The sequence below is a fragment of the Coptis chinensis genome, chromosome 4 (assembly GCF_015680905.1).
Source record: "Coptis chinensis isolate HL-2020 chromosome 4, ASM1568090v1, whole genome shotgun sequence".
Taxonomy (NCBI): Eukaryota; Viridiplantae; Streptophyta; class Magnoliopsida; order Ranunculales; family Ranunculaceae; genus Coptis; species Coptis chinensis.
This window is the reverse complement of record NC_141459.1, coordinates 101,282,224-101,343,171: the sequence shown is the minus strand read 5'-3', so window position 1 is coordinate 101,343,171 and position 60,948 is coordinate 101,282,224. Positions and strand designations below refer to the sequence as shown.

The following is a 60,948-nucleotide window of genomic DNA, read 5'->3' as shown; positions in this document are numbered from 1 at the left end:
ATTTTCTTTTAATTATTCAATGCAGTGTGTAATATCAACTTCTACTGATTCATCTGTAGTGTCTTTGGAAACATGACATAAAAAGTAAATTATGCTTGATTTACTATGTGGGATCATCGAAGATTATCCAGTTCCCAATTTTCCATTAATTATTATTTAAATTATGCATGACTCACTATGTGAAATATTCAAAGATTATCTATGAACGGGTGTTGTTATATTAATTATTCTGAAAAATATTTGCAAATATGCATAACTATTATATATTAATATTATATTAATCACTCAACCAAATTTCTTATAACATGAAAACCTCACTCTCCATTAAAAAAAAATAACTCACATTTGATAAAACCCTTCAACTTTATTCTGTTGTTTAATAATAAAAGTTTGATTGAAGTTTTATGAGATTGTCTAATAAGGTGAAATTTATATATATTGAAGCTACTTGAATAGCAAAGAGTTTCCAATCATACGGAAAGAGATAAGATAAACACCATTTTAAATGCAAAACTATACTTATCGAGATATTACCACAATATAACCCAACTATGTTTTGAGGTTAGTTCAATGCATTTGCATATAGTTTTTGATTTTTCGTTATTTATATTTTGAGGTTAGTTCAATGCAGTTGCATCCACTTTTCAATTCCTGTTATTTATTTTTTGAGATCAGTTCAATGTAGTTGCTTCCAGTTTCTGATTTCTCGTTAATTATTCTTTTCGATTAGTTCAATACATTTGCATCCAATTTCTAATTTCCTGTTAATTGTTCTTTGAGATCAGTTCAATGCATTTGCATCCAGTTTCTGATTTCTCATTAATTATTTCGTGAGATTAGTTTAATGCATTTCATCCAGTTTCTGATTTCTCGCTTATTATTTGATAAAATTGCATTTGCATTTAGTTTCCGATTTCTCGTTAATTATTGTTTGAGGTTAGTTCAATGAATTTGCATCCAATTTTCGATTTCCCGTTAATTATTTCTTGAGGTTAGTTCAATGCATTTGCATCCAGTTTATTTTTTTGAGATTAGTTCAGTGCAGTTGCATCCGGTTTTCGATTTCTTGTTAATTAATTTTTAATATTAGTTCCACGCATTTGCATCATGTTTCTAATTTATAATTAATTTTTCTTCGAGGTTAGTTCAATGCATTTGCGTCAAGTTTCCGATTTCCCGTTAATTTAATCTTTGAGGGTTAGCTCAATGCATTTGCATCCAGTTTCCGATTTTCAGACAATTATTTTTTTATGTTAGTTTGATGTATTTGTATCAAAGTTTTGATTTTTCGTTAATTATTCTTTGAGGTTAGTTTAATACAGTTGTATCCATATTCCAATTTTCTATATATTACTTTTTAAGATTAGTTTAATACTTGCATTTGCATCCAGTTTCCGATTTTCTGTTAAATATTATTTGAGGTTATAGTTTGATGCATTTGCATCCAGTTTTCGGTTCCCCGTTAATTGTTTTTTTTTACGTTAGTTTCATTCATTATTATATATATATTTTAAAATATTTGTCATTATTGCTTTGCCGTTATTTTTTTTTAATTTTCTATTATATATTTTGTGATGTTATTTTTTGTATAATTGTTTTTAAGTATGTTTTGAGGCCATGTTAAGGATATATTCGAAATAAGTCGGTGTTTTATTAAAATTGTATGATTTGTAATAGGGAATTAGTTTCTACAAATCACATATTTTTAGCAAATTTTTTTATATGATCAAATATATAAGAATTGGAACACTAAAAATGTTTGATTCGTAACCTTTTATAAATCACCTATTTTTTTAGCAATTTTGTTTATCTGATCAAATATATAAGAAGTAGAAATACACTCCAACTCTCCAAATATAAGAATTAGAAATACACTAAAACTCTCCAAAGAGGTTCTATGTACTTGAGATTGTAGGCTATTAGAAAATATTATCTTTCATATTAGAGTTTCACATAAGAGAGAGAAAAAAAAAACTAACTCTCATATTAGAGTGCCACATAGGAGAGAGAAAATATTCTATTAGAGGTCTCTGCTTTAGTATATAGATAGTAGATTTCAAGTCAAATATCCATGATAAATAATGGGACGAAGTAGGACCGGTTCAAGCCAAAATATGGCCTTAGGAGATGCCTTTATTTCCTAGGCCATCTATAATCACCAAAAAAATTCACTATATATTCACAATTTTATTATAAATTAAGAACCAAAATTCAATATCAAAACACAAATCAAACAAAAACGACGAGAATTAACCAAATAAACATCAAAATTATAAATAAATAAAATAATAGATTTATATTGAAATTTAAAAAAAAAAAAAATCAAGTTTCGCAAAAACTACGAGTATTAGATGATGAATTGACGATTAACCATTTAAAACTCAAATAGTGAAATTGATAAATAGTTAAACTTGAAATTGGTGAAATAGAACAAGTGATAGAGAAAGATTTAATTAGAGAAGTGTAATAGCAATTTATTTAATTAAGACAATTTAATTAAGAGAGAAGAAGAAAAGGCATAGAATGTGGAGATTCTTTCACTAAACGTGAGATTTCTCCATTTATTTTTATTCTTCTATTGAAACAATTTGATTAAATGAGCACTCCCACAAAAACTGAAATTAGCCATTGGATTCATATTAATACTTCAAGATGTCATTTGTGCGGTGGACTATTGGATTGTATACACTCCAAATTAATTCACTCCGAAATTTAGTGGGAGAATAGAAAACTCATTTGCCATTTGTAAACAAATTGACTTTCATATCATTTTTTAGTGTTTTTTTCTTTATAAAATTAAGTAATAATAAACAAATATGTGGACAAATTAGGTAATATGAGGCCTTCCAAATTTGAAGCCTTAGAGCGGCTAAATTGGGATGCTAAAAGGCGCCACATAGGTCTTTTATCATGTCCAACCATATTTGGTAGCCCAAAATCAAAAAACCATTTCAATCACACTTTTTAGTAGTTGTTAAGTTCGGGTAACGAACGGCAGAAGTTCTGCCATCTGTCTGTTAAATTAATTAAAACAGGAGGCAGACGGTATAGTTTCTGCCGTCTGTACTTAGATAACCAACAGACAGTAGAAACTACGTCGTCCGTCTCTCGAAACTTATTATGGCAGCTGCTAGCGAAGGTCTTAACTTTGGCTAGATTTATGACAACTTCCAAATTTAAGACCCTTTTAACAGCTCTATTGGAATGACATTTTTGTGGTTGGGGTGTTATATAGCCCTTTAGTAGTCTATATAGCACTCTATTGGACTTGTTCTAATTAGGCAGCCGCCTGACTTGCCTAATGGTTGAGCCGGGGACGAAGGGCAAGTTTATCAGCTTATGCTTCGAATCCTTCTTCCATGGGGATAGCAGAGGCATCTATCACTTCGCATTTGACTTGCTCACTGCAATAATGACAAAGCTTATGTGGCTATAGAGATTGGGGAATGCAGACGCAATATGGAGGCGATTAATGTAAGGGTGGCGGGATTTAATCCCTATTCCCCAATTATGCTTGTGCACTATTTTCTTCAAATTTTTTTTGGTGCAATGGGCCAATATATGGTTGACATAAAGGTCTGTGCGAAGAAGACATGCCATAAAACATAGACGAATCCCAAACCAAAATTGGAAGCATCAGATTTCAACAACAGAACAAAACAAAACATCCATTCGCCGTTATTTATATCTTTACAAAGCACTCCTCGCACAAGATTCATACTGTATGTTACATATTACATTTATCTATTACTTCAATCAAAACAGTCTAGATACCCTCATCCGTGCACCTTTCCCATCTCATTGTTACCCTCACCTTCACCATTACTACCTATTTGCTTCAGTTCTTCCACTTTTTTGTATCTATACCAAGAAGCACATAACAAATAAATTCCAAAATTAATCACACTCAACCCTGCCAAGAGCCAGTAAAAGTAGTTCAACTTGTCCCTATTCAAGTTGTTACTAGCCAACCATCCCCCACTCACCTTGTTCACCACCTCCACCACCACAGAACTCAAGTAGTACCCAAATGCCAAAGAAGACCATGAAATTGCTGTACCTAGTGACTTCATACCAACTGAGCTTTCTTGATAAAAAAATTCCAAGATTCCAGCGAATGTAAACAAATCAGCTGCACCAAATATTGCATATTGGAATCCCAACCAAAAGACACTCATAGGCAATGGGTTAAAGGAGTCAACCATGTTATGTTTAACTGCTACTGATTTTCGACGAGTTTCCATGATTCCAGCTATAGCCATAGAGATCGCTGAGAGCACGAGTCCAACTCCAATTCGTTGAAGAGATCGAATTCCTGTTGGAATCCCAGTGAACTTCCGAGCCATTGGCACAAATACCCGATCGTATATTGGAACAAGGAATGCCATGATCACTAGAGGGATAACTGGGAGGGATGGCCCTGGAACATGGAATCCGAATAGCGACGTGTCCATTGTGAGACTCTGTTGTACAGAGAATGTTTGGAGCTGAGCTAAGCAGGTGTTCATGAATATGGTACTGACTATAATAGGGAGCATTCGGATGAGGATCTTTGTCTCTTCGACTTGCGTCACTGTACATAAGTGCCATAATCCAGTCATATTCTGGGAGGAGGTGGTATAGGCATCCATGGTAATTGCAGCTCGATCTAAAAAATCTGTGTGAAGGAAAATTATGCTAATTGAGTGAACTGAAACTTTCATTTGTTCTGTTAGTAAGGAAATCTAAGACTGGTAGATAACAAGAATAAGGTCTTAAAAAACTAACGAGAAGTCTAAATATATAAGCCTGCAAATTGTTCGATGGCATCCGAAAAAGGGGATAAATGAAATCTATTTATAGGCTAATGTTCCCCGAGACATATCTAATTATCTCATACCTAAATTGATCAGTTCTATGAAGAACTTCAGTTCCCATGCCAGCTTCTTTATCGTGTAGCTCATGTAGTTCGTCGGTCAACTCTGGTAGTGGAAGATTTCGCTTTCGAATGGCAGCTACAAATACCTGAAAGTAAAATTGTCACACATCTAAAAATCGATGAAAAGCAACCATACTAGCTTGTTCGCAATTGGAAGTTTAATTAAATAACAAATATGAATGTATTGGTCAATATCATTCAATTTCGAACATAATCAAGAGGTCCCTTAATTCTCATAACCAATAAGTACTTGAGAGTCATAGGACATGTTTTTTTGTGTCTAGTACACTGCTGTCTGCTGATACTAATGAACTTCGAACCTTACTTGTGTGTTGTCTGCAAAAAAGAAAAACATTGAACTCGGAGATTAAAAAAAAAAGTTGATACCTGTAGAACACGAATAATGGGGCTTCCTGTAGGAACATTATTTCGATAGAATGACTTGCCCATGCAGAGAAACAGAATTCCAAAGAAGACGGCAATTACACATACTCCAAATGCCCAATCCCAACCTTGGTTGGTACTGATCCAGACCAGAAAGATCACACCAGTTACTGCTCCTATAGTAAGGCTAAACAAGAACCAATTAAAGTAGCTGGATAAAAGGCGTGCCTCCTTTGGGTCTTTTTCGTCGAATTGGTCTGCACCTAGTGATGGCAATCCTGCCTTGACTCCTCCTGTCCCAAAAGCAACTAGATACAAACCTGATAACAGCATTGCAACTTGTCCATTGTCTGCAGACTCACATTTCCCCATGTTGCTTGGTGCTACACCTTTGCAAGGAAATGGTCTTAGGAAAGTCGAGTGTGCTTGCACTGTTAGAATGGCGTACCCCTACAAAATTTTGCACCAGAATAGACATTTACATCGGATTAAACTTCTTTTCTTTGTATCATCAAAAATCAAAGTATATATATGGATTTAAAAGAGACACACACAGCTACTGAATGGGAGTACGGGACAAGTCTGACAAACACACACTAGACTGATTTTGGCAGTTTGGAACGGTTTGTTCACTGCGTCCTGCCTGCCTAAAATGAAAGCACACTAAATTTACTGTTCTCTCATTTTAGCCAGTAGCCACGCACCAAACAAGCCCACCGCAAGTTCGTTCCAAACTGGTAAAATTCGTATAGTGACAGGAGCAATGCTTCTTAACATTTTTAGTATATCCAATATTATTAGCCATCAAATTCATAGTTTGTGTCAATCGAACTGGGACGCCAGAAGCAATATAATGGCCTTGAAGAAAAGCCCATAAAATAAGTTGGGAATCTGAAAGATGTATTTACTATCTAGTTGCTGCAGACGAATGTGGATGAGTGATGACAAGGACATAACTGTCCTAAAATCAATTACTTAATTGAAAATAAATACCATAATCTCTCACTAAAACTTCTCTCACTAAAACTTGATTAGGACACCTAAGCGGGTGACTTTGGTAGTTCTACTCAGATTCCCTCTATAACTTCTTTGGGACTCCAAATCCTATTTTCTCTTTCAGAAATTCAAAAAGCAAGGGCATATAAACAAATTAATTATAAATAATTTACCTAATTAAATAGCTAATACAAAAAAATAGTAACAAATAAATAAAAAAAAACTTATATTTCCATTTCCAATTTAAACATATCAAACAAATAAATTAATTTAGTAAAAAAAAAAATTGGGTAAGTTATTAGTTGTTTATTTGTTTCTATTTTTATTTTTTTATTTTTGGAAAGAAAAATATAATTTGGATGCCAAATAATATATGGAGTGAGTTATTAAGGGAGTATAAATAGATTTTTCGGTAGATTATATATGATTATGACTTATGTCATAAATGTAACAGTACGTATCTTTAGCTCGTAACTATGACCCACCTTTTGAAACAAATAATAAAAACTAAAAATGAAATAGATTAATTATTCCACCTTTTCTAAATCAATTATATCATTTTCCTAATTAACAAATATTTCTTGGATCATATTGTAAACCAACAAGGGAAAAGTAATCCATTTTTTATTGCATATCCATAAATACTAGTACTTAGGTACTACATATTATAAACCTGGCCTCGTCGATGATTGTTATGAGTTGTTAGTACGTGCAAAAATAATTTCTATGATAGATGCATTTACTTAGGATTCTCTTTATAAAGATAGTATTTATTGTAAATTTTAATAGTACAACTTACTAATTTTCGGTCGTACAAGAAATTATGCACTAAAAATATATGAAACTCGAGATAGAAATAGTGTTGAAGTAAATCATTCAATTGAAGTTACGTCCTACAACATAGTGGCCTAAATGCCAGTTAGAACTTAGAAGTTATAACATATTTTAAATAGCTAAGCTCATTGAGTCATTGTTGTCGCAATGGAATCAGTTATAGACACATTCTGGAATAGGGACATAGCGTACTAACGCCCTTGATGAATGTTGATCACCTAATGCTGCATAGTCTAGCTTACGTACAAACGGAAGACATGTCATTATCCACTAAAAAACAAAAACAAAAACAAAAATCAAATAACAAAGACTGAAAAACCTGCAAGAAACTTTGCGGAATAGACTTACCACTAATTCTATACAACCAAAAAGGACAGAAGTCCTAAATCTTGATATGTATGTATCAGAAATAAATCCTCCAAATAGGGCTAACAAAAATGAAGTCCCCATCCAATTTGTCAGTGTTGTAGCCGATTTTGTTAAACTGAAGTTCATGTAACCATAAAAGTATGTGACCAAGCTAACAGCATTTGCGATAAATGCCATGTTCTCAAGCCCCTCCATAGCTGCATTAATCAATCAACATAGAACCAACGTAACTTATTAGGATTAGTAATCAATACTGGAAAATCATCTGTATCTACAAGTTCGATAAACATTTAGTAAAAAGAATCCATGTGAACAGATAAGATTACCATATACAAAGAGAACAGCCCTAGTTCCTCCAAGCCTATTTTGTTGGACTTTTTCAGTATTTCCATCTCTGCAAATGCCCTGTTATCACAAACCAAAGGAACTCAACAATAGTTCAATGCAAGTATGTAGCTAAGTTTTATGAGAAAACAGCCTTCTTAGGAGTGGACAATAACATTACCATCCTTTAGGGAGTTGAATGTTCCTCGAAATGCACCTGGTACTGATTCTAATCACACATTTTCAACTGGTATATATAGAATAAAAAGTTTGTCTTCATTACTTAAAATAAAGAGCAAATCACCAAAAAGGCACCTAAGTTGCATACATGAATCCGGATTATGTACTCCAGAAAGTTAGATAGTAAATTAGTATAACATATATAACCACTAAATTATACCCAAGTATATATATAAGGGAGAGATCCATATACAACACTTTTTGTACAACAGTTTATACAACACCCTTTTTTAAGTTGAACTAAAAGCTAATCACTATCAAGATCATATCTACATTTCGAAATCTCAACGCCTTCCAAAAGTTTATTTATTTTTAACGGCCAAAATTTAAAATTTTGTAACCTTCTTTTGGCATCTTTAGAAATTTCCAAAGAAGTCCATTTTTTACAGGGTTGTTATCCACAGTGGAAATATGACACTACAAAAAATCAAATCGAAATTAAATTTGTAAAGTGATATATAGGTCATTATATAAATTGTTGTAAAAAAGTGTTATATATGGATCCCTATGTATATATTTTTGGATTATAATGTAATATATAATTTGGAATACGTGATCGATCATCAACTAGACATGCTCATGTATTGAGATGGCAGTCAGAGAAAGCATGGAGTTTAATGGCCACTAAGCTCTAGGGGGTATAAGATCAACATACTATGTAGTTTTAGTTTGTCTCATTTAGGGATAGGAATCTTCAGGATGATGTAGACTTCTGACTTTTGAGTTCAAATAATACTTTGAACTGTTAATATTGTAATATTATTAGTTAGTGCCACTTATTTTAGTTTTCTGTGTGAAGACTTGTAATTATATATGTGACAGATTACTAGATGACAAGGATGACGATAGTTAATTTAACAAAACAAACTTGCCTATAGTTGACCTCTTAGGGTATAGTATTATACATGTATACAGAACATTCGATCGGATTCCAAAAGCTATGAACACCAAGTCACCAACAGCAGAACTATGCCATAGGCCGAATATATGAAGTGCCGAAGTGGCGAACGTACTAGTAAAGAAACAAGATAGTCTAAAACTAAAACCAAAATTGGATAGAGTCCAGATGGTCGGAAGTGAAAATATGAAGTGGTGAACGAGAGGATCGTACAATTAGAAAAGCAAATGAATCCTCCAATAGTAAAATGAATTGGAATGGCGAAGATACATTGCAGATTTCCCTCTTTTCCTTAAATAGGCTAGTGCGCTGTGTGCACGATATCTTAATAATTAGTAAATCATATCATTTCCCAATCACAGAAAATTTGTTCATGCGTTGGTTGTACACCTGCGTTAGTTAGGATTTAGGAATACATATAAGTAGGGTGGGGCAATCTGCGAGGAGCATGAGCACAATCGTACATATGTTGAAACAAAGCCTACCATCATCGTCAGCTAAGTCTACTATATATCTCGTTTTAAATTAATAATGAACCGACAAAATTGAGCAAAATACAAAATTCAAATTAAAAACAACTACGTGCAATTATCTAAAGATTAATTAATCTCACGGTCAAGAGGGTTTGCAAGTGGACGAAAGCAATTGATCTGCCTCGAGTTGCAATGAAAATCTTGATTGTTAAAGAGGAGAATCTTAATTTCATAACTTAGTGCTAAGAGACTCCTAATAGCCAGAATACTGACGAGTGATAGAGTTGTGTCTAATAAAATAAAACTTTGAAGGTTGAAAGGTTGAAACATGTGTGGTTGTTAACAAGCTATGTCAATGTCCCCAAAAATGGAGGCCTGGAGGCTGGATGGGATGTCAATTTATCATGCGGTGAAATTGATCCTAGCAATAAACATGTCAAATTTACCAGAAAAGGAACATGTCAAAACTCAAAAGTTCACACAATTGTGGCCCTTATATGAGTTTATTAATAGAGTAATATTATGAGTTCAGAACTAATATGAAACTGTTCTAAAACAAAAAAGTAATTTATTGTACGCAAAAAAAGAACATAAATTAATTCGGTGAAATGGTGTCAATAGTTGTGAATGTAAGTGTCGACAAGCAAAATCGGTAAAATCTTTGAGTGATGATACCAAAAGTTTGAGGTTTGAACCCCACCAACATCAAAGAGTTATTAATCTCATTTAAAACGGACTTAAAATAAATAAATAAATAAAATAAAATAAAATAGTTGTGAATATGTTAATCCACAAGTATTATTTATTTATTATTTTGCTTTATTTTTCAATTTTGTATTGACTCGAAGTCTGGAATAGTTCACATTTTCGTTGCAAAAAGTTTGTCAACGATTACTTCTCTAGCTGTATCATGAAGAAATTCTTGATGACTTATTAATTGAAACCATTTGTTAATGTCTGTCTGACAATTTTAACTCTGGACTTCAATATATTTTTGCATATATCTTCTTATATTTTTTTCGATAGAATTTTACATATATCAATATGCATGGTACTTAATGTCCAGTTTTGTATTTTTTTGCTGGTAATATTTTTTCTCTGTTTTTTTGGATAAAAATGATCAAAACTATTGTTCATATTGGTGGACTTTATTCTTTCCAAATGACTCTTAAAATAATCACTTTACGACATACAAAACTTAATTTGATGAGTTTGAACGAAAACACTCTGCGCCTGCAAGGCTGCAAATAAATATAATTCCCAGCGTATGTATGATAAAACTCTTATAACATGTCAAATAATTGAATGGAGCTAGGTTAGTTAATTAATGAAGATTCTATTCTCTAGAAACTAAAGATACCGTTTGCTTACTTGTCTATCACCTTCTGTTTGGTTACTCCTTTCTGGCTTAATTATTTAAAGAATTATTCCAAAGAATATGAGCTTTGAAGTTCAAGATGGTGATATTATTGGCACACATGATACTTAAGAAAAAGACAAGAAAGATGGGTCAAAAATATGGTTTTCTCGTTTCATTTGATCAAATTGACATGGCAAAAAAACAACAACAACAATAATGTACAAAGGCAAAGTTTTAATGTGATACATAGGCTGTGTTTAAAGTGAACTTTTAGACCACAAAAGTGTATTTTCAGGCAAAGTAAGAACCTTTTCTAAGGATCCATATTAAAGTATTGTAGGTACCTGTTATCCACTTCATTTACATTTATCAATTTACATATCAACTGTTTAACGTTATTACCAACCCACTGTAAAAGGGTGCACTACACCAGAAAAGACGTTTACTAACGGTTATATCCGTTACCAATATTTTTACTAACGGTTATATCCGTTAGTTCTGGGGCGTCACTCTCAGTTAGGCCAACTTGTGTAATGGTTATTATCAGTAACGGTTATATCCGTTACTAAAATTATTTGTAACAGATAGCCAACAACCCATGGTCCGATAAATTTGGCATTTGTAACGGATATAAGTGTTAGTCAAGTTGGCGCTTCAATTTCTAGCGGGAAAATAATTTGTTTGTCACGGATATAACCGTTAGTAATGGATGTGGTCACTTGTTTACTAACTATTGTTTGTAACGGATATATCCGTTAGTAAATTGGAGCCACTAAAAAAAAAATTCCGGGTCAAATAATATCCAATACAAATTTGGTCAAATAATGTCAAATGAGTAGAAGCAGAACTATGTGACTGACTTCTCATATTTATATGCAATGATATGATGAGTACAAAATTTTCACCAAATTTGGGCGAAAAAGGAGCTCCCAAAGCCTTCAAGAGTGGTGGGCGTGAATGGACTAAGTCGAGGGGAGACTATGGAGAAGCAAATTGATTCTTGGACCCTCTCCTTCGCCATCGACGCTTCTTACAATTCTACATAGATCTGAAAAGCTCAAAGTCATCGAATTTCAGCTCACCCTTTAACATTATAACCTTCACTATTAAAATTATTATAAATACCAACCTCATTACTCTCCATTCTCCACTAGATCTAAGTAAACACAAAACATTTAACATAATGCAAACATAAAACAATTACCCGTTCTCTTGGCGAGGAAATCTAGTATGGTCAATAGCGATGGGCTGCACTAATTGACTAATTTTTGCCCCTCCATTTCTAACATTCCCAATATTACTACCATTCATTCCTCCATTTCCAGCCATACTCATTATCATATACTTGTTACTCTCTCACATTTTCATAAAGATCTCTTACAATGACAACAGATCGTAACTTCAATAAATCATTTCCCATATCTCTGCAATGAGTTTCTCTGGAAACAAGACAAAAGTGCATACCCTAGAAACTCTGACATATGCGCGGCTTGAATCTTTGGTCATCCCCTTGAGCGGTGTAAGATTAGTGGCGGTTCCCTCAAAACTATGGAAAAGTTTGTAGATGTCAACCTTATGATCATAGTGTTTCTTCTCTCCCCGTAGAAGTGGGGTTGTCTTTACCTGGTGATTAAAATAGATAAGGTTGAGCATAATATGCTTTGTATTGACATATTTATTTCAATTTTCAAAAGCAAACAAGTAGTCGGCAGAGGAGATACCTCGGGGGCCATCCATCCTGTAAAGTACCAATCTCGGTAGACATTGCTTGATGGAGACATACTTGAGGGGGCCGGCCCTTAACCTTTGTTTGGTCTTACATTATGACACATTACCTATGAAACAACAATCATTTAGCAGTAGAATTACTCACTTGCATAAACTTGAGCCATATTTGATTATTATATTTAAAATTCAAGTCGAAATAGAAGACGAGCAATACACGGATAAACTATGAAAGTTTTAAATTTGTTTACCCATAAAATCGGGAAAGAACTTTACAGGGCTTGGTCCGCGGTGAATGATGCCATTAGAATGTAAGCATTCCATCACTCGAGCAATATCTAATGCAAAGTTTAGAGAGGGGGCAAATCCGGACAGCTTGGACGCATGTCCCACAGATACTTTTTAAGTGAACCACCTTTCATCGATCCGTGACTATTAACATATATGGTTCTTGAGAGATGCACCAATAAAACTGTCACACCACAAAAGCTTATGTCGATTATCAAGAATAATGAGCGATTACTATCAATAGAATGTCCATACTTAAATTCCAAAAGTATTGGTTGTATGTGTGGTATATCGAAGAGTAAGATGCAATTTATATTTAATTACAAAGTGGTAGAGCATATATATGAAATATGAGTCGTGAACTATTCATTTCTACTCAAAAGAAAACAGGTTCTGGACACTTAGAGATCAATAAATTACATGCATTGTTCATTTCTACGATTTTAGAAGAACATATAAGAGTCAAGTACTAGGATATGAATGAAACTCTCACATACATATCTACAAGGTGGTAACTATGGCCAATTCAAATTTGAACTATGGAGAAATGACTAAGTAAACAATATAAACATAAACATGACACAACGATCCGGTGTCCAACTTTTACAATGCCTCCGACATCTTCGACCTACGGTAACCTAACACACTCCTATCCTGTGAAAGTGTGTCCACATGGGTCTAAAATGCAGACACAACATGGTCAGCCTGAGACATAAAGTCGAGACTAAATGTGAGCTCTAAGCAAGTAAAAGAATCTATAGTTAAGAGAGGAAGGTAGATATAATGTCGATGGAGATACTACGAAAACCAGTAAAAGTGAACCCCCTAGGAGCTACAGTTATCTTAGTAAAGGACAATGTGTTTGTTAAAAAAAGCAAATTCCAGAAACAAAACTTTCAGGGTATTGATAATGTGGGTGGCGTGGTAAACAAATGACTATTTGAACCCGATTGAACCACATGCTTTCGAAAATCCCCGGCACCTTTGGTTCGATATTTATTGTAAAGTAATAAGCTAAAATTAAAATCTACTTGGATTAAATAAAAGGCTAAATTCTTTGGAGATCTTTGTGCATTCGGTCCACAAGCTTCACGCTTTTCCCATATCAACGGATGGATAACGACAATCTGCGGGTCCTTCCCATCATTTGTAGACCATAACCCTTTTGCCCCATATCCATTTCACGAAGCATAACGACTTTGCTACCGCCATCTATAAAGAAATCACCATTTAGAATCTTACCCCAAATGCAATTCCAACTCTTTCACTATGTTTATACCTCTATGTTTATACCTCATTTGGATGTTGATGATCTCGACGAAGTCCAACTCTTACCATATTTGGAAAGAAGCATGAACTACTTAAAAGCGGTAGGGATCGGACCATGTGAAGCTTGTGGGGGGGGGCTGGTCTTTGGAGGAGGTATTCGAGGCAAACAATTCCCAAGCAAGATGAACTTCCTAATATTGGAGAATGCAATAGCGGATCTCTATAAGAAAACATACGAAGCTGCTAGAGGTTGGATGTTGCAATTGCATCAACGCCATCGCTTCATATATATCTCGAACACCACGACTATCACGGATATACCAATGACTCCTTTCTTTAACTGAATTTTGTAAAACAAAAATGGAAAAGTACAAGAAAATTAAAATGAATATGAAAAAAAAAACTATGGTTCTAAGACATGCATTTAAAGTTCATGTATACATACACAACACATGCATGGAAGCTAAGATTTGTTTCTAAGGAATATATCATTAAGCTTACGGATCTTTGCAATGCCAGATACTTGCGGGGGTTCGAGGGAAAGAAGATATAACAAGCCCATGGACAACTCTACACGGTAAGAAGCACCTTGAGTACCCGGTGCCTTCAAAGAAAATAACAAACGCTTCAGGGAATAAGGTGTAAACAATTGATGGGGATTTCATAACCAAAGTCATACATAATCAAGCACACACGCCTAGCGAGAATTTGGATAGATAAGAAAAGTAAATGTACCATAAACTCTTAAACTTTTTCGGCTCAAGAAAGCGAGTGAAAGGATCATCTAGTGTGGCAAGCATCTTCCTTATTGTTGTATATCGAGCGAGAACACCATTATAAGATGATTACATAACCAAAATATCAAACACGGTCGGGGAAGTAAACGCATTACAATAAAGGAAGTTGTAAATAAGCCATAAGAACAAGATATTAAGCTTGTACATGTTTCTTTCAGCGTGTTCATTGGTTCATTCGCGATGCGGTCTCGCGATACGAAACCGGAAGGAGGGCATGTACTAGTTACGTCTTTGCTTTCATATACTAGAAAAGCCAAAATAATAATAAAAAGAAAAACAGATAGAAGGATAGTATGTACCAGTATGTTGCGCATAATCACAAGTAGCAACAATGGAGTTCCAACATTATGAACCTCGCATGCATCAAACAATTACACAATCATTAGTGGCAAATAAAAGTAAAAACTTCAAATTAAAATAGCTAATGGAAAGAAGAAGGGAAAAAAAACTAACCAGGGGCTTACGCATCCCCCGGCTGACTACTAATTGCTCCAAGCATCTCGTCATCTCTATCCCGGCTGACTACTAATTGCTCCAAGATTGACCTGGTTCGTCAGAGAAATTGGAGAAGATGGGCGTAGAGAAGCTAGGGTTCTTCAGAGAGTTTTTTTTTTGTTTCCTGCCGTATGAAAAAAGAGGCGAGATAATTCCTTTTGTAAGTGTTAGCCGAAAAAAATAAGAAAAAAGAAAGGGGAAATGTGACCGCGTTACCAAATTTGCCCGATCGTGATATTTTTTTATTTTCCAATTTATTATGCATATTTGTTTCCTTTTCTAACGGATATAAATGTTAGCATATCCCAAAATAACTATGAAAACATTATTAAATATTAATTCAAGATTTTAAGTAACACTTGTTATAGTAAGCATGTAAGAAGTTGGAAAAACGCAAGAGAAATGGTGTGGTAGTGCACGCCATAAGCACCTAACATCCTAACCCCTCTAAAAAACAAAACAAAAAACAACATAAAAATAATGAGAGTAGATGCAACTTTAATAATATGTTCCAACTTGTATTGAATGAAAACATAAAGATATACTTCATGGTTCTAAGTCCAAAAGCAAAAGCAGTAAGTGTGTATCACTTGAATTTGAAATAAACACGAGACTCACCTTATAAAGTAGGTACGCCTCCTACATAGTATATACTCAAATTAGGATCACAAGGAAGTCTCATTTACAGAATATATGCATTTGTGCAGTAACTAGCAATCAATCACTTATGGAATACACAACAATTACTGAAATCAAGATTAATGAGTCATGTCTCATTTACAGGACAAGCAGAGTTTACTAATATTCTGATGAAATGACTTTAAACACTACTAAAAGAACCTCGAAACATAGTGATATGTAGAACAAATTAATCATACACAGTGATGTTCCTAGCAATACATAAAATGAAGTCCGTAACTCCATCCCATTTGTCGTGGAAAGTTTTAGAGCCACCACGTAGAACACCATGGCGGCACATTTCAAACTTAAATTTAGTGTACATATCGTAAAATCTAAAAAGCGTATTTAACAAATGTATAAAGTCTAAATGTATTTTGTATCTATGCCACACAAGCTCATCTAGCAATAGGTATCTAATACATGTCTCATTAGATTTACATACTACGTGCGAATGTTCAAGCATAAATTCTCTGATTTCCAAAAGAACCAACAAGTGTCCTATCGACAACTGAAATATGTAAAAATACTAAGTCCAACTCTAACAATCATTTACTGCCACTATGATTAGATTCATCCAGAACCTCACAAACATATAAGATAGTTGCTTCAGAAAATTAAGTTTGCTCCACGGTGAACTAATTAAATCTAGCAAGTTATGTATATATAGTTTTTATACTCCAATAGAAATATATTAAGAAGCAAGAGATTCTTACAATGAGAAATAATACAACAAAGAAAACTTTGACACCAAAATTTTATTTCTTCATTCCAACTGAAAAGGTAGACCCTGAAAGTGTCCAATGACACACTTGTCTTGGTCTCTATTCTCAAATTCACCTAGTCAAGGTTAACTAATAGGGTCAACTAATAGTAATGTTGTAACTATGAAGATAAGGATATAAAACCCACCTATACCAAAATGTTTTAATGCTTTTATTAATAGACAATTGTGCTCTAAGGATAAACAATTACTTTCACAACTATTCTTTCATACTATTAGTTAATTAAACCATGTATATATTTAAGTAAAAGAAGAAGATTTCCGGTTGGGTTTTGAGAACCCTATAGGTGGCAAAGACAAAAACCCACCCTTCAAACACAAGCGGTTAGAAATTTATTTCTTATCGTGTTGTTCTTCTTCAAGTCTAGGCAATAATTTTTCGTCTTTTTACTGAAGAAAGGAAGACAATAGTTCCTCTTGCAAACAAAATAAAAAGGGCAGATAGAAGAGAAGAAAAAATTGTACCTCAAATGCCAAAGATACCTCCTTTAAGCTAAGGGCTCATACACAATTAGGTATATATGCTCCTGTAATTCCCAAATTGAAAAACCTAAAAAGATATATAATTAGAATTTTGTGCGCAAACAAATTAGAGGAGAGAGAAATCAGACTGAAAGGGGATTTACCTGATTCATCTTCTTCTTTCATGCTCTTTCCTCGATCTGGTTCGTCTGATTTGTTCTCCCTAAACCATAGAAGAAAATTGGTCGTCTTCCTATTCAACCGATAGATTTGGAAACCCTAGACTTCATTGCTTGAGAGGAAGAGAGTGAACTCATGTAGGCAGATGGGCTTGAGCTTGAGCTTGAGAGATGTGATCGACCCCTTTTTGGATTTTGGACTTATTTAATTTCTTTTAAGTGTGTTTTATTTTCACTTACGCCCTTTCTAACGGATATAATTGTTAGCCAAAATTAGAAAATAAATAAATCCTTGGCAAATAAATAAACAAGGGGAAAATAGATGTACAGTAACGGATACCGAAATGCCTAACGTTTATATCCGTTAGAAAGCAAGTAACGGATATAAGCGTTACAAATGAAAATTTTGCCCTGTTACAAAATGGCCATTCTGGTGTAGTGGTGATTTAGTTTTCCCTTACAAACAGTCGATGGGAGACTGGAATAGGTTTTTGGATGGACCGAGTTCGTCTTGAGAGCGAACTGCCTACGTATCTTACTCTAGGTTCTTTTTGAGGGAGAGTAGAATCAAGTCTGGCGTAGTTCATAGGAGAGGTATTTATAGATATTGAGAGTGTATCATTGCCCACCACGTGTAAAGGGTATCCCAAACGAGGGGTGGAGATCAGGATAACACGTGAGAACTGTCTTCATAGGTCTGCTATAATGATGTGGAGTGTCAGTCTGTATAAGTAGCTTGCGGCCGTGACCAGTAGCTGACGGCCAAGATATGTGTAAGTACATCTTTAGTCATGATTGCTTCTGGAAGGGGTATCTGAGTCACTTTCCTAGCGTAGTTCGCGTGATACTGCGACCTGTCTGTATCGTTCTATTAGCTCATGGATGCGACCTGGATCCACAGGTCGATGTGTCATTTCCCCCATGTTATGCGTGTGCTGGATAGAGAATATCACTCCCCTACACCTACTAACAAATCTCACAATGGTTTAACCATTTCTTAACTTAGCATGTATAATCAAATTGACAACGTCCTCCTTAGAGCATATACAACACAGAGCCGAGAGTAATAAAATACGACCAAACATAATATGAATCTAATCTTCAGAGATCAAATAGTGAGGATATACAAGTGTAGAAAGCCCAAGAACACAATTAGAAGAATGAGACTTAGCATTGTGCATTTTTGTTTTTCTGCTTTAGTGAAAAAGATGAGGAAGATCTGATATCATTACAGGAGTTTTTTTTTCCTTGCCCAAAATTAGAGAAGAACGATATCGTGGAACCGTTTCCAGCTTAGAAATGCATCAGACCATGTCATAAGATGTGAAAACGATTTGGAGCCGCGGGATGGAGTAGTCAAGAAATGTCTACCATCGAGGCAATTCTTGTTGATATTTTTTGATACTAGTATATACTATATAGTCATATGGCAATGTTTAAAATTAGGCCCAAAAAAACCCCAACCCACTTAACGATAAAAGCTCTCAACAATGATCTAATACTCTTATGCCCAAATAATAAACTGCACATACCCTATAAGTCTTTAGATCCGCATGTCATAAATGAAACCAAGAGATAAGAGAGAGTTTGATGCCCAAATAATAAACTGCACATACCCTATAAGTCTTTAGATCCGCATGTCATAAATGAAACCAACAGATATGAAGAATAGATATCCGGATATCTACTAAAGGGTCAATGTAAAATATTCTTTCGGTATCAAGTTAGAACAACCTATTCTTTGTGAAAACCCTGATTCAATGCCCAAAGAATTACCTTCCCGCTAGTTTTCATCCAATTTTTGAGCATATATCCAAAATATTTATATTTCCATATTTCAGGAGTAGATATATTCCCATATCACGATATCTTGTAATATGCTTGTAACCACTGTTGAGAGAGAGTTCTTATATTTGTTCTCTCGTGGTAGTCGAGTGGAAGTTGTTTCAATCTCAGGGCCGGCTCTGAGGGGGAGTCAGCATAGGCACTTGCCTAGGGCCTCCGGCCAGTTGTTGCCAAAAAATAAGGCCCCCAATTGGCTTCATACCCACTACCCACGTCCATATCATTTTTCTTTTTTAGTCTGGTTTGGCCCATTAGGTCATAAGCCCAAGTGCACCTTAATACTAACAGAATGCCCGACCCTTTAGCGAAACAAAAGAAACAAAGCTAAGTCAGTAACTCGTCTCCTTCCACTATTTTAATTTTCTCTTAAAAAAAATTAATTCGATTATTTGGCCAAAAGGTCAAAAAAGAGAGTTTAGACTAGGACTGTCAATGGGTTTCGATAATCCGATAACCAATCCGAACCAAACCGATAAAAAATGGTTTGGGTTTTGATAATTTTGTTTACCCTCCACCAACCCGAAACCGAACCGAACCAATAAGATATTGGTTTGGTTTCAGATTTGTCTTCCACTGAACCAATATGAACCTGAACCAATAAAATGACATTTTAGTAATATTTATGATTGATTTTGTATATATTTAACAATTGTGTGGATGAAATTAATTGATTTAATTTAAGATTTAATTGATTTTATAGTTTTTAGTTCGAGTCGATTCAGTTTTGGTAGCAATATATCTTATTGGTTCGGTTCGGTTTCGGATGAAATATAATATTATCAGTTTGGTTTGGTTTCGGATTCCCAATTTTTTTATCGGTTCAAATTCGAATTTTCTAGAACCCGACCTAAACCGATCCATTGACAGCACTAGTTTAGACTTTAGACTTTAGAGTTAGTCGACATTATTTGTGTATTCTTCTAACAAAGGTATGCCTCAAATCTAAAATTCTTTGAATTGTTTGTTCTATTATTTCAATTTATTTTTATTTTTTTAAATTTTGAATATATAAAATGTTAGACAAAGTTTTGAAATGAATTAGGACTCTTGCTAACGGGTTGGTTCTATGTTGGCGCGTTTTTTTTTCCCTAAGACAAAAGGCCCATTTTTAGGAGCTAGCCTAGGGCCACCCAAACCTGAGAGCCTGCCCTGTTGAATCTCATAAACACTCCATAAGGAACGTGAATAATGAACAACAATTCAGAAACCAATGCATTTGCATATATGCATTGCAATTATTACTACAGGAGAAGCTCATCCATTCACCTTTCCGATCTCGACATTAACCTTGCCTTCAAAATCATTACCACCTATTTGTTTAACTTCTTCGACTTTTTTGTATCTATACCAAGAAGCACATAACAAATAAAATCCGAAATTAAGCACACTTAATCCTGACAAGAGCCGGTAGAAATAGTTCAGCTCGTCCCTATTTAAGTTGTTACTAGCCAGCCATCCGCCACTAACTTTGTTGACCACCTCCACCACCAGTGAACTCAAGTAATAACCAAATGCCATAGAAGACCATGAAATTGCTGTACTTAATGATTTCATACCTGCAGAGCTCTCCGCGTAAAAGAATTCTAATAGTCCAACGAGTGTGAACATATCAGCGGCACCAAATATGGCATATTGGAATCCTAGCCAAAAAATACTCATTGGCAATGGGTCCAAGGAGTCAACCATATTATGTTCAACTGCCACAGATTTTCGACGAGTTTCCATGATTCCAGCGATTGCCATAGAGATCGCTGAGAGCACTAGCCCAACTCCAATTCGTTGGAGGGATTGAACTCCTCTTGGAATACCTGTGAACTTTCGAGCAAGTGGCACAAAGACACGGTCATATATTGGAACCATAATTGCCATAATAACCATAGGGATAACTGGGAGTGATGGCCCTGGCACATGGAACCCTAATATGCCTGTGTCCATTGTGGTACTCTGTTGGACAGAGAAGGTTTGTAGTTGGGCTAAGCATGTGTTCATGAATATGGTGCTGATTATGATAGGGAGCATTCGGATGAGGATTTTTGTCTCTTTGACTTGTGTCACTGTACATAAGTACCATGATCCAGTCATGTTCAGGGAGTGTGAGCTATGTGCATTTATCATGATTGCAGCACGATCTAAGAACCTGCAAGGACGACAATGATTTTATTTTGTGCAGTAAGGAAGACAAGTGTTGAAAATTGCTTATATGCAGATTAGTGTCTTGCAAGTTGCAACTACCTGTTAGGATATATATCAAGTTTCCTATCATATAATTACGTGATAGGAAACTTCCCATAGAATGGTATCAATCCCTTATTCTTCTCCTAGAATTATGGGATTTACTTGTAACAATTAGTCTATATAAACTCATGTAATGGTTACAGTAAATATACAAGAAATAATACTCTTACATGGTATCAGAGCAGGTATCGATCCACTCTACAAACCCTAGCCGCCATCTTCTTCGTTCTTTTTCCACGCCTACACACCATGTCTACACCTGAAAAACGCGTGCCGGTGAGAGCGAGTAATGGTTATCGGGAAATATTATCCTTGTTAACCCCTGAGCGCCTAGATGGCACGAACTACATTGAGTGGTCCTTAAATGCTCGGAATAAACTTCGAGGCCGGGTTTTTGGGGATTCATCTCGAACTAAAGTCGCTCGGTCGACACTTCCTCCCACGAATATGAGGTTTGGGAGGGCGACAACTGTATGATTAAATCATGGTTGCTTGATGCCATGACTAAGGATATCAGATCCTTGTTTCTTAGATTATCCACTGCAAAGGAAATCTGGGATACTGCTAAGCTCACCTACTCTGTCAATCAAGATGCTTCCAAAGCATACCAATTGCATTGTGAGGTATTATCTATTTGTCAAAATAGTAGCACTGTTATTCAATATTTTGGGAAGTTATGCAAATTATGGCAGGAATATGATGCCATTGATGACTGTATTATGGAGTGTCCCACTGATATTGGGCGATATACATCCAAAGTCAATTCCCAACGAGTGTATGCCTTTCTTCTTTGGTTTAGACTCTTACTTGGATGGGGTTCGGCAGATCCGTTCTTTCCACAGTCCCTCTCCCAAATCTTCAAAGCGACTTATGCCATGATATGTTTGAAGCCAACCGGCATGATGCTATGATGGCAAAGTGCACCGTGGATAAGCGTCGTTATGTTTTCTTGAAATTTATCTCGACGACTTGAAGAAAGGGGGCAAATGTAGCCATTGTAATGGAGATAATCACGTTATTGAAACATGTTTCAAACTCCATGGCTACTTTCGGTTGGCATCCTAAGGGTAAGAAGGTATCCGGTACAAGTTCTACTTTCAAACATCTTTGTTCCTCCAACCCTACAACCGAAAGTGAACCTTCCGGGTTTGGTGGCATCAACTGGTATGTCCAAATCTGTTCTTAGTTTTTCTACTTGTACTACGTCTAGTGATTGGATAATTGACACAGGTGCTACTGATCATATGACATGCAACTCATCTAACTTTAGCCAATTATTTGCTTCTCATTCTAAACATGCCATTACTACTGCCAATGGCGCTTCAGTACCAATTGTTGGTATCGGTACAGTTATTTTACCTACTTCATTACCTATCTCTGATGTTCTATATGTTCCTTCTCTTGCATGCAATTTGCTCTCGGTAAATAAATTTATCCAAGCTTATAATTGTGTTGGCTTGTTCTTTCTTACTCACTGTCTTTTTCAGAACTTCCATACCAAGGAGAGGATTGGCAGTGGTAAGCTGCGTGATGGATTGTACTATCTGGAAGGTGATGCTCCACCAGTTAATAAAAGCTTGGCACATGCAGTAAGTTCACAGAAATTGGAAGACAATATAGAGCAAATATGGCTGTGGCATAAGAGATTAGGTCATCCGTCACTTGGTTATCTTCGACGGCTTTTTCCTTCATTATTTATTGGCTGTAATATTTCGGATATGGTTTGTGAAACTTGTGCTCTGTCTAAAAGTCATCACACTCATTTTCCTTCATCAACAACTAGAAGTATAACTCCTTTTTTATTGATACATTCAGATGTGTGGGGGCCATCTCCAGTATCTACCCCCACTGGATTAAAATGGTTTGTTTCATTTGTGGATGATTACACTAGAATGACTTGGGTATATTTGATGAAACATAAAAGTGATGTTTGTATGATATTTCAACGTTTTTATCAAATGATATTCACACAATTTGGTATATCTGTCAAAGTTGTTCGCACCGATAATGGAGGTGAATTCTTTAAGCAAGAATTGACTGATTTTATGCATTCTAATGGAATCATTCATCATACTTCATGTCCAGAATCTCCTCAACAAAACGGTACTGCAAAACGGAAGAATCACCACCTTCTGGAAATTTCTCGCTCCTTATTGATTGGAGGTAATACTCCAAAATACTTATGGGGGGAAGCCCTTAGTACTACTGTGTATTTGATGAATAGAACACCATCTAGTGTTCTGTCTTTTAGACGACCTTTAGATGTGCTGGCAGAACACTGTACTCTTCCACCTCATGTTCGTTTGCCTCCACGGATTTTTTGGATCGTAGTTTATGTGCACTTATCCTCCAAACATCGCGAGACTAAACTTGATTCACGAGCTATCGATGTACCTTTGTTGGATATGGAACAACTCGGAAAGGATATAGATGCTTCACGATCCCATTACTCACAAATTTTATATCTCTATGGATGTTGTATTCCATGAATCCGAATTGTATTACTCCACCAAAGAAACCACGCACCGCGACGAATTTGAACTTTGATCCCAAACGGTGTTGAGAATACTCTAGAAGGTGTTCGAGTCGGTATTGCGGTATTGAGAGTGGCCCTAGTGGGGAGAATACTCCGGAAGACGGTATTGCCGGTGTTGACCATGCTCTTGATTTACCACCGGATAGTCCAATCCATCATGCAACTTCATCGCCACCGCCCTCTTGGCATTACACGAGGTATCTCTTTCTCCTTCAACTGAACATATTTTAAATTCTCACTACACCCTTCCACCACGTACTAATCGAGGTATACCACCTATTCAATATGAACATGACCCCAAAGCCAAGATCAAATACCCAATAGGTAATCATGTTTCCTCATGCAAACTCTCGAACTCATATGCATCTTATGTGTGTCAATTATCATCTGTCGCTACACCTAGTACATTGTAGGAAGCTTTGATAGATACTCAATGGACAAAGCCTATGGATGAGGAAATGGATGCTCTTAAAAGAAATGGCACTTGGGATCTTGTTGCTTTACCATATGGAAAAAAGACTGTTGGTTGCCGATGGATATTTACCATCAAACACAAAGCAGATGGTACTATTGAAAGATTTAAAGCTCGCTTGGTGGCAAAAGGATATACTCAATCCTATGGTGTGGATTATCTAAGCTCAATACAGTGCGAGTTCTCTTATCCTTGGCTGTTAATAAAGACTGGCCTCTTCTACAGTTTGACGTTAAAAATGCTTTCTTACATGGCAATCTTACTGAAGATGTGTACATGGATCCCCCTCCGGGAATTTCGGAATTCGAGAATACTTCATTAGTATGCAAGCTCAAGAAGGCCTTGTATGGACTCAAGCAATCTCCACGGGCATGGTTTGGTCGATTCACACAATCTATGGTCAAGTTTGGGTACAAACAAAGCAATCTTGATCACACTTTGTTCTTGAAGCATAAAATGGTAAACTTCTTTGTGTTGATCATATCGTGGATGACATGATAGTCCGCGGGTAATGATCTTTGATGAAATTTCCTGTCTACAATGTCATTTGACTTCGAATTTGAGATGAAACAACTTGGCAATCTCAAGTATTTTCTCAAAATTGAGGTTGCCGCTCAAACATGGTATATTTCTATCTCAAAGAAAGTACATCTTAGACACGTTGACCGAAATAGGGTTTCTCGGGTGCAAACCCGCCTAATACACCCATTGAGCAACACCACTCACTTTCCCATTGCTTGAGTGATCCAAGTACAGACAAAGGCGCTACCAAAGACTTGTTGGGAGATTGATTTATTTGTCTCATACTCGACTGATATTGCCTATCGCGGTAAAGTAAGTAAAAGCCAATTTATGCATGATCCACGCCACCCACATATGGATCTTTGTAGTAGCGCGATGCGAGATACTAAAAGTCGACTCGGGCAAAGGTCTATTATTCTCTAAACATGGACATTTGAATGTGGATGGATTTATAGATGCCGATTAGGCGGGGGTTCCGTTGATGTCGAAGATCTACCTCGGCTATCTAACTTTTGTGGGGGAACCTTGTGACTTGGAGGAGTAAGAAACAATCGGTAGTCTCGAGATCCAGCGCAGAAGCTGAATACCGCGGTATGACATTAGGAGTGTGTGAGTTACTATGGCTGAAAATATTACTAACTGAATTGGGATTTCCTCCTCTACAAGTAATGAATCTCTATTGTGATAACACGTCTACCTAGAGTATATATAATTATAAACACCATAAAGAATATGTTACCAAATGTATGGAAAAAGGTAATGCACATGCTATCTGGTGATCTACCTTAACTGATCAGTTCTTTGAAGAACTTCAAGTCCTATGCACGCTTCCTTATCATCTAACTCATGTTATTCATCAGTCAACTCAGGTATTGGAAGATGCCGCTTTCGAATGGCAGCTACAATTACCTAAAAGTAAAGATGTTTAACTTGTTACAATCTGAACAATGGTAGTGGAAAACAACCTAATTGATGTCAACTGGAAAGTGAATAAGATAACAAACAACACTAGTTATTTATGTGAAGGAAAACCCCATGGTTATATAAATGTGGTCGACGTTCCTGATTTGACCTACTATAGGTTTGACTGAGTTTGAAGTCTTGAACTGAACTAATTAGAGAGGCTATTCTCTACTACTGTATACTAGCTTGTACACTTTTTTTTTTTCTTTCATCCTTAATACAATTCCATTCCACTTAGCAAAAAAAAAGACATTACCATTTATGCTTCGAATAATAGCAAAGGGAACATTTGGAATCTCTTGTGTATTTCTAAATACTAGTGTGTGTGCAAAGTGGAGGAGATGAACAAATAGTGTTCTCTCCACTTTAGTGCATAATAGATAGTCCCACATTGGTTATCCACCACATCGGGTCGGGTTCAGGCTTAGGCTTGGGCTTGGGCTTACTGTTGTGGGTAGTGGTTTGATCAATTGCCTAAACTTGTTTTGCTTTTTCTTGAGCATCTCGAGAAGCGAAACTATAACCTATCCTATTCTTCTTCTCTTCTTCATGTAATTGAGCGGAGAGAGTTATATTTTCGTTCTAGAGGATAGTCCGTTTCTAGTGCAAAGTCGATTGTTGTTAATCATTGAATCTGTGAGGAAGACGCATGCTCTGCGCCTTTCTGCACCATAAGAAGGGGCGAAATCTTTCCTTAAGGACAACCTAATCAGCCTTGGTTATTACATTAATTCTCGTCATTGTTCATTGTTCCTTACGTTTCTACTCTAGTTGTTGTGTTGATACAACTATTCTAACAATCTTAAGGAAAGATTCGTAGTAGAACAAAGGAGAGTGCTTTAAATACGGCAATCAAAAGATAAGTATTTTATTTTGAGTTATTATTTGTGTTATTGGGTTATGACTTTAGAAATTTTCTGATAATTTCGTTTTTGTTAGGGAAACCAATTAAAGATTGAATCTTAATTGATCTTTTTTGGTTTATCAAACCCTATATAGTTGTAGACCTTTCTCCTACGTTTGTGGGAGACAAATTTGATATTTCTATCCAAAAAAACATCAAAGTTCGTCTTTTTGACAGCTGCGTCGCTCGTTACGAAAACTGTTATAACTTTCAGCTCAGAGCTCGGTTTTGCAATCCACTTTTTGTGTTGGATAGCTGATTCAAAAAGCTTTCCAGTGGTATAAGGCTTGATACCCAATTCGTCCTGAGCTGGTTCAGAATTACAGTTCTTTTGAACTGTTTTTTCTAGAAGGAGGAAAATATGGTAATCCGGTTTTTCAATCGGTTAGGTATCGTATTCTTTCACTCTTTGCAATTATTTTGGTTTGATTATATAGTGATATTCTTGCCTTGAGTTGCATGCTAGTTTTTCTTAGGAGGGAAATCCCTAAGCTTAAACTTCTTTAATAATCTAGTCAACAAATTATATATATTTATCACTAAGATATTAATTGGTTTGACTAGAAGTAGTTTGATATTATTTTTCTTTGTACATATGTAGATATATGTAGATGGTCTAAGAGAGACCTTAAGATATTTAATATCAATCACACTCAAATCTTGGATAGTAATTATAATGTATTCAATACATAATTGTTTACCTCTATTGAGTGTACGTGTTGTTAGACGATGGTTATAATTGTACTATTATGAAAATACATGTTAGATGAAGTAACTTGTAGATTATATCCAATATAGCATATGTTAAAGTTGTATAGCATGCTAATGTGTGTACAAAGTGGAGGAGATGAACAAATAGTGTTCTCTCCACTTTAGTGCATAATAGATAGTCCCACATTGGTTATCCACCACATCGGTCGGGTTGGGGCTTAGACTTGGGCTTTCTACTTGTTGTGGGTAGTGGTTTGACCAATTGCCTAAACTTGTTTTGTTTTTTCTTGAGCGAACAAGTTTTGGTGTTCTATTAGGAGTTGGTCTCTCTTTCTTATCTGTTTGGGAGACCGACCTAACCTCTATAAATAGGATTTGTGAGTCCATAGAGGGTATAGACTTTAATAGATTAGAAACCCATCTCAGAGAAACATAAACTATAACATATCATATTCTTCTTCTCTTCTTCTGAGCCGAGGAGAGTTATATTCTTTGCGTTTCAGAGAGTAGTGCGTTCTAGTGCAAAGTCGATTTTGCTATTAACCATTGAATTACGTGAGGAAGGCGTCGGCTAGCTGCTTGCTGCCTTTCGCACCATTGGAAGAGGCGAAATATTCATGGGGACTGACCCCTAATCCGCGCCTTGGTTATTATTGTTAATGCGTCCTTATCTACTATTCCTACGTTTCTACTCTAGTTGTTGTGTTGATACAACTATTCTAACAGGAGCTACATCAGCAGTCTATACCTGTGTAATGCGGGTAATGGGGCTTCCCTTAGGAACATTATTTCGGTAGAAAGACTTTCCCATGTAAAGAAACAGAGTTCCAAAGAAGACAGCAACCGCACATACTCCAAATGCCCAATCCCAGCCTTGGTTTGAACTGATCCTTACCACAAAGATCACGCCAATTGTTGCTCCAATTGTAAGGCTAAACAATAACCAATTAAAGAAACTGGACAAAAGACCTGTTTCCTTTGGGTCTTTTTCGTCGAACTGGTCTGCTCCTAGTGACGGCAGTCCTGCCTTTACTCCTCCTGTCCCCAATGCAACTAGATACAGACCTGATAACAGGACTGCAACTTGACCATAGTCAGCAGCTTCACATTGACTTCCTGGTGCTACATCTTTGCAAGGAAATGGTCTTAACAGAGTAGAATGTGCTTGTACAGTTAGGAGGGTGTACCCCTGCATATGTGTGAACCAGAAAGATCATTACAACAAATCAAACTGCATGCATTAGAGTTAACAAATGTTGAGGTATCTTTTAAATGGGGCAAACAGAAGCTAAACGGTTAACATGGTTCACTATCCAAAACGCTGTTGAGTTAATACTTAATAGTACTTTTTTTAAAGCAAATGAGAAACAATTGGTCGGCATTAAGTCCAGAGAACGTGTACACAAAAAAACTTGGAAATAATGGAAGACATGGCTTCATATAAGGTTGGTTGAAGGATTATGATATTTGAAAAAGACTTCACAACAGAAGATTTGGAACTTCAGAAAGAATCATACCACCAATTCTATGCAACCAAAAGAACAGTAGCCCTGAACCTTGACAAATAAGTATCAGAAATGAATCCTCCAAAGAGAACCAATAGGAATGAGGACCCCAGCCAATTTGTAAGCGTCGTAGCTGATTTCATTAAGCTAAAGTTCATGTATCCATAGAAGTAAGTCACCAAACTTACAGCATTTGAGATATATGCCATGTTCTCAAGTCCCTGCATAGCTGCAATGATCAATCAACAGACGCCCAACTCTGTATATGTTATTCTACATTCAACACTAAAATAGCTGAATTAGCCGGATAGGGACTGCAATTATATAGAGCCTGTATTGGACAAGCAACATTATATTACCATATACAAAGAGAACTGCTCTAGCTCCTCCCAGCCTTTTCTGGTTGACTGTTTGAGTGTTTCCATCTCTACATTTGCCCTGTTATCAACAAACAATGCTAGTCAAGCATTGTTTGCAAATGTAACTAAAGTAGAAAGTATAGAGAATAAACAGTACCATCCTTTTGGCTGTGAAGGAAACTTGCCCTAATTACATATATTCAACACAAACATATATATAGAGAAATGCTGTCTTCTTTAATTCTTTCCTTTAAGTATACAACAAATCAACAAAGAAGCACCTAGTACTAATAAAAAAAAAGTATACTGTTATCTTGTGTTATCTTGTCGAATGTCGAACTATATGGCTTTCTGGTTGAACTTGAGGTAGAATGTATACACCAACAATATTATAACCAATCAGACAGATTTATGTTTCTAGGTGTACTGAACCTCAGGACGGAAGCTAGGCTTCATTTCATTATTAGTTTGCAACCAAAATAAGTTAATCACTGACGTCGGGCGCAGAAAAGACATCGAGCTAAATGGCCACCAAACTCAAGGGAGTAAAGTATCAGCAAATTTGTGACCATGTTTGTCTCATTTAGAGGTAGAATCTCTTCTTCCTGATTCCTGATTCAACAAGAACCTCAGCATGCCAAACTTGACTTCAGGAAATTGCAATAATGTTTTGTAGGACTACTTGATGCTTCCAATTCATAAAGCCATCAAAGTTTCTATTATTATTAGGAAGACTGACAGTTCAGCTTCTATACATGGCAAACATGACGATTTGTTGAAGTTTCAAATAACAGCAATGTGCTTCAAGTTTGTTCAGATACATTAATTTTTAGAAATTTCTTTAGTTTGTCCATGGGATTTTTCTTGTGTGTTCGACGCAAGTAATTCTTAGCTTGTTCCGGTAAATTTTTTTCTCTAGGTGATATACTGATATTATATCTCCACTAGGGTAAAATTACGAAAGGAAGACTCGTATTAGTAAGACAACCAGGCAGACAAATTACACGATTTGATCATTTATATATTTTATATGAAAATGCGAGAATCACAAAGAGAATGACAATACCGATTCTAATAGTCTTATGAACAGTAAAGATATATAAATTTATCATCAAGCTTGTCATGTATTATATGGCATACGCTCGATCGTACCCTATTGCAAATTTTAATATACATTATGTACAGAGAAATAATACAGGTTGTGAAAGTTGTGTAAACCCGCCATGGTCTTTAGTTAATCTAAAATGGCATACCGAGTCAAATAAATAATTGTTGGGAATACTTATCTAACATTAATGTGAAGGTCCCAGGTTTGCAAGTTGATGAAAGCTATTGCATATTAATTAGGAAGAGGTTGACTAGATATGCCACGGGCCGGTAGCCATTTTCACGAAAGATATCCAGGTTTGGGTTCCTGAGCCCAAACTGATATCATTTCCTGAAGCCTTCTCACTTTCTCAGTCATCTATGGGGCCTGGTCTCTGGTTAGGGACTAGAGCACGCTTACTTCTCACGCTTGATTTATAAATCCGTCCCATTCAAAATTCATCCAGGCCTCCATCATCAGCTTAGACCAGAGTTTTCAATTTCGTGCTCTTTTCAGCTCATGTGCTCGTGAATGCATTCGTTTACACGATCATAACATTTGGGTTCAAGGCATATTCACTCTGGGACCGTAGTAGGTAAACTAGAAAGGGAAAGAGAGATCATCCTAGGCTTTGTTGATTTACTACACGACGATTTTATTGAAAAAGACCGAAGTCGCGGTATTTACTTCACTCAAGATTGGGCATCTCTACCAGGTGTTCTGCCTGTTGCTTCAGGGGGTATTCACATTTGGCATATGCCTGCTTTGACCGAGATCTTTGGGAATGATTCCGTACTACAGTTCGGTGGAGGAACTTTAGGACACCCTTGGGGAAATGCACCGAGTGTCATAGCTAATCGAGTAGCCCTTGTTCACCACCAAATTTTCTTTTATAGATCCAAATCTAATCTCAGAAGCAATCTCCCCAAATTTTAATTTTCTGTTAATAACCATACCAATATGCTATTTTACTCGTATAATATAATTAAATTCGCAAAAAAATAAACACTAAATATGAAATTTCATTTTTCACTTCTAAAATCTTACTATATTAGAAAAATGTGGAGGTTGATGAACACGAAAATTCACTGTCATGTTTCATTTTTTTTTTTTTTTTTTTTTTTTTTTTTTTTTTTTTTTTTTAAATAATTTTAGGTCTCTATACTTTATATAAACTACACAACAGTCCCTAATGCATCGAAATCAAAATATATTTTATCGTAATTGAATTAGGGTTCTCATATAGACAATACTGATTTTACCAAGGACACCACACACTAACCACAAAACAAACGAGTCCTACCATTAGGAGTGAAAAGAATAATCTTTTAAATTAGTTTAATAATCAAAACACAATTTTTCTTTATAATATTCAAAATCAAACAAGAAAGATTTATAAAATTTATTTCTAATTGAAGATACTCATTGATTTATTTATTTTATTTTAAAAAAAAATTGATTGAATTATAAAATTTATCAAAGTTTGGTGGAACCCCAACATGAAAACAAATAAGCAGTCTCATAATAATTTACGAATCAAATCTATAATCTTTTCTCCACATTATTACAATTGAAATCAAAGCAAAACTTTTAACGAATTTATTCAATCACTCATTTGAATATACTCATTTGTTCAATTTTATGGAAGATGATTAAAATTTTGAATTTTGTCAACATTGAAAAAACACATTGATTCAATGGAACATAAGATAAAACCACACTAATCAAAATTGAACAATTTTTTTTATAAAAAAAAATAAAAATCTTAAGTGGTGTCTATTAAATTGTCAAGTGGTGCCCATTTGGTTTTAGGATCTGTATGGTTTTGTTTTGGGTGTGGGCAGCTCTTGGTAAAATAAGTGGTGCCTTTATAAAAACCCTTAAATTAAGGTATACGCTCTTGTTTTGGGGAAAAAGTTTGCACATGAGGGAAAAATAGCAATTTCACTTCGAAAAAAAAAAAAAAAAAAAAAAAGAAGGTGTTGTGGCTCATCCATGTTGGGATGTTCCACGTGCCCAAGCACGTGGCATGAAGGTAGCCTTCTTAGAAAGCCATTTGTCATCACGTCATGTACCATATAGTTCAAGATAGGGGTGGCAGTTTTGTACACGACCCGTTAACCCGACATGAAATTAGTCGGTCGGATTAGAAAAAAAAAAAATTGGGTCATTTAAGAGTTGACCTGTCAAACCTATCAAATAAATGGGTTCATTGGGTTAGGGTCACATATGTTAACCCGAGTAACCCGTTAGTACACCCGATTAATTCTCAGATCTAATAGGTCTGGTCATCAACCCATGACCTGTATAATTTGTTTTAAGATAAGTTCCCATATTTTTTAAGATCTGATCATCCCAATTACCTAAAATAAACGACTAAATAAAAGGAGAATTATTAGCCATCGTATTGATTCATTCGATAAAGATGTGTTTTGTTATTCAATTTTTATTATTATGTAATCGAATTGTGGATAGTTTTTGAGAATTAATATATATATATATATATATATAATCTTTAAATACTAAATATTTTGTATACAGGTTATATGTGAATCCGATCCGAAACTTATCCGAACTTGACCCGCTGGCTTAGCGGGTCACCCGTTGGGTAATCTATTATATAGGCGGTTGGGTTTAGGCTTGACAAATTCAACACAAATAATAATTGGGTTGGGTTTGGGGTTGGGGTTGGGGTTGTTCTCCTAACACATGACCCAAATATGACATAACACGAACCCCACCCAACTCGACCCATCCCTAGTTCAAGATCAAACACAATTTATTCAAGCCTATACGATGAGAATAATTAACAAATTAATAAATATCTAAAGTAAAAGGAGCTTAACTTGAGCTAACTTTAATCTTTCCAATGCATAAAAATCTTGTTTTTATCGGGGGGCTTTGTTCTTATTAGGAGAGTTGTAAAATCTTGTAAGCAGCAAAATAGCCTTCGCCCAAACATTACGCAAATTAAGCTGATGCCATACTGTGATAACTCTCCTTGAACCATAGAAGAATTTCAGTCGGATTAGATGCAAAAGACCGTAAATCCAGTTCAGTCTTAAACTAACAATTTGGTGAGAGCATAACTTGAGGTCTTCTTGTTGATGTGTTCCGAAAATGGGACAAAGTACCATAACTGTGCTAAGGAACGCGGGAGATGGGAAGATGGGAAGAACTCAAGTTCGTTCCAAAATGGCAAAGATGGTCTAGTTCATTTTATCAGACACTACATTAGCTGAAAAGTTAAACGTATTTTTCAGCTTTTAAAATATAATTGTATTGGCTTATAAAAGAAGTACGTCTTCGCGACTCAACGTACTTAATCAGGGGACATTCAGACCTAGGATCAAGTGACCTGTGTTTTTTTTTCTCGAAGGAGAAAACTTATGTGTTAAAAGTTTGGACAAGTACCAAAAGCACTGCTATCAGTCATCCCACCTCCCACGAGGATTGTTTGAAAGATCTTTGAAATGGCAAATCAAATACATCTCTTCTAACCAAAAAAGACAAAGAAACCAAATATTTGGTCCAAGAAATGAGATTCCAATGTCCTTTTACACGTACCTCCCTCCCCTTCAAAGGGACTCCTCTGCCAAAATCTAATCCAACCAACCAACACGTTTCAATGATTTAATATCATCTCGTTGGCCCATAACCTTCTTATCGTCACCTCCCCCCGAACTTTTAGTGCATCTCCTACCCCACATCATGTCTAGGTTTATGTTGGCTTCTGATTCCTTTCATGAATCAAGATCCTATACACTCTCGAGTTAGATAGGAACCTATCTATCAAGTGGCCTTACATACACATATTAAGCATAAATAGGCAAAAGAATAGAAAAAGAATATGAAGCCTAGGAATAATCTCACCAGCAGCAGCCGTATTGTCCGTAATAAGGTGCGGCGTTTTAATTGTAAAGGCTTCTGTGCTAGCTTGCTGGAGAGTCACACTTACAAGTTACATCCGTAATGACTATATCTCAACTCTTGAATTTGTTGTTTAGATGCGCAAACGACGAACTTATATATAATGTGACATATTGCTGATGATTTGGTGCTGTTTCTGATAGATATTGCAGCCATTATTTTGATTAGAGGTCTTGCATTTTCCTAAACCTTGATGAGATACGTACATAAATTTTGGTTTAGAGATACAAACCAAAGGTTTTGTATACTATGGTTCAGCCACAAACTTATAGGTTCAGAGGTCCCAATTAGCCACAGCCCACAAGTGCTGAGAGAATATTGGAATGAAGTAGCAAGGAGCAACTCAACGTCTCAACCCCCAGGATTACTAGATCGGGGTCGTCGTATATTTGATCTCTACCGATCTTAAGAATTGTATCTTTCTATCTACATCAAACATCAAAGTATAAATGTAGATAGATAGAGGTGTCAGAATTTGGTACAGTGCACCTGGGAAGGAGAAGGGAAGGGGGTACTTACCTATTTTTATGACAAGGGGGGACTATTCTCAAGTATGTTATAACCCAAGGTATGTTGGGATCTTAGTGAGATGTGTCACATGGGCCTTATCAATTTGTGGTTTGACCGCTTTCTTCACATTATTCTCTCCTAGATTGCATTTTGATATAAACAAATGAACATTTATTGGTGAAGCATGATCCTTCCAACATGAACATTCCTATCATTCGATCTTGCCTTGGGGAGCAACCTACCATCTTCAACTCGTGTGATAGTTTGACCAATTTTTTTCCATCAACTAAACACGCATTATGGGGGGTTTGTTTAAAAAATGGTATTGAAACTTGTCGTTTCAGTTAAATTCCCAATAAATAAATAAACGAAAATTCTACAGTAACACACAATATGGACCGAATAGCCAAACACAATGACGTGGCATGGAAAACGCACGTGCCTTATCATCACTTTCACAATTTTACTTTGCCAAAATTTTCAAACCTGAACCTCCCAATCCATCTTCATCTCTCTTTCATTGGAAGTTACAATTTATAAAACATCATCAATGTAGTTAATATTAGAACTCATATAACCTCATCATGTAGTTTTATAGTCGTCGTTGTTGAAATTGATATAGTTGTTGGTGCTAGAATTTTTTAGGGGATCCTAACAAAATTACAATTGCAGTTTAAGGTTATGTATGGATGATTAGAATTCCAGGGCTGAACGATTTCTTATTCGAATAACACAAGAGTTAGAGGAACGAAATAGAGAAACCCAACTAACATAAGCTCACAAATAGTAACCCCATTTAATAACATTGCAAGAAATTAGCACCCTTTGAGAGGAGATCGAAGCAAACATGGTGTTCTCACTTCTCTGAGAAAAAGTATGGAGAGAATTAAGTTCTACCTTGGAGAGAATAAGTTCTACCTTAGAGAGAAGGAAAAGACAGTGTTACTGGAAGGAAAAGAAAAGGGATTGCACGTGATTCACTTAGCCACGTCAGTTTGTTTGGAAATTTCGGTTCACTTTGTGTGTTGTTGTAGAAAAACTCATAAATAAATCAAACAAAGTTTCTCTCTTAAGAAAATCACTCCAAAATGTAGTCTTCTAATCAATCAATCCAAAAAATAATAAATTGTACTAAAGCAGAGAACATGTGTGTGTGTGTGTGTGTTACAAAGTGAACTATGCTGCTACTCTTTTCTAGAATACACTAGTCACCATATATGGATATAGGGGGGGTGTGTGTGGAGGCAGTCGCACCCATCAGATTAAAAAGTTCTACTACCACATAATTAATTGTCTAGAAAAATCTTCAAATTATAAGGACTTGCACCCCTCCCATTTTTTTTTTAGCAAACAACCTCCAAAATTTTCACAACTATAGTGAGAATATAATCAACAAAAAAAATAGTATGAAAAAAAAAATTAATAAAAAACATTCTAATAAGCCAATGTTTTTTTTACTTCTCTTTTTGCCCTTACAAAATTATCATTTATCATTTATTTTGAATCCAAACCCATTAAAAAGTAACAAATGTGTCTTTGAGTGTTTGATAGGTTAATGAGACTAAAACAAATAGTCAAATGCCCAAAGCCCAACCGGTTAGTTTGTATAATTCTAATCACCCATAACAAACCTGTAAGCTCTCTTTTCTTTTTTTCACTCTCAATTCTTAAACAAGCAGACCTCAACTCAAAACAAAAACAAACAAAAAAAAGACTTGTTGTGTGTGACTTGTTCAGACGTTGTCCTAATTATATGTAAAATTCGTTATCATTATCAATAAAATTTGAACTTAAAAAAAAACACACAAAACAAAAAAAATGTAATTTTTTATTTTCAATAATATTAATCTTTTATAGTTTTCTCCACATTATAGTAAGGTTATATATACTTATATATAGCATTATAGGAAGTTAACAATTTGTTGAATTGTTGTAGACTTGTGGACTAGATTATGTAGATATATATACACATAGTATATTATCAATCAATGGTTTAAGTGTTTAAGTAGTTCACTTCGTTAGTCCATATTAAATTCTTAGTAGTCAACACACTCTAGTTTTATGAATTAAAATAAATGCATAATTTTATTGATTTTTATTGTTTAGACCTTCTGACAAAAAAAAAAATAATAATAAAAAATTGCATACTTTTTTTTTTGAGTGAAGTGGGGTGTGCACATAATCTCGCAGCTCCTGACTTAGAATCCTGGCTCCTTCCCTGCTAGTCACTATACACGTGGTACATACCCACGTGGGGCAATATTGAAGTTTTTTTACTTCCTTCATTAATTTATACATTTAAAATTATTACTATACTCCTAGGTGTAAACCTTTCTCTCAACACAGGGACCCACGAAAGCCTACACATTTATAAAAAAAAAACTATATTTAAAATAGCAAAATTACCAATTTACCCATAAAAAAAACAAAAAAATATATTAAAAAATTTAAAAACTACTGAAATGTCGAAAATACTCATATGACGTACATGAATTTACTATTCATCGACCGCCATATTTTTCTATATAGTAAAGATCTAGAATACATATGATGATGCAGCGAAAAAAAAAAAAAAATACATATGATGATTGTCTTACAACTTACAAGTGGGCTTGGGTATAACCTCTATATTCCAATAAATATGTTTTTCAAGAGGACAAACTTTGTTATTCATAAAAGATCGACTAGTGCTAGTGGCAAAGTTTGTAGGGCGCTTCTCCCGGCCTGCTTGAACTTTTGTATAATTTATTTTGATAGTTCAATCAAAATATTTTGAAAAAAAAATCTCACTTGACAATAGATGACCAATGTTGTGAGCTAGACCAATGGCTGACAAATTGACAACAATGATACTAAGTAGTCAACCAACAAGAGCGTGAAGGTCTATTGTCAATTTGTCATGAGTTATAAATAAAATCACATGAAATAGTGTCCTTACTATTGGTTACATTGGTTACAGTTACTATATATCCCGAATCAACCGTTTTGAATGTCACAGCTGAAAATAAAATTAACAATTTCGATCTCTAACGCGTTGTTAAAACCGTTTCTATCACTCAACAATTGCTAAAATCGAAACTATTTTTTGTGAGAATTATAGAAATGCCTAGACAACTTTAGCCATCTCATTTTTGGGAATAAGACAAACAAAAATTATTTTAGATATATAATTTAAAAAAAAATAAAATGGGACGAAGCACTACTTCTCTTGTCCTAAAGAAAAAAAAAACATAATTTTAGGAAAAAATGCGTTGAAGCTTAAAGGGGTGTTTGGATCCTATTTATTTATTGCCAAAAAATGTTTATTAGTGAAAAAATATTTTTTGAAAAAATAAATGTATTTGATTTACTATTTAAAAAAAAAAATCATCCAAAAAACACTTTTTGGTTCCAAAAACTATAATTAGGTAAAACTTGTTTTTCAAGTTAAAAAACTATTTTTCTTTGAAGGAAACACTTTGGGTGCTAAAGGCAAATGAACTCTCCAGATGTTTTAGACTTTAGTGATTTATGCTACGATATGCCAAAATAAATCGAGAAACATAATGCGAAATCTAATTTGATAAAATAGCTTTTAAAAAAAATCGCAACCAAATATGTTTATTGAAAAATTGTTTTTAGAATAAATACTTTTTCATAAAAATATTTTTTAAGAAAAAATGAAAACCAAACACCACTAAGATGGGCAATTTTTTGTTTCTATTTTTGCTGATGTGTTGAAGTGAAAATGAAAATTGTGTTAATGATGTTCTTACTGTTGCTATTCATCATTCTAAGTTATTTATTGGTTGTATGATGATATTCATCACTTATATTGAGTACCATATTAAAGAGAACAAAGTTTTAGCATCGAACAATTGTTTATATAGAAAACAAAAATTAAGTTGTACTTTTTAGCTCTCAACGCTATGAAAATCATGTGCAGCAAATTTAGTAAAAAACGAACCCGATCAAAACAAAAAAAACTAGTGAGTGAGGAGTGTTACCTGGTAAGTGATGACTAAGTGGAAACGTGCCTTGTGAGTTGGCACTTGGCAGCAGTGCTACTCAGACTTGACAATCTAATTTTGTGAATTTGTGACTCACTATTTAAATAAGGTTAGTTGGTTTGCACTAACCTATCCGTAGCTGCGTTTCTCAAAATAAATTAATGATTATCAATTAATAGGTCTGTTAAGTAAGTCTAGTTAATTGTTTTGATGGTATTGATGGTAGAAAGGAAGTAAGAATACATGAGGCTTGTTGTATCCTACTTGCGAAGCACTTTCAAATCTCAAAACAAAAAATGTGTTTTCCGTGGGTCCCTAGGCAAGGAGAAGTGTGTTGCTTGCGAGATAGCATTCCTCTATCGTTAGCCCCTAAATTGGTGTTTTTCTTTTTCGGATAAAAAATTGGTCTTACCGTACTATACCAAAATTGGCGTTCTGAACTTCTGATGCTTACTTGGATTTATGGGAGGAAACAGGTATATGACTAATTTCAAAGTTCATATTTAATTTGTAGAGAGCGCAGAATTTTATATAAAAAGCCCCAGGCTATAAACTGCTTGTAAACTTGTAACTTCTAACTGTTCAACTCCCGTGTGTCACTGGTAAGCAAGCTGGCCAGAAACATTTGGTTCATCTGGAATTGTAGGGCAGGAGTAACAAAATTAATGGAAATGTCATCTTACTCTTCGAGTCTTTTATCTAATATATAATGTTGTAGTTTCGGATTTGGAATACCACCTCATGTCAGAGTTTCACGTGGACTGCCCGTGTATCCCATGAATCCATGAGCAAGTAACCGGCCTTTACTCCATTTGTCCCTAAAATATACGTGTTTTTACATTTTTTGCCTCTTGAATATATCTGACATATATGGATTGAAAACACGCCAAAAAATCAATTCCAAATTCAATAGCCAACAACATCTCAAATATCCCTAGTTGTATCTAGAAGGAAAAAAATGAAACATTCTAGTCGGCAGCACCTTATTAATTACTATCTTTTTCCGTTCTTCAAATCTTAACCTCCTCTTATTGCATGCATTAATTTTGTTGAACATTATTTCTTTTCTTGCTAAAAGTTGCAGTTACCAACAACCAGCCAGGCAATATACTGAGCAGTGAGCACTACTTTGCATGTCGAGAAATATGTTGAACACGAATTCAGCACATATTTGGTAGCCTCAGTACGTAAAATTCAATAGAAATTCTCGAAGCTTTACTCGAGCAAATAATGACGAGCTTGCATTGTCATTTCCTGAATTTACAGTACCAAGAAATTGGGCTAGAGAGTCTCATTTAAAAAAAAAAAAACAACTCAAAAGTCCTACCCATAATATTTTTGGATTTTAATCATAGTTCGTGATTCTGAACGAAACTTTGGAATTTTGTCCGAAATTTCGGTTTTTCAAAAAAAAACGGAATTCCGAATATAGAGTTGAAATATCTGAAATTTCGAAATCATTTGAAATTCTGAAGGTAATAGGAGTCGAAATTTAATGAATTTCGGATTTTGGATTTGTCAGAATTCCAAGAATTCAAATTCCAAACTATGGTTTTAATACTCCTGCATTGTTTTTATCTCCCGTAAGTGTTTTTTTATAGAAAATCTTTAGAATCTAAACTTTTGACTCGAGACTAGCCGCCATCTGTTATTTTTTAATATAATTTATTCTCTTTTTCATCCTTCCAAGATAAGATAACTACCAGAATAAAATTGAATAATATAACTACATGTAGATAAGATAACTACCATAACAAAAAGAATAGATTTTGGGTTTGAATAGAATTTAACAAAAGTTACGTGTATTGTTCCACAAAGTAAATAAGAGACCCAAGAAGAACAACTCGTGTTTGGCTTGGTACGTTTGAAACTGCTAAAGATGCTTATGTCAATTCCAGCTTCTCCTCCTAGTTACGGAAAAAATTTGTTCTTTTTTTTATTTGATTATAATTTTTGAGAATTTGATACTGATGAAAAAGATGAACAGTGTTTACTTTTGTATATCTATTTTATTGATCAAAATGTACTATTCTTTCATTTATTATTCGAATATTCTATGTTTCTTTCTTTAAATTTGGAAAATTGTCAATGCCATTTCAGTTGTAGTAGTTCAATTCTTATATATTGCTATTTGATCATTCCAGTAGTGTATTAAATCTAGGCCACTCATAACAGCAAAAGGTACTGGTGTATTGTTCCACAAAGTACTGTCAAAAGGCCTAGAAGTCTGGAGTAAATAACTTAAATATATGTTTTAAAATGTTGAGTTTCAAAATAACTTAAATACATTTAAAATTTATGAATTTTTTAAGAGATTATGAGAGAGAAAATCTCGTTGTTTCACATATTGTAGAAGTACTTGCAAAGAATTAAATAGGGTATTTTTGTCAATTGATTCAAAAAGTAGTTAAACATGTGTCAAATTTTGGTTTTGGTCAAATTTGGGTGTAAAAACTAAAAATATTATGTCTCTGTCTTAGGAGTCCAAACAATTCTTAAGAGACTCTCTCAAACTAATTTTCTGTTTACTGTACACGCATTGTGTCGAGACATAGTGTTTCCCTACACGAGTTAAATCGTAATTTCCTTCGGGACATGGGAGTTGCTATGAAGCCTCCTTGTAGTACTGAAAACAGTTACTTTTGTTATAAAGTTCTACTTTGTGCTGAAGGGAATCCATGCATTAAGATGTAATGAGAATGAAGAAATTGTTGTGCAACAAAATTATTCATAATCGATAACAATGACAAACCTACAGATGACAACACAAGTAGTGATTGTTAAGCAAAAATCACATAATCTTCCTTTACAAGCACACAAAACATTATTTCTAAACAATGTACTTAGGTTTAAATACGACTAATCTCCTTCAGGTAAGCATCTGGTTAGCACTGAACATTTGAACAGGCTGATAAACTTTTGCCAAAGATGAATAGCTTGCATTACAAACTGAAGCCGTCGAGAAACCAAACCCAGCAGGCCTAGTTGTTGAAGCTCGCTCCAAGGACTGAACTTGATTCTTCAAGAACTTTACATAATGAATAGCTTCATCCAACATTGAGGCTGTATCCATTTTGGTTCCTCCAGGAACTAATCTCTGCAGTATCCTTATCTTCTCACTTATCCTTTCACGCCTGTGTCTGGCTGCTACACTCTGAGGATCCTTTGATATTTTAACATTCCTTCGCTTTGGCGGCTTTACAGATTCTGGATCAATGTGAATTGGTTGCATTGCGGCAATCCTGAATATCATCTCCCTCATTGCTGCCATAGAATTTCTCTTCTGTGGAGGTGAAGACAATGCATTCGATAGTTCACCCGAGTTTCTTAACCTCTCGGGCATGGAATTGGATAACATAGCTAGTGTAATTGGTTCTTGAAAAGTATTGTTGATAAATGATATGGAGGAAGGACTAAACAATGTAGGTGAACTTAAATTTGAGTTATCAAAGATAGGTAGTGTAGGATCATTTCTAGTAGCAGTGCCACTCGATAACTCTGCCAAAGGCATTTCAGAGTAGGGTGGTCCAAGAAATTCAGTTAGCTTATCCATCTGCATCATCATCATCATCTCCATTTGATCTTCTGTTGCAGACTTTAGTAAGTCCACATCCATGGAATCTACCTAACTCTATTTAACTTCCAAAAAATAGAAAAAGAAGAAAACTTAGAGCACAAGGAAAGAAAGCAACTGACTGAGGAAGACTGAAAAAACTGGACAGAGGGATGGAGAAGAGGTCAGAATTATGGGATACCAACTATGGAATGAGTATGTGAGCAATATGGTATATATAACATTTGGTGCAACTGCACAAAGAGTTTTACATTCTATCATCACAGAACTGTAACTTTTAAGGTTTAATTTTTTTTCCTTCGATTTGAATGTCAACGTCGTTTTCCAATAATCTAGATAATCCGAAAGTCAATCGAGCGGTTGATTATTTTCTAGGTGGGGCATGGTTTGTTCATCATATTAGTTTGAGCCAATTAATACTCACAGGAAAGGTACATATAGTGCATTTTTTTTGAGATACAGGCAATGCAATGAACCTTCTTTTTCTTAAAGTTATACATCCATCGAGTGAAATTCAGCTTTGGAAGTAAGGTTTATCTAAACGCCATTAATTTACTTTAAATCCAAAGAACCCCACATTCACATGAAATGAGTCAGAAGAACAACCCCCCACAAGTCAGCAAGCAGACGCATACACCTTCAATTGAGTAATCCACTAATACCAGTCATCGAGATTATGGAATATAATCTCAGTCATTCAATCATAGATCTGGACATGTGAACCGTCAGATAAAAGTGAGCCCACCTCTTACTCATTATTATACTACTACAGCTGCACCTCCCCCATCACTGCTGGAGAACACTTCTCTAGGTGGATGCTACTGCTAATCTTGTAAACTAATCTATATTCGGGTGAAGTAAACAGGTTTTCCACAATGAACTGACAGGTTGTTAACAAGAATTGCAACTGCTCTTCATTTGTGCTCTACGAACTAAAGAAACCTGATACAAGAGCAAAGAGTTACTTTGATCTTCATCGAAATTGCGCAGCACACTAGGACAAGTAAATCTTAGGACGACTTTCCGTTTGTCTGGAATGTGGAGTTAAGGTGGAGTTCATATAACCATCCCCAACAAAAAAAAATTATTTATAAGGCGCATTGACTGTAAAGATCTCGAATTTGTTCAACTGTGGTTAATCAGAGGCTCAAAGCACAGAATACTATATATTGTTCGAATCACCAAATACACCACAAATGAACTGACTATCCAAATCAATTTGTTTGAGGTGAATGAACACCAAACAGATATAATGACAACTATCGAGGCAATTCCAAATTGATCAATTCACCACAATGAATAAAAGTATTCACATCCCTGCTCCGGTTTATTTTTAGTTTTATCCAATAACAATTATTATAAGATAATAGTATCTAAAACTCAGGGAGGTGATTCTAATATGTAAGAAAAGGGAGAAAAAACAAGCTTGTACATTTGTACGCATGAGACTTGAGAGAATAAAATGCAGGAAGTCGGGCTATGGTCTCATTTATATACACATTCGAGAGTAATAGAGATGTAACAAAAAGAGTGCAGATGAGATTTTAAGTTCGGACCAACACATTCGAGTTGAGGATGTTTAACCCTTGACCCTTCCCTATATCAGTTTACAATTTTACATCAGTTTGCTCTTATATCCAGCTCTGATTCAGGCAGTACCAAAAAAGAAACTGAACAAGAGATCTCTCAAGTCACTGAATGATGAATATGACCAAATCCCACTGTTATCACTCACGGGTCAGACTAATCTCCATTATTTAGCTCAAATACGCTATCTTTGAACAACCAAAATTTAGTCATCTTCAACATTTTATACTCCAACCAAAATTTAGTAATCTTCAACATTTTATACTCCAACCAAAATTTAGTCATCTTCAACATTTTTATACTACAGTCCTAAAAATGACTTGAAAAGTTTTTAAAGAGAATAATCTGATCATTACACATCAAGGGGCAGAACTTCTGACTCTCAGATGCTCAAAAAGTTTGGTAATAAATTGTATATGAATCATGCGTAATATAGTTGTACTTTGCACAGGTGGGGGAGCGGAAGAAAAACAAAGAAAGAGGAAGAATCTTATGAGTTGTGTTGTTGTGTATTGCTTGTGCACTCTTTTCTGCAAGAACAATCCAAAGACACCCTTCTCACCCTCCCTACAGGTAAACATTAATAACAAATTCCTACATGTTCTGCAGGCAGAGTCAGTCTGGACTGTGGAAAAGGAAAGAATCCAACAGATGAGTGCTAGATACTGTTTGCTGGGTGGGTTTTCTTTCATTTTTATACTCCGAATTATTACTAAAGGGAGCAACACCTTATCTTATCTACCTCAACAGCACATTTAAAATCCAAATGATATACTATAATAAAAGAAATTGTGAGGAAGTGAAGAGCTCCCCACCACCACTGCCTCTTCCCTTTCCCTCCATAAGGAGCTCTGCAAAGAGCAGAAGACTAAAACAACATACAAGCATACAGATCAACAAGTGAATACTCATTCAGTACAGATGAAAATCTGGATCCTAACCAGTAAACTTCCACATTTAACCGTAAAAAACTTAATGCCCAAACAAACCTTAATTCCCAAAGTATGTACTCCATGTCCAACGACAAATCTCATCTGTATACAAAGCTGCCAAATGGAGTATGTACTCCATATAACTGCCAAAGATACAATATTCCACAACTGGCAACTGTCATTGGAACAAAACTCTCGAGACCAGGATGAAATCATTACTTCACCTGATTACAGGACTACCCACCCCACCCCACCCCACCCCACCGATGGACACAGTGACAATAAACGAGCTAATAATACCTGGTGATGGATGAAAGTATTACTGAACCGACTGCTCATTGCACATACATTAAAGGCACAAGTTAACAATCAGCTTCTTCTCGTAACGAAGTTATCTACAGTTGATCTAACCCTGTGCAGCAGACCACATGAGGAAACAGACCATGGAAGAAATTTTGCATTTCAGAATGAGCTACTAAGTTCGGGAGCGGACTAACTTGATGTGAATACAGGTGGGACTTGGGAGCAAAAGGAAATATAGAGACCTGGAAGAGAATCTCCAATTCTTGCAATGCCCATAATCTAACCAGTATCCACATGATATCACAAATGGAGATAAACTTGAAAACAGAGTTAACAAAAAAGTCTCAGGGCGTCAAAAGTTTCCACTTGTGCTTGTTGCGCCAATAACAAGTACGTAAGAGTAGTTAGAACAATTTAACTTCTATCTATCCTAAAACCAATAAGGAAAAAAATAAGTGTTTAAGTTATAGAACTCATTTGCATTAGATATAAGTGGAAACAAACCAATGTACCTGTCAGGTCAAAGGCTAACAACGAAATTCTTTGGACTCAGAATTAGATCCCAAATTATGACTAACCTTAAATCGCTAAACATAATGACCCTCCCTGTAATATGAAATTTAATTAATTGACAACCTAGATTCCCATGATGGCCATCAATCAATTGAACTCCTAATCCCATCACAATAGACGCACCCTCTGTGTGTTCCGTGCAAGCCATTAAAATAGGCAGTGAATTGAAACCATTTCCTTTGGACAGAATAGCGGACACCCAAACACTGGACCTTAACACATCACATTAGAGGGTAAATAAGACACATCTTCTGGAGGCCATCAAAGACACCAAGAACAACTTCTAAAGGGCGCCACCGTGGAAGAGCTTTGGACACACCAGATTGGTGCTTTGCACTCTGAAAGTTGCAATTTGCCCTAAGAATCAACCAAAACAACAATAACTTGCACTTGAAAAGGCTACTTCGAAGATTTTGTTACTAAATCCCTTAAAACCTTGTCAAACATCTCACATATGATTCCCACCAATGAAATTCCTCAGACTTCCTCAACTATAAATAACAGGTCTGAGGAGAGCAAAAAAGATCTTTTGCATTCTCTTCTCCTTTTGTAGTCTTGTCATTTTTTGGTGTCTTTCCCCTTTAGCTAAGTGTCTTTTTTGGTTTTTACACATTCATAGTTCCTAACCTCTGAAACAAAAGAGATAATCCTATTCCTATGACCAAAACATTTTCTATTCACATTGTCGTTAGATGATCTTGAAATTCTGTCATGACTCATGATATTACTCATTCCCAGATCCCTTACATAGCATCACTTAAGGTTTTAGCTGATATCAATTGTTTTAGCTACAAGTCAATTAGTCTTCAAATCTTTAATGTCATAAGGGTCTTTATTTGAGCAACTCAATAGGTGTAAGTGCGTAACACCGCTAAGCATATACAATTTAGCTCAACTGCATGTTATCTTATCATCAAATACGAAAAATGTCACGGTATGAATCATACAAATTACTAAAAAAAAGAGAGATGGATAGACAAAAAGAAAAGCTAAATTACTTAAAACACTTGGACTATACCTACAAAACTTGAATAGTTGGTTGTCAGATGTGGGCAGTATTTGCGGTCACATCCGCTTATTCTGATCACCATCAACAAGCTCATCCACGCAAAAGTGATGAAGGTCTTCATACATTTTCATCCATTGATGGGTCATCTCAAGTGATCTTTTGGAATCAAGTCTTAGTCTCGCCATCTCCATTTCAGAGGCAGCCGATGAACCTTGTTGCTGAAATGAAGGACCACAGAGATTTAGGAAACAGTTCTTGGGCTTACCAAGTACCCTAAAGCGTACCAACAGGAAATTAAAGAATAATATTAGTTAATGAAGACTCAAACTTCAAAACAACTTGCTTATAGCAATGTAGTATCATAGGAAGGCTTGTATACATAAAAGATACGTCGGAAGAAACAAGTTGGATAAAAAATAACATGTCCTACAGAGCAACTGTGCAAGATCAGAGGCAAATTCATCGCATATGCGGTATATTGCACTGTCCATGACAAACTAAACATTACATGGTAAAATGACTTGAAGCCTAGTGTACAATGTATGATCGTTGCATGAAGATCGTCACTTCAATTTCAATGATCTCCACAAATTGTCACTACCAGTTAATGTTTTAATATTATCAAAAAGAGGAAAGCAAATTTAAATTTTTTTTGCAAGCCATATCTATCTGATTGACTGATCATAAACTCTAAAACTAGATATGTTTATAAGTCTAGGTAAGCCCTTTCACTCATCCCCAAAGCGCTCTCACTAAGGGGTTTCAACTTTCAAATTTCCGCCAAAAAGGAGGTGGCACAGTTACCTAAGAGTATAATCCGAATATGATACTCAGCTTTTCTTTTTACCCTTCTTATATGTAAATCGATCAAGAATCATATTGTTACCTTGCATAACCACACATGTGAGAAATCATAGAAAATACTGGAGATTAATGCCAGATCTTAGCTGATGTCTCTAGTGGCAAGTAATTAAGTCTTTGTCTTATGCAAAACTCAAATTTCCTGGGAAAAATTCTTGACTGACTTATTTTTTCGAACAAAACAATATTGGACTAGCAAAATTATAATAAATACACAAACAAGGGATGTTATACAAAACATATACAAAGATTAAATGCATAAAAAGAAACAATCTGCCAAGCGATATGTGCAAGGTTAAAGAAGACTGGAAAAACTAAAAAATAACCTGAAATTCTTTGATATGACTGCTCATCACATGAGAAGTGTAATATAGTCGACCATCAGGTGTTTCAGTGCAGTGTGACGGAAGAGAGATTATGGGATTTACGTCAATGTCATCATCTTTTGAATTTGTGTACTTATCCAAAGGTGGTGGTAATGATGATCCATGCCTTCTAGAAGCCTGTCTGTTCGCTGCTGTCTGAGGATTTTTGGAGAGTGAGCGCCTAATCACAAGAACATTATTGACGGGACCTGGCAAGTAAAGCACGTATATGACAATAAATTAACATGAATGCCTCAACCTGAACGTGAACAAGAGCTATATACAAACTCTGACTTACGAATACAACAAAATATAATGACCTAAACTTGTTTCTTTACAGTTAAAGAGAGAAAAAAGAGTATGTGGCAGCTTAAGTGCATAGCAACAGATTAATTAGTTTGAAACAAAGAACCAATTTTCCACATACACCAAAATGTTCAAGAAGCTGAAGTGAACAAATAGATAATTTTTCTCATATACCTTTTGAATGTTTTAACATGCGAACAATCTGAAGAGTTTTAGTATCCCAAACACGAATCGTTCCATCCACCAATCCAGATACAAGTAAGTTCCCATCCATGTTTAAGGCTAAGCAAGAAACAGCCTTGCTGTTAAATGAAATCAACAGTTAACTGTTAAAGACGAAATACAGTAAACTGTTTAAGCATTTAAAGCTTTTTTAGATATGCTTGTGTGTAAAGCATGCGACTATAAAGAGTAAGCTAAGTTCAAGGAAAACTAAGAATTATAAGCTACAGCTGACTTAATTATAAGTTGAAGTCTGCAAACCTGTGCTCAGATAATGCACCAATTATATGCATCCCAAAACTGCTACTAGAGGTCCTTTCACCATCAAGTGCAGCAATGTATATCTTGCCATCTCTACTGCCAGCAAAAAACTCTTTTCACCAGGATCCAGTGCAATTGCATCAATTATAGAAGGGAACTCAACTGTTCTTAACAACCTCCCCTCAGATATGCCCCAAACCTGAGACATCAATCATGAAAAAAACTGAGCAAGTGCTTAAGCAAATAACTACAAAAAGAATGCTAACAGGCAACACACTTTCAAAAACACACTTCACATTTAAAACACACTTTTGGTCTCCAGGTTCCAAAACTGCACTTGATATTTAACATTTTAGATAAAAAATGTGCCTCTTAGTAAGATGGAATGTTAGCATTCCTCCAACTATCAATGGTTTTCTTCTCAAAAATTAAAAACCACTTTTGTAGAACTATATAACTCGGGTGATCCTACCAAAAACACATGGGTAGAGAGTACAAACGAAGAGAAGTCATTGGTTTTTGGTGTTTGATCTTTCACGTGTAGTGTTTTCCTTGTATTGTAGGCTTCCTTGGGCTGCTTTTTCTTATCAATGAATTTTAATTTCCCAAGCAAAACAAAGATGTTGAAGTCATGGTCAGATAAATGTACACTTCAATTCCAAGTACGTACAGCTGCATCAAGATTAGTCGGCCATGGAAAGAGGATTAAGGATTGAAAGTTATGGATGTGTTAGTCAGCAAAACTCCTATTTGTCTTGTTAATTGAAAACATAATCATGTCAGTAAGAAATTTGAGTGACATACAACTTTACAAAGTATCTTTGTTTCCGAAAAAAAAAAAAAAAGAGAAAAGAAATAGATAATTGTACTGAACCTATAAGCATGATATAACTATAATTCTCAAGCACAAAGATGATTACAATTTTAAAAAGTGAAAATTAGAGCGTTACCTCACCTTGCATGTTCGATCTTCAGAAGCTGAAATGACAATTGCACTGCATCCCCAGATCCACAAACAACATCAGTGACGCAAAGTGTGTTCTGAGAAACTATGTTCATAGGGCTGTTTCGCCTTCTGTATCTCAATAACATTAAACAGCCTGTGAACAGAACAGAACAGAACAGAACAGAACAGGGAACAACCCATATTATTAGAACCTAGTAATGGCTGAGCAATAAATTTTAGAAAATACATACTTGTACAAGGACCAAACGCGGACAGAACCATCTTCAGACCCAGAAATTAATAAAGATTCATCATCAGATAATACCAAGCAAGTAACAGCTCTATAATGAGCATGCCATTTATTCAACAATCTACCACTTGCAACCTGAAATAATAGAATCAATCATTTTTACGCCATAATGGAATCAATTAAAAAAAAAAGTTACTTACATCCCAGTAGTAAATATCACCACGTGATCCTCCTCCAATAATGTAAGTCCCCTCCCTATTAGAAACAAGTGGACTTATTGGCTCAGCTGGAAAACTTCTAACCTCTGCCTGCAGCTGCAATCAATAATAAAAAAATAGTTATAACATAAAACTGTAAGAAGAAGAGTAAAGTTATTATTATACCTTGTTCCAGGACCAATAAAGAATGGAACCGGAAGAAGCGGAAGAGTCACGAAGCTGAGAAGAAGCGAGAAAGCGGCCACCTATAGAAAGTAGACCATGAGAGGGAGAAGAGCATGATTTGAAACGAGATTGTTCTGCACCCGTTTGGAGATCGAAACAACTTATTCCTCCTGAATCCACTGATGATGACGCAATCACTAATTCCATTTTCTTTTTCTTTTTTTCTGTTATTTGCCTGTGTCTCAAAATGAAACATGGGTTTAGGGTTTTAGAATTTAGGGTCTTAAATTTTAATATTTTCGGCCCAGCCCATGTTAATATTTTCGGCCCGGCCCATTGATACTTAACAGGACGAGGCTTTCTTCAATGTTGTTTCTCATAAGTTTTCAATTTTTCATGTAGAGTTCACCACCTCTTATTAAACTATGTTTGGTTTGAGTTTAACGGCATATATGTTATATTAGTTTGAGTTCAAGGACTTCTTGTTTACTTCTCTTATATGATTTACTTAGTTCTCTTACTCCTTGCAATTGGGAAGGTCTATAGTAGTAGATGGGGAACCAAATTAAATATTTGGCATTTGTTACAACCTTAGTTTAAATATTGCATATTTGTTTAGAATTATGAGCACCCTTAACCAGTGATTGCCCTGCTGCCCTGATTTCGAACGCAATCTTATCATAGTTAGAGTTAGTGTTGGTCTGGGACAAACTACATAAAAAAGATAGTAATTTGTGTCTATTTTCTTATGAATCATGTTTCATTGCATTTGGACATCAGAGTTAGAAACTATGCTTAGTCGAAAATGGGCTGGTCAAATTGTTTTTTTTTTAATAGTGAATTATGGTGTATCGTTTGGAAGTCACATTGATATTAAAAGATGAATATTGTATTGATATTTTTCTAAGATCAAGTGATCTACATCAGCATCATTAGTAATTTGTTGTGAGAGTATCTACTTATAGAATTTTATAATATTCCTTTAATTGTTGCATTGATTAGGTGATGATGCCTACTTTTAATGAAGATGATGAGTAGGTTAGAAATGTTCGTCTTGATGCATGCCCTGACGAGGAAAGTAATTGTTCTGACATTGAAACAGATATTTGTGTGGAGCTAGTCATTGTAAACTTAGAAGACATACATACATTGGATGGCGAAAGTGAAGGAGAAGATGAATTTTTTGAAGAAGGGGATAAAAATGAAAGAGAAGAGGTAGGAGGATGTGATAAAGAGGATATGAATTCTTTTAATCAGCCCGGTGCAAAGGAAAATGGAGAAGGTACAGATTGTAATGACGAGAATGCAATCATGTTCTCTATGTGTTTTAAAACTAGTGGCGAGGCTTATGATTTCTACAATAAGTATGCTAAATTTGTTGGATTTAGTGTTCACAGGGGTATCCGTAGATTTAATAAAGATGTTGAGCATAAGTGAAGATTTCTGTGCTCGTGTGAAGGTAAGAGAGATAAGAAATATTTTGTCCTAACCCCATGCAAAAAAAAAAAACCCCCACAGAGAGGGCTCGATGTATGCGTCTTTGCTCATTTTGAAGTGATTTTAGATGTTAAATCCAAAATGTGGGTTGTTAGTGGTTTTTTTGGAGAACACACTCATCCGTTTGCGCCCTATCCAAGCTCAATATTTAGCCGATCACATAGAAATGTGGGTAATGAGGATGCAACATTAGCTACAAGCCTTAGAAGTGTGGGCATAACAACATGTCAAGTGATGGATTTTTTTGGGAGTAAGGCTGGCGCTTTTTGGAAAGTTGGATATATAAGAAAAGACCTTTATAATCGGATCGATAGAATGAGGAGAATTCAGTATATGAATGGGGATGCCAGCACACTTCTTACCAGCATGATGAACAAGTCGATGATTGATCCATCATTTTTCTACGATCACGAGATAAATGTACATGGTCAATTGGTTAGATTGTTTTGGGCTGATTTAGCGTGTCGCTCATATTACTGTTGCTTTGGCGATGTGTTATTGTTTGATTCGATATACCAGACAAATCATTACAAAATGCCAGTTGTTGTGTTTGCTGGAGTGAATAACCATATGCAAACTATAGTTTTTGGTTTTGTAGTTATGACGAGAGAGTTAAAATAGTCTTACATCTGGGCTTTAAAGTGTTTTCTACAAGCTATGGGCAATATGCCACCAAAGTCGGTCATAACTAATGGTGACCACGCAATTTGCAAGACTATCAAAGTTTGCTTACCTAGTGCCAAACATCGCCATATGTGCATGGCACATTCTCAAAAATTCCATTAGCAATGTCCGTGTCTCTGGGTTTCAAAAAGACTTTTGTTCGCTCATGTTCATGAAGTGTTCTGAAGACGTGTTTTAGCAAAAATGGAAGGATTTGTTAGCAGCACACGGAGTCAATGACCACAAGTGGGTGAAGGAGATATACAAGAAAAAGATGAGGTGGGCAGAGGCATATCTCCATGGCACGCTCTTTGGTGGTTGTAAAACCAACCAACGTTGTGAAAGCATAAACTCTGTTATTCACATCACGTGAAGCCCGGTATGAGAATGGTTGAACTCTATAATAAATTGGAATTGGCACTTGAAAAGATTCGTTACCGACTCACCGTGAGCACAAAGAGGAAGTGATTACTTTGACAACCAAGCCAGTAATTGAGGCCCACTTGATTGGGTATTTAAATCAGGTAGAATCAGTCTACACACGGGCGGCTTTTGATGTGTTTAATAAGCAATTGCAGTAGAAGGCGATGTACATTGTAGATTCGAAAAGGGATTTAGGCCACAATATTCTTTCCTACACTTTGCGTGGTCATTTGAGTAGAGGCCGCAAGTCCATTGTGCATTACAATGTTATTGATCAAAGCGCCAAATGTTTTTGTAGACTATTTGAATCTTGGGGTTTTCCATGCAGACACATTATCTCTGTTTTCAAAAATGAAGATGCCCGCAAAATGCCCTCTAGTTGCATATTAAGGAGGTGGGCGCAACATGTGAAATCAGCTATTCCAATTGTTCTTCCTAATATTGTGCACAGGGAAGTTGCTTATGTTATGCGTTACAGTGAGCTTATGGGGATCTGCAAGAACATATGTATGGGGGTTGCCGAATCTGAGGGAGCTAGTGGAGAATTTAAAGATTTCCTATCTGCTTATATTATGTCAAAGGAGACCCCATTAAGTGGTGAAAGAAACACTCAAGTTCCCATTCAGGAGCCATTAGATACTCCGGGAGATACCACCCAGTTTGAGCTGATTCGGGATCCACCCCATGTAGCACCTAAGGGTCAACAGAAGAAAAGACTTAAATCCCACAATGAGATAACAAAGAACACTTGTGGCTTTTGTGGTGTTATAGGGTATACAAGGCTCACATGCCCAGAAGTAGGGCGTAAACACCGCTTTAAGTTTTTCAATACTAGTATTAATATATTCAAGAACTCTATAAATGTGTTACACTCATAGTAATTCTTGATTTTATTAACTACAATTTTATTTGTGTTTGCTCAGGTCCAAGTACAAACTTAGACCATTTGGAGAAATATGCTCAATCGGCCGAGTTGAGTGACGAAGAGGAGATACATTCCACGAGTGGTAAGTACTGCCTTTTGCTCAATTTTGGTTTCCAGTCCTTAATATAGTTCACAATTTTTTTTCTAATATAGGTGCATGTGGTTTTGTTGCTACGGAGAATTCGGATAAAAGGAAAGGACAAGCTCGAATCAACAGGTGTGGAAACTGCTGTGAACCAGGGCATATGAAGCCTAAGTGTCCATGGCCTAAACCTAAATCACAAGGTTGTGCCCATGCTCTTTGATATCGTGAACTATGTATATATTTCTTTGATATTAGTATTTTCAAAACCTTTGTATTTCATTATCTAATTTATTGCATGAATTAATTTTAAACAACTTCTTCTTCTATGGTTCCAACAGCTCCACATTCTAAGGTAATTGTATTTATGTTTATATCCTTCTCTGTAGGATCCATGAATTATGGTTTTTTTTTATCTGTTGTCTTGTGTTTGTTGAAATCTTTGTTAAACATTGGAGTACATAAAAATGTTGATTATGTATCGTAATAGTTTATAAATTATTTTTTGGCACATAAACATAATGTGATGTGTGGAACTTGCGCCTTATTCATAATTTGTGAGTGTATGCATTTCACATTTACTAGGTTTAAAAGGTTGACTGTGAAAGTCTGTGTGGATGTTAATGGGAGTTCTAGATTTGGTTCATATTTTGGCCATTCGGTTTTGACACCGAAAAAAGCCCTTCTAATTATGAGGTTAGTTCTCATTTGACTGGGCTTCATTAGCTTGATATTGAAACGGGGAGGATGGTTTCAGAATGGAATTTTGAGAAAAAGTGGACTGATATTAGCAATAGTAAGGGGTCTCAGTTGGACCCTTCAGTATCGACATTCTTGGGTTTGGATGATAATAGGCTTTATAGGTGGGATAAGCATGATCGAAAAGATATGGTTTAGAATCTCGCAAGTGAGAGTACAGTGGTTTTGAAATGAACTCAAGGACATCAGTTTTCTAGAGGGATGAACTTTCAGCGGCAATTTGTTGCTTTATATCCCTAAAGTTTGCTTAATTTCTTTGAAGATTCTATGCTACTACTCTTGCCAAATGATTTGCAGGTTGAATAAAGCTTGGATGATGCTTAGTACATGGAGAGGTAATAAGCATCTAAGTAATTTCCCTCTTCAAGCAGTACAATTTAAATTTATTTCTTTTAAGTAAGCGATTCTAAGTTACTCGATTTAACTGCAAAAATCAATGTTCTTCGTACTGATTATGTTCTTAAATTTGGGTTTCTATTCTTTAAATTTTATAGTCATTATGGAACAACAAATGGTAGCTGAAATTCATTGGGAGTGGGGTATGATATCAATTTGGCAATGCTCAAATATGTATACTATTCGTGCTATAGTAACATGTTATTTCTTCAATTGAGATTACATTATGATATGTGAATTAAGAAAACCTCTTGAGTTGATTTAGGACTGACTATATAAGAGCATCTATAGAGATGCGTCGAGATTTGTCAATACCATCCACTCTCAACCACTCGTGGCAGACCACGTGTCCACTCTCAACCACAAGCACTACGCTCTAAGGTCAGGTCGTCCAGACGACCTAGAAAATGTAACCGCTGTGTGCTACAGTCAACAACATCATTAATGAGAGACTTTACTCTGTAACGGTCTCCAAGTCTTTACTTCATAACAGACGCATCTAGAAAGGGAGGAAACAACTTGATGCCTATAAAAGGGAAGCTCCATCTTCTCCGAAATTGAAATCTTCAAAATAAAATCAAAGATATTTGATTGTTTGAAAGGGAAATTAACCTTGTTGATTACATTATTCTCTCTAAAATAGAGATTCTCAATCTTATTTTTTACAAGAATAGAAAGATTGAAAGATATATGTACATATATATATGCACACGGACTCGAGTTTTTTGGTTTTTGGATATTCTAACCCGAGCCCAACCAAAACTGAGTTGGGTTTTGATTTTACAAAACCAAGTCCGGACCACAAATCTGACATGTTAGCCCAGGACCAACAAAGTCGGATTCTGCAAATGAGCTACTTGTTTAGGCTTGGAGATTGGCATGTATGATCTGCTCCACGTGTTTTTCTTATGCACTCTTGCACACTCTACTGGATTTGAAGAACTATATCTGCAGCCAATCATAACATTTCACTTCTTCAGTTGAAATATTAATGTGTGTTTTGGTTTGTGTTGTATTTGGGGTGTTAATGCTATATCTACTTTAGCATTGTTTCACCAACTCCATCACAGTTCAAAGAGTTCGTGATTACAAAGAAATATCAGTACAGTACCAAGGGGGTTTCTCTACCTTGTTGATTGCGTTTATAGCTCTCAATGAGTCTGATTCCAACTCAACTTCTTTGAATCCTTCTAGAATGCATCTGCCTAGGCAAATCTCTATCGCTTTTAATTCCTGAAAAATCACCGATTTGAGCCCATCACTCCCACTGAAACAAGCCAGTACTCTTCCCTCAGAGTTTCTCATCACCCCACCATGTCCTGGGCCTTTACTATTCAAAGACCCATCTGTGTTTGCTTTAATTCTTCCTCCTTGAGGCGACATCCATGAACACTCTGAGTTCCTCTGCTGCTTGAGCTGAAACTCAATATTTAGTCTATACATTAGATTTCTCAATGCATGAGTGTCTCTAACATCGGGCTTCAGCACCTGTAAATAGTTCTTTAGGTCTCTTACCATTTTATTAAACACGACATCAACTGGTTTATTCGTTTGTTGAAATCTACGTGCATTCCTCTCCTACTAGATACAATTCACTGCCGCACAAATGAACACTCCACGTTGGTGCTTTACATGCCCTCATGAGTGAAGTCAGAAGATTTTATATAGGCTCAATAACCAATTTTCTGATTTTTTAGGAGTCATGTACGTGTTTTTTGCATCATCATCTAGCTACCAGTGGTAATTCTTAGAAATTGACATAAACAAACATGGTTCGGTAAAGTAACACAACACACACAACAATAAATACACATTATCTGTGATGTTTTAAGAAATACACATTAAAAAGAATATTAGAGGAGTGGATGGAGTTGAGAGGGAGAAGATTCTTTTGATTGGACTCGTCCTCATAAACCTTGAACAGACACCAAGACGCCAACAAAGAGAGAGGAAAATCACAAGTACATTAGGAATTGAACTGAACTGCAATTGGAATTGTTTACCGTGAAATGTAGTTTGAACTATCTAAACAAACTACAAAATGCATAGCAGATGGTTGAAAAATAGACAAAATGTGAATTCCATTTGAAATTATTGATGAGACTTTATAAATGTTCCCATTGGCTGCCACTTTTCTATAAAAAAAATTTACAACCTTGTGTAGGGAAACTAAGCACGACATAATACTATACTGAACTTAGACAACGATTTCTAGTCCGAACAATGGCAGCTAAACATAGCTGTAAAAGTGAAGGGTCGTAAACGAAGGAAAAAAAGTTAAATAGGCTATGGACTATATATAAAAGGTAATAAAGAAGGGGAGAACTTTTTAGCTACGTTGCATTTAAGATTGGTAAACTGAAATGATGTCAAAAGTAATGCATCCAAAGAGATGTCTTATTACATCGTGAGTCAACACTTAAGAGATGTACAAAGACCCACAAAAGAATGGTAGCAGACACCTAAGTGAAGATTAATCTTATATTAAACAAATAATCCGGAGCACACTGAAATCATTCACAACAAAAAGAATATTATTATTTGGGGGAAACAAAATAGCAACATATAACAGAATGAATGATACCAACTATAAAATGAAGAACATAAGCAACAACTTTATGGCAATCCATTCTGGTTCACATAGAATCAAGTAATAAATTAGTAGTACTTATTTATTAAGAATGCACTAAACTCTCGAGATAATCACCAAGGACGAAACTTGAATGGAACACACCTGAAAAATGGGAGTCGTGGATTAATTGTTGATAGCATGATGGTGCTCTGATCTAAACAAAATAATTTCGAGATAATCACCATTGATGAAAATTGAATGGAACACACCTAAAAAATGGGAGTCGCAGAACATACACCCCTGGATTAATTGTTGATAGTCTGATAGTGTTATTGCAATATGAAAGTACAATAAAATCACTCTAAATATAAATCTGATCTAAACAAAATAATAAATGATAATGGGAAAAAATGAATGAAAATGTGAAATAACTTATCCTCGATGGTCATCTTGCGGATGGAAGAGTTGTTGACATTATATATAAGCTGGATCTGCATTTACTCCTCGGAAGCAACATTGGTGTAGATTGAGTAAAGATAGATGAGCGTAGAAGGTATTTAAAAGTTCTTTTGAGTGACATAGCATGAAACTTTTTCTTCTTAACTTAGTTAAAGCTTTAAAGAAATGTAAAGAAAATGCAGTAACTCCTATTGTGCTGAAGGAAACAAACTATTTATTACTATGTTCAAATTGAACAGTTGGAGCAAACGACGTAGAAGAACAACTAAAAGTGGCAATCTTAACATGTCAAAACACAAACAACAAAAATTATAATAAAATAAATAAATCGATGAAGATGGCAGTAAATGCCATCTAAATTTGAGTTTCTGTTTCTAGCTATTCGCAGTGAGTTTGTTAGTCGCAGGCGTGTGTTCCCGGGGCTCTGATTTGAAAAAAAAAAAGTGTTAAAAAGAAGAATAAGTTAGAATGGAGGCAAAAAATAAAGTTTTAAACATAATGAGATAACTTTTGGCAACGGATTAAGTTAAAATGTTAGAAGATAAGTGTTGCTGATTGATTTGCCTTTGATAGTGATTTCTATGATTAATAGAACAAAATGAATGAAAAAGAAATAGTGAATTAGAATATGTGGATGAGAGAGTTTCGGATGATGAGGAGAGTTGGGATGATGATGAAAAACCGTTGGAGATAATTTGTGTGCTGTTTTTTTTCCCCGTTGGATTTAAGGAGGGATGGAAAGGGTACATCTGTTTGGATTTTTCGGTTTTAATTTAAGTGATGGAAAAGGTGAAGTGTGTTTACGATTTTACCCCTTTGTGTGAAGAGCAAAAAGAAAGTGGTTGTCTAACTTTTACGGTACCCTTTGATTAAAAACTTTGGGTTACCAAAAATATAGGAACTAATTGAAAAAACAAGTTTTCGCATTATATTTAAGATAAATATTGAACATTAATTGTATTAAAAAATGTGATACTTAGGAAATATTGTTGTTCATACCAAGATTTTTATAAAACACGCGTAGTATAGACTAGTGTATTTAATTAAGACAATCATTGAGCATAAACACATCAAAGACCATTAATACTGAGTAGTTGAGAATGCTCCCAGTGACCCACGCCATTTCCCCTTTTTTCTCTGAGAATGACACATCAGATTTTACATAAAAAAAAGAATTCTATGCCTTTTTTTGCCGATTTCAATTGTTCGTAACCCAAAATACATAAACACCTCTTTCTATACTCTTTTTTCAATTCTACAAAACACTCCCAACTCTCAAAAAAAAAATCATCTCTTCAAACCCTCTCTCTTATTCTTCTTTGCTTGATTGCAGATAGACCCAAGGAAGAGGATTACTTTTATGCCAATCCAGAGGAATGTTGGCAACAACCAAATGATCCACTGAGTCTCATCTGATCTTACCTTTGCTAAGAAATTTTTACTATTAGATCATACTCAACTCCCTCTCTAATTGGTCAAGAGTCAATGATCGACATTTCACTGGGAGAGTTGGAAGGAATAGGAATCCTAAACAAAATAAAAAGAAATGATCGGGCTAAGATGATTTTCAGATTTAATGGATAATGACTATATCCCACGTATTATATTCCCGCCGGTATAGAAAATACTCTGCCATTTCGGGGGAATATAAAAATCAGCCGGGATTAACCTATGTATCAAGTTCTTCTTTCGGGTGGGTTAATATTTTTTGGTAGTTGTCCCTCTTCGATATGTGCCTTCCTCCACTCCTGGAGAAGCTGAAATTAGGAGGTGTTTTCTCAAGGTCTCTTCCTGTCAATGAGGTATGCACCCACAACAACAGGAGTTACTTCCCAAGACTCAAGTCGTGTGCCATCTATGTAGAGAAAAAGGTCCTATACTCAACAAAAAAAGGTCCTATACTCAACAATCTACAATTCACCGAATTCCACACTCCCCAAGGGCTTCAACCAGATTATCGCTATTCGGTGCTTGCATTTTGAAGGCTGTGAATCCCTTGACTTCGAGCTCAAGGATTTGAAACATCTAACCATGCTTCAAGAATTGTGTATCACCAATTGCCCAGTGCTGAAAGAGCGGTTAGGACAGAGAGGATTGGAGCATCCTACCTCATGTTCCAAAAGTCATTGTTGATAAGGAGGAGATTACAAACGACAAGTGACTTATTCACTATATCAAGAACTGGAGGAGCAGCGATGCACCTAACACCAAACAGGTAATAATCCATTTAACTTATTTTGTTTTATTTTTTATTCTTCTTCCCATCTCAATGTAGAATTACTACTTTCCTTTTGCTTTGAACTGGCCCGGTACTAAGATTGTAACTCCTAAATTCCACATTTTCATATATCAAGAATTACTACTTTCCTTTTGCTTAGAATTACTACTTTCCTTTTGTTAAGGTATCAAGTATTAAGAAAATACCCTGCCATTTCAGGGGATATATAAAATCAGCGGGATTAACCTATGTATCAAGTTCTTCATTGGGTCGGTTGATATTTTGGCGAGTTGTCCCTCTTCGATCGCCTTCCGTTCTCTTCTCCGGGGATCTTATGATTT

The 60,948-nt window shown here is 35.4% G+C and overlaps 2 protein-coding genes, 1 long non-coding RNA gene and 3 pseudogenes across 4 annotated transcripts; all 6 read right to left on the bottom strand.

The window, feature by feature from the left end:
- Positions 1 to 3,612: 3,612 nt before the first annotated feature.
- LOC147506315 (protein NRT1/ PTR FAMILY 4.5-like) lies at positions 3,613 to 8,177 on the bottom strand. Its single transcript, XM_086558533.1, has 6 exons — positions 8,007 to 8,177; positions 7,828 to 7,906; positions 7,481 to 7,698; positions 5,306 to 5,752; positions 4,880 to 5,004; positions 3,613 to 4,677 (listed from the first exon to the last, which is right to left on the bottom strand). The coding sequence occupies exons 1-6, from the start codon at positions 8,007 to 8,009 to the stop codon at positions 3,777 to 3,779; spliced, it is 1,773 nt and encodes a 590-aa protein (XP_086414659.1). The 5' UTR covers positions 8,010 to 8,177; the 3' UTR covers positions 3,613 to 3,776.
- A 12,395-nt stretch (positions 8,178 to 20,572) lies between these two features.
- On the bottom strand, positions 20,573 to 21,431 carry LOC147506314 (protein NRT1/ PTR FAMILY 4.6 pseudogene; annotated as a pseudogene).
- A 4,501-nt stretch (positions 21,432 to 25,932) lies between these two features.
- Positions 25,933 to 28,856, bottom strand: LOC147506313 (protein NRT1/ PTR FAMILY 4.5 pseudogene; annotated as a pseudogene).
- A 369-nt stretch (positions 28,857 to 29,225) lies between these two features.
- Positions 29,226 to 30,124, bottom strand: LOC147506312 (uncharacterized). The gene is made up of 3 exons (XR_015220789.1): positions 29,683 to 30,124; positions 29,526 to 29,604; positions 29,226 to 29,395 (listed from the first exon to the last, which is right to left on the bottom strand). It is a non-coding gene; the product is annotated as an uncharacterized LOC147506312 (long non-coding RNA).
- An 11,723-nt stretch (positions 30,125 to 41,847) lies between these two features.
- LOC147506311 (uncharacterized) lies at positions 41,848 to 44,868 on the bottom strand. The gene has a single exon (XM_086604235.1). The coding sequence runs from the start codon at positions 42,655 to 42,657 to the stop codon at positions 41,911 to 41,913; it is 747 nt and encodes a 248-aa protein (XP_086460361.1). The 5' UTR covers positions 42,658 to 44,868; the 3' UTR covers positions 41,848 to 41,910.
- Positions 44,869 to 46,813: 1,945 nt separating this feature from the next.
- On the bottom strand, positions 46,814 to 51,040 carry LOC147506310 (protein ROOT INITIATION DEFECTIVE 3-like; annotated as a pseudogene). The gene is made up of 8 exons (XR_015193686.1): positions 50,614 to 51,040; positions 50,431 to 50,544; positions 50,232 to 50,365; positions 49,990 to 50,134; positions 49,035 to 49,233; positions 48,726 to 48,853; positions 48,207 to 48,454; positions 46,814 to 47,237 (listed from the first exon to the last, which is right to left on the bottom strand). The product of XR_015193686.1 is annotated as a protein ROOT INITIATION DEFECTIVE 3-like (transcript).
- Between the last annotated feature and the right edge of the window lie 9,908 nt (positions 51,041 to 60,948).

Coding starts and splice junctions, on each gene's coding strand:
- LOC147506311 (XM_086604235.1), bottom strand. CDS start 42,657: ATGGATGTGGACTTACTAAAGTCTGCAACAGAAGATCAAATGGAGATG.
- LOC147506315 (XM_086558533.1), bottom strand. Junction 5,753..7,480: donor TTGGTTGTATAGAATTAGTG/GTAAGTCTATTC, acceptor AAAATTTTGTAG/GGGTACGCCATTCTAACAGT. Junction 5,005..5,305: donor CCATTATTCGTGTTCTACAG/GTATCAACTTTT, acceptor TTTTACTTTCAG/GTATTTGTAGCTGCCATTCG.